Below are 62,962 nucleotides of genomic sequence, written 5' to 3'. Positions count from 1 at the left end.
ATCTAGCAGTGAGAGGGTTAATAAGTCACATCACTACACATACAGATCAGGCAGTGAGAGGGTTAATAAGTCACATCACTACACATACAGATCAGGCAGTGAGAGGGTTAATAAGTCACATCACTACACATACAGATCCAGCAGTAAGAGGGTTAATAAGTAACACAATAACACATACAAACCTGGCAGTGAGAGGGTTAATAAGTCACATCACTACACATACAGATCCAGCAGTGAGAGGGTTAATATTTCACATCATTACACATAGAGATCTGGCAGTGAGTGGGTTAATAAGTCACATCACTACACATAAAGACCCGACAGTGAGAGGGTTAATAAGTCACATCACTACACATAGAGATCAGGCAGTGAGAGGGTTAATAATTCACATCACTACACATACAGATCAGGCAGTGAGAGGGTTAATAAGTCAAATCACTAAACATACAGATCCAGCAGTGAGAGGGTTAATAAGTCACATCATTACACATACAGAAGAGTCAGTGAGAGGGTTAATAAGTCACATCACTACACATACAGATCTGGCAGTGAGAGGGTTAATAAGTCACATCACTACACATACAGATCAGGCAGTGAGAGGGTTAATAAGTCACATCACTACACATACAGATCCAGCAGTAAGAGGGTTAATAAGTAACACAATAACACATACAAACCTGGCAGTGAGAGGGTTAATAAGTCACATCACTACACATACAGATCCAGCAGTGAGAGGGTTAATATTTCACATCATTACACATAGAGATCTGGCAGTGAGTGGGTTAATAAGTCACATCACTACACATAAAGACCCGACAGTGAGAGGGTTAATAAGTCACATCACTACACATAGAGATCAGGCAGTGAGAGGGTTAATAATTCACATCACTACACATACAGATCAGGCAGTGAGAGGGTTAATAAGTCAAATCACTAAACATACAGATCCAGCAGTGAGAGGGTTAATAAGTCACATCATTACACATACAGAAGAGTCAGTGAGAGGGTTAATAAGTCACATCACTACACATACAGATCTGGCAGTGAGAGGGTTAATAAGTCACAGCACTACGCATACAGATCCAGCAGTGAGAGGGTTAATAAGTCACATCACTACACATACAGATCAGGCAGTGAGAGGGTTAATAAGTCACATCACTACACTTACAGATCAGGCAGTGAGAGGGTTATTAAATCACATCACTACACATACAGATCAGGCAGTGAGAGAGTTAATAAGTCACATCACTACACATACAGATCAGGCAGTGAGAGGGTTAATAAGTCACATCACTACGCATACAGATCAGGCAGTGAGAGGGTTAATAAGTTACATCACTACGCATACAGATCAGGCAGTAAGATGGTTAATAAGTCACATCACTACACATACAGATCCGGCAGTGAGAGTGTTAATAAGTCACATCACTACACATACAGATCAGTGAGTGGGTTAATAAGCCACATCACTACACATACAGATCAGGCAGTGAGAGGGTTAATAAGTCACATCACTACACATACAGATCAGTCAGTGAGAGGGTTAATAAGTCACATCACTACACATACAGATCCGGCAGTGAGAGTGTTAATAAGTCACATCACTACACATACAGATCAGTGAGTGGGTTAATAAGCCACATCACTACACATACAGATCAGGCAGTGAGAGGGTTAATAAGTCACATCACTACACATACAGATCAGTCAGTGAGAGGGTTAATAAGTCACATCACTACGCATACAGATCAGGCAGTGAGAGGGTTAATAAGTCACATCACTACACATACAGATCATTCAGTGAGAGGGTTAATAAGTCACATCACTACACATACAGATCAGGCAGTGAGAGGGTTACTAAGTCACATCACTACACATACAGATCAGGCAGTGAGTGGGTTACTAAGTCACATCACTACACATACAGATCAGGCAGTGAGTGGGTTAATAAGCCACATCACTACACATAGAGATCAGGCAGTGAGAGGGTTACTAAGTCACATCACTACACATAAAGATCAGGCAGTGAGTGGGTTAATAAGCCACATCACTACACATACAGATCAGGCAGTGAGAGGGTTACACATACAGATCAGGCAGTGAGAGGGTTACTAAGTCACATCACTACACATACAGATCAGGCAGTGAGAGGGTTACTAAGTCACATCACTACACATACAGATCAGGCAGTGAGTGGGTTAATAAGCCACATCACTACACATACAGATCAGGCAGTGAGAGGGTTAATAAGCCACATCACTAAACATACAGATCAGGCAGTGAGTGGGTTAATAAGCCACATCACTACACATACAGATCAGTCAGTGAGTGGGTTAATAAGTCACATTACTAAACATAAAGATCTGGCAGTGAGAGGGTTAATAAGTCACATCACTACATATACAGATCAGTCAGTGAGTGGGTTAATAAGCCACATCACTACATATACAGATCGGGCAGTGAGAGGGTTAATAAGTCACATCACTACACATACAGATCTGGCAGTGAGAGGGTTAATAAATCACATCACTACACATACAGATCAGGCAGTGAGAGGGTTAATAAGTCACATCACTACACATACAGATCAGTCAGTGAGTGGGTTAATAAGCCACATCACTACACATACAGATCTGGCAGTGAGAGGGTTAATAAATCAAATCACTACACATACAGATCTGGCAGTTAGAGGGTTAATAAGTCACATCACTACACATACAGATCTGGGAGTGAGAGGGTTAATAAGTCACATCACTACACATACAGATCAGTCAGTGAGTGGGTTGGGTTAATAAATCACATCACTACACATACAGATCTGGCAGTGAGAGGGTTAATAAGTCACATCACTACACATACAGATCTGGCAGTGAGAGGGTTAAGAAGTCACATCACTACACATACAGATCTGGCAGTGAGAGGGTTAATAAGTCACATCACTACACATACAGATCAGGCAGTGAGAGGGTTAATAAGTCGCATCACTACACATACAGATCAGGCAGTGAGAGGGTTAATAAGTCACATCACTACACATACAGATCTGGCAGTGAGAGGGTTAATAAGTCACATCACTACACATACAGATCAGGCAGTGAGAGGGTTAATAAGTCACATCACTACACATACAGATCAGGCAGTGAGAGGGTTAATAAGTCACATCACTACACATACAGATCAGGCAGTGAGAGGGTTAATAAGTCACATCACTACACATACAGATCAGTCAGTGAGAGGGTTAATAAGTCACATCACTACACATACAGATCAGGCAGTGAGAGGGTTAATAAGTCACATCACTACACATACAGATCAGGCAGTGAGAGGGTTAATAAGTCACATCACTACACATACAGATCAGGCAGTGAGAGGGTTAATAAGTCACATCACTACACATACAGATCAGGCAGTGAGAGGGTTAATAAGTCACATCACTACACATACAGATCAGTCAGTGAGAGGGTTAATAAGTCACATCACTACACATACAGATCATGCAGTGAGAGGGTTAATAAGTCACATCACTACACATACAGATCATGCAGTGAGAGGGTTAATAAGTCACATCACTACACATACAGATCATGCAGTGAGAGGGTTAATAAGTCACATCACTACACATACAGATCAGGCAGTGAGAGGGTTAATAAGTCACATCACTACACATACAGATCAGGCAGTGAGAGGGTTAATAAGTCACATCACTACACATACAGATCAGGCAGTGAGAGGGTTACTAAGTCACATCACTACACATACAGATCAGGCAGTGAGTGGGTTAATAAGCCACATCACTACACATACAGATCAGGCAGTGAGAGGGTTAATAAGTCACATCACTACACATACAGATCTGGCAGTGAGAGGGTTAATAAGTCACATCACTACACATACAGATCAGTCAGTGAGAGGGTTAATAAGTCACATCACTACACATACAGATCAGTCAGTGAGAGGGTTAATAATTACATCACTACACATACAGATCCTGCAGTGAGAGGGTTAATAAGTCACATCACTACACATACAGATCCTGCAGTGAGAGGGTTAATAAGTCACATCACTACACATACAGATCAGGCAGTGAGAGGGTTAATAAGTCACATCACTACACATACAGATCAGGCAGTGAGAGGGTTAATAAGTCACATCACTACACATACAGATCAGGCAGTGAGTGGGTTAATAAGCCACATCACTACACATACAGATCAGTCAGTGAGAGGGTTAATAAGCCACATCACTACACATACAGATCAGGCAGTGAGTGGGTTACTAAGTCACATCACTACACATACAGATCAGTCAGTGAGAGGGTTAATAAGTCACATCACTACACATACAGATCAGTCAGTGAGAGGGTTAATAAGCCACATCACTACACATACAGATCAGGCAGTGAGAGGGTTAATAAATCACATCACTACACATACAGATCAGGCAGTGAGTGGGTTAATAAGCCACATCACTACACATACAGATCAGTCAGTGAGAGGGTTAATAAGCCACATCACTACACATACAGATCAGGCAGTGAGAGGGTTAATAAATCACATCACTACACATACAGATCAGGCAGTGAGTGGGTTAATAAGCCACATCACTACACATACAGATCAGTCAGTGAGAGGGTTAATAAGTCACATCACTACATATACAGATCAGTCAGTGAGTGGGTTAATAAGCCACATCACTACACATACAGATCAGGCAGTGAGTGGGTTAATAAGCCACATCACTACACATACAGATCAGTCAGTGAGAGGGTTAATAAGCCACATCACTACACATACAGATCAGGCAGTGAGTGGGTTACTAAGTCACATCACTACACATACAGATCAGGCAGTGAGTGGGTTAATAAGTCACATCACTACACATACAGATCAGGCAGTGAGTGGGTTACTAAGTCACATCACTACACATACAGATCAGGCAGTGAGTGGGTTACTAAGTCACATCACTACACATACAGATCAGTCAGTGAGAGGGTTACTAAGTCACATCACTACACATACAGATCAGTCAGTGAGAGGGTTAATAAGCCACATCACTACACATACAGATCAGGCAGTGAGTGGGTTAATAAGCCACATCACTACACATACAGATCTGGCAGTGAGTGGGTTAATAAGTCACATCACTACACATACAGATCAGGCAGTGAGTGGGTTAATAAGCCACATCACTACACATACAGATCAGTCAGTGAGAGGGTTAATAAGCCACATCACTACACATACAGATCAGGCAGTGAGAGGGTTAATAAATCACATCACTACACATACAGATCAGGCAGTGAGTGGGTTAATAAGCCACATCACTACACATACAGATCAGGCAGTGAGAGGGTTAATAAATCACATCACTACACATACAGATCAGGCAGTGAGTGGGTTAATAAGTCACATCACTACACATACAGATCAGGCAGTGAGTGGGTTAATAAGCCACATCACTACACATACAGATCTGGCAGTGAGAGGGTTAATAAGTCACATCACTACACATACAGATCAGGCAGTGAGTGGGTTAATAAGCCACATCACTACACATACAGATCAGGCAGTGAGAGGGTTAATAAATCACATCACTACACATACAGATCAGGCAGTGAGAGGGTTAATAAATCACATCACTACACATACAGATCAGGCAGTGAGAGGGTTAATAAGCCACATCACTACACATACAGATCAGTCAGTGAGAGGGTTAATAAGCCACATCACTACACATACAGATCAGGCAGTGAGAGGGTTAATAAATCACATCACTACACATACAGATCAGGCAGTGAGTGGGTTAATAAGCCACATCACTACACATACAGATCTGGCAGTGAGAGGGTTAATAGGGCTTATTCTATAGACTATATATAGAGTGTCCCCTCCCCTCCCCCATCTCTGGGAGAACAAGAGCAGACACAAGGGGCCGTGTACAAATAAACAAGTCCCTTAGCTCCCGCAGGCTCTCATTACCTGCTCGCTAACAGGCTTGGTACTGACCTGCTGGGGCTTTAACCAATCCACTGACAGAGGTCCCGGTGCACACACTACCCCCCAGTGCCCATCTGGCCCCCCTATGTAGCACCTGGTTTGGAGCTTTGCAGATGGTCCCTGGCCGAGGTCACACGCCCCGCACTCTGCTCTGCTGCACTTTAGGGAGATGTTTTTCAGGAGTTTCTGCTGTGCCCAGCGCCGGGTTCTGTGCTGGAAGTCCCTCAGTATTAGCAGGGTAAGTAGTGTCTGGCAGCACAGGGGTTAATAGGGACTGCCCCCGTATTAGCAGGGTAAGTAGTGTCTGGCAGCACAGGGGTTAATAGGGACTGCCCCCGTATTAGCAGGGTAAGTAGTGTCTGGCAGCACAGGGGTTAATAGGATCTGCCATGTATTAGCAGGGTAAGTAGTGTCTGGCAGCACAGGGGTTAATAGGGACTGCCCCCGTATTAGCAGGGTAAGTAGTGTCTGGCAGCACAGGGGTTAATAGGGACTGCCCCCGTATTTGCAGGGTAAGTAGTGTCTGGCAGCACAGGGGTTAATAGGATCTGCCATGTATTAGCAGGGTAAGTAGTGTCTGGCAGCACAGGGGTTAATAGGGGCTGCCCCCGTATTAGCAGGGTAAGTAGTGTCTGGCAGCACAGGGGTTAATAGGGACTGTCCCCGTATTAGCAGGGTAAGTACTGTCTGGCAGCACAGAGGTTAATAGGACTGCCCCCGTATTAGCAGGGTAAGTAGTGTCTGGCAGCACAGGGGTTAATAGGATCTGCCATGTATTAGCAGGGTAAGTAGTGTCTGGCAGCACAGGGGTTAATAGGGACTGCCCCCGTATTTGCAGGGTAAGTAGTGTCTGGCAGCACAGGGGTTAATAGGATCTGCCATGTATTAGCAGGGTAAGTAGTGTCTGGCAGCACAGGGGTTAATAGGATCTGCCATGTATTAGCAGGGTAAGTAGTGTCTGGCAGCACAGGGGTTAATAGGGACTGCCCCCGTATTTGCAGGGTAAGTAGTGTCTGGCAGCACAGGGGTTAATAGGGACTGCCCCCGTATTTGCAGGGTAAGTAGTGTCTGGCAGCACAGGGGTTAATAGGGGCTGCCCCCGTATTAGCAGGGTAAGTACTGTCTGGCAGCACAGAGGTTAATAGGTGCAGCAGGATCGAACCCTCAGCAATTAACACCAACTGTAACAAAATAGAAGCAGCCCTTTACTTAATAATGGAATGTATACAGCGCTCTTTGGAACCAAAGGGGTTAAATTATGGCTTTGTACTGTCAGTGCTATCAGTGATCTGTTGTTGTCCCACTCTCATTTGTTGTTTGCCAGAGTAGTTCAGTTTTCCTTACATAAGCCCTTGTGTAACTGGGCACTAGGCTGGCACCTCCTTATGTAACTGAGCACTAGGCTGGCACCTACTTATGTAACTGAGCACTAGGCTGGCACCTCCGTGTGTAACTGGGCACTAGGCTGGCACCTCCTTGTGTAACTGGGCACTAGGCTGGCACCTCCTTATGTAACTGAGCACTAGGCTGGCGCCTCCTTGTGTAACTGGGCACTAGGCTGGCACCTCCTTATGTAACTGGGCACTAGGCTGGCGCCTCCTTGTGTAACTGGGCATTAGGCTGGCACCTCCTTATGTAACTGAGCACTAGGCTGGCGCCTCCTTGTGTAACTGGGCACTAGGCTGGCACCTCCTTATGTAACTGAGCACTAGGCTGGCACCTCCTTGTGTAACTGGGCACTAGGCTGGCACCTCCTTGTGTAACTGGGCACTAGGCTGGCACCTCCTTATGTAACTGGGCACTAGGCTGGTGCTTTATCATCGGCTGACACAGACTTTCATTACATAAAACAGATAAACGGCAGCACTTAGTGGGTTGTGTTATAACTCACTGTATCTGTGTAGCCCTGACCCCTAATCCTGTGCTCAGTGCCATTATCTAACTCCTCCCGCCCCCCTGGCACAGTAAGAACATAACTGGAACTTTGTACTGAGAAGCAAGATGTGTGTGTTACATGTGTAGCTGATCCTGAAGGGAAGAAAAGGTAATATACAGTTTGGGGCGACTACCTTATCCTGCAGGGGTGCAACCTTTCTGGGCACTGGTCATTTAGGGTGGGTGCCCTCAGGCTGTTGCATTGTTACATAACTGCTTTGTTTAGAAGTTCCTATCACTTGCTGCACCTGCCAAGAACACTCATCCTGCAGTTTGTTTATTACTAGAAAGTATTCCTGAAGCGCCAGCCGTATCTACTGCTGCCATAAAGCTTTCCGGCCGCTGCTGCCAGTCTGTACACACACTGTTACCTTTGCTTTAGGCTGTTTGTGTGCAGGTCTGAAGGGGACCTGTGTGACCATTGTCTGCGTATTAAATAGACACATTTCCCAGGGTTAGTTCATTGTAGAAGGAAATTACACACAGGAGGGCAGGACACATGGAGCAAGGGAGATTACTGTCAATTTCTTATATATTTATTAATATTCTATTTTTATTTCCACTCTGATTAATTTCACCAACATTCCATGCTGACCTGACTGGCCCTGTCTGTTCCTTCTACGCTGCTAGTGGCATGCATCGCATTTACCTAATATTCTGTACATTGTGTCTGTCCCTTCTCAGCTGCTGTTGGCATGCATCACATTTACCTAATATTCTGTACATTGTGTCTGTCCCTTCTCAGCTGCTAGTGGCATGCATCACATTTACCTAATATTCTGTACATTGTGTCTGTCCCTTCTCAGCTGCTGGTGGCATGCATCACATTTATCTAATATTCTGTACATTGTGTCTGTCCCTTCTCAGCTGCTGGTGGCATGCATCACATTTACCTAATATTCTGTACATTGTCTCTGTCCCTTCTCAGCTGCTAGTGGCATGCATCACATTTACCTAATATTCTGTACATTGTGTCTGTCCCTTCTCAGCTGCTGGTGGCATGCATCGCATTTACCTAATATTCTGTACATTGTCTCTGTCCCTTCTCAGCTGCTGGTGGCATGCATCGCATTTACCTAATATTCTGTACATTGTCTCTGTCCCTTCTCAGCTGCTGGTGGCATGCATCGCATTTACCTAATATTCTGTACATTGTCTCTGTCCCTTCTCAGCTGCTGGTGGCATGCATCACATTTACCTAATATTCTGTACATTGTCTCCGTCCCTTCTCAGCTGCTGGTGGCATGCATCGCATTTACCTAATATTCTGTACATTGTCTCTGTCCCTTCTCAGCTGCTGGTGGCATGCATCGCATTTACCTAATATTCTGTACATTGTCTCTGTCCCTTCTCAGCTGCTGGTGGCATGCATCGCATTTACCTAATATTCTGTACATTGTCTCTGTCCCTTCTCAGCTGCTGGTGGCATGCATCACATTTACCTAATATTCTGTACATTGTCTCCGTCCCTTCTCAGCTGCTGGTGGCATGCATCACATTTACCTAATATTCTGTACATTGTCTCTGTCCCTTCTCAGCTGCTGGTGGCATGCATCACATGTACTTAATATTGTGTCTGTCCCTTTTCAGCTGCTAATGGCATGCATCACATTTACCTAATATTCTGTACATTGTCTCTGTCCCTTCTCAGCTGCTGGTGGCATGCATCACATTTACCTAATATTCTGTACATTGTCTCTGTCCCTTCTCAGCTGCTGGTGGCATGCATCACATTTACCTAATATTCTGTACATTGTCTCTGTCCCTTCTCAGCTGCTGGTGGCATGCATCACATTTACCTAATATTCTGTACATTGTCTCTGTCCCTTCTCAGCTGCTGGTGGCATGCATCACATTTACCTAATATTCTGTACATTGTGTCTGTCCCTTCTCAGATGCTGGTGGCATGCATCACATTTACCTAATATTGTGGCTGTCCCTTCTCAGCTGCTGGTGGCATGCATCACATTTACCTAATATTGTGGCTGTCCCTTCTCAGCTGCTGGTGGCATGCATCACATTTACCTAATATTGTGGCTGTCCCTTCTCAGCTGCTAGTGGCATGCATCACATTTCCTAATATTGTGGCTGTCCCTTCTCAGCTGCTACTGGCATGCATCACATTTACCTAATATTCTGTACATTGTCTCTGTCCCTTCTCAGCTGCTGGTGGCATGCATCACATTTACCTAATATTCTGTACATTGTCTCTGTCCCTTCTCAGCTGCTGGTGGCATGCATCACATTTACCTAATATTCTGTACATTGTCTCTGTCCCTTCTCAGCTGCTGGTGGCATGCATCACATTTACCTAATATTCTGTACATTGTCTCTGTCCCTTCTCAGCTGCTGGTGGCATGCATCACATTTACCTAATATTCTGTACATTGTGTCTGTCCCTTCTCAGCTGCTGGTGGCATGCATCACATTTACCTAATATTCTGTACATTGTGTCTGTCCCTTCTCAGCTGCTGGTGGCATGCATCACATTTACCTAATATTGTGGCTGTCCCTTCTCAGCTGCTGGTGGCATGCATCACATTTACCTAATATTGTGGCTGTCCCTTCTCAGCTGCTGGTGGCATGCATCACATTTACCTAATATTGTGGCTGTCCCTTCTCAGCTGCTGGTGGCATGCATCACATTTACCTAATATTGTGGCTGTCCCTTCTCAGCTGCTAGTGGCATGCATCACATTTCCTAATATTGTGGCTGTCCCTTCTCAGCTGCTAGTGGCATGCATCACATTTACCTAATATTGTGGAACCGCTGTACTGCAAAAAATGGCCCGTGTACACGGGCTTTAGGACTAGTGTAAATATATATATATATATATACACTCAATATTTAACGGTGGCGAGTGAAAGTTACTGAGTGAATGTATACAAATATTATCAAAAGGGATATATTTTATTTATGAAAGGGCAAGGATATGTTATTCCTGTAAGGCAAGGGTGCCCACACTTTTTTATGTTGGGATCTACTTTGAAAATGACCAGCTCAATGAGATCTACCCACTAAAAATGCGCCGGCTCCTAAGCTTACATTCCTGCTTTTTCAAATGAAGATACCAAGAGAATGAAGAAATATTGATAATAGGAGTAAATTAGAAAGTTGTTTAAAATTGCTGCTCTATATCTGAATCATGAAAAAAAATAAAAAGCGTGTTTCACCCTTGAAGGTTGCTGGATTTAGCAACACATGGATGTGCAAAAGCATAAGATACAGATTAATCCTGACTACAAAAGTAGCACTGACTTTAATTCGGGTTAACAGGAGCAACCCCTTGTGCCACGTTACAAAACACTGCATTCAAATTACTGCCACTGACCCCTTTTACTTTATGCCGCGGGATTGGCCTGATATGACCCAGTGAGGCTTATACAAATAAGTTTCAATAGCGCGCCATGCAGACCATTTCTTACCGGGTCAACACGTTCATTTGCCAGATGTCAATCAGACTTGTTCCTTTAGCACAGCAGCCTCTGCCTTTACTTTTCCTATCTATTGACGCTTACCCTCCTAACTATACTATACCGCCATATCCATTAGGGGAGTACTCACTAAACTATGCTTTTGATAGGCCAATTGTGCTGTCGTTCAAAAACCATCTACATTAATTGGTTGATATCGATGTCCCTCAAGATCCAATCCTGTAGCACTTTTCAGACCATCAGACTGTTTAATGACCCCGCCACTTCACACACTGCGGTAGATAAAGCAGTATCCCTAGCAACCATACTCTACTCGCGCCCCAGTGTTGAGATTGCATAACTTGACCACATCATTTTGATCACATCGGCCGCAATCTACCAGCAGCGCCTTCAGACTCTACTGGTAGATCCTGATCTACCTATTGGGCACCCCTGCTCTAGGGCTATAGGGACCCCATTAGTGCTTAAAGTGAATGTAAATTTTGATGCTAAAGTGCCCGGTTTTTAAAACTTCGATTAAAAACAGGGGCACTTTAATTCATCAAAATTTTCATTTTACTCCTGCTGTGAAAAAAAACTTACCTTTTAATCTTCACAGCAGCTCCAGCTTCCTCCTCCCGTTTCAAAGCCTCTTCCTGGGTCTAAAATGAGGCATCGGCTTCCTCCAATCACAGCAGTGAATCAGACACTGAATCCCCCGGGGGGGAAGCTGTGATTGGAGGATGACCTATCAATCATTTCTGACATCAGAAATGGCTTGTGAGACCGGAGCAAGCTGGAGCTGCTGTGAAGATTAAAAGGTAAGTTTTTTTTCTCACAACAGGAGTGAAATGTAAATTTTGATGAATTAAAGTGCCCCTGTTTTTAATCAAAGTTTTAAAAACCGGGCACTTTAGCATCAAAATTTACATTCCCTTTAAGCTGTGACTTCTGAGAGGATAAACAGGGGCACAGAGAGATTGGAGAAGAAAAGTGAAAAATATAGTGTTAAAGGCATAGTAAAGTCCAAATTAAACTTTCATCATTCAGATAGGGCATGTCATTTTAAACAACTTTCTAATTTACTTGTATCAAATTTGCTTTGTTCTCTTGGTATTCTTAGTAAAAAGCTAACCTAGGTAGGCTCATATGCTAATATCTATGACCTTAAAGGCCGCCTCTTATCTGAATGCATTTGACAGTTTTTCACAGCTAGAGGACGTTAGCTCACATGTTTCATATAGATATTGTGCTCATGCACGTGGAGTAATTTAAGATTCAGCACTAATTGCCTGAAATGCAAGTCTGTCAAAAGCACTGAAATAAGGGGGCAGTCAGCAGAAGCTTAGATACAAGGTAATTACAGAGGTAAAAAGTATATTAATATAACAGTGCTGGTTATGCAAAACTATAGTATTGTTGGCGTTTACTATCCCTTTAAGAAAGAGTGGAGAAAAAAAAGAGTGAAGAGAGAGAGAAAAGTGTAAAGAGACGATACGGCCTGAGAGAGAAGGGAGTGGATAAAAAGAGGGATGGAAGAGAGGAGGAAATGGAGAAAGATAGATGCTCTGACCTCACATTAATGTCCGCACTCTCCGCTTCCTTTTTCTGTCCAGCTGTTGTCTCCCCCAGAACCCTAGTGGGTGTGGCTAACTGCTATGCACTTATTTTTGTTCATTTATTACTGTATTTAGCATTGTATAATTTATAGTTAAATCAAAAAACAATATTATTCTCTTGGGTATCCTTTATTGAAGGAACAGCAATGCACTACTAGGTGCTAACTGAAAGCCAATGATGAGGCATATTTATGCAGCCACCTATCAGCAGCTCCTTAGTCTACCTAGGTATCCATATCAACAAAGGATATAAAAAGAACAAAACAAATTAGATAATAGATAAAATCACAAGATCTATCTGAATCATAAAAGAAAAAAAATAAGTTTTATGCCCCTTTTTAATAATGTTTTTTATTTATTAAATAAAAGATATTACAAGTTTCATGTTGAGGTGTTCTCTTCAGCACAAGGGTGAATATAAAAGCATATATGTGCAGCCACCAATCAGCAGCTAACTTCCATTGCTGCTCCCAAACCTACCTAGGTATTCTTTTCAACAAAGGATACAAATAGAACAAAACAAATTAGATAGAAGCAAATTTTTAAAGTTGATTAAAATCACAAGCTCTATCTGAATCATGCATGAAAAATGCCCATGTGAATTTGTTTTTATTAATAATTGGTGTAATCTTTCATCTGAGTGTGTCTGATATCACACGGTACGTTTAATAAGCTTTATGTGTTTCTGTATATGATGATGTCAGCAGTTGTCTGATATCACCCTGTACGTTTAATAAGCTTTATGTGTTTCTGTATATGATGATGTCAGCAGTTGTCTGATATCACCCTGTACGTTTAATAAGCTTTACGTGTTTCTGTATATGATGATGTCAGCAGTTGTCTGATATCGCGCTGTACGTTTAATAAGCTTTATGTGTTTCTGTATATGATGATGTCAGCAGCTGTCTGATATCACCCTGTACGTTTAATAAGCTTTACGTGTTTCTGTATATGATGATGTCAGCAGTTGTCTGATATCACCCTGTACGTTTAATAAGCTTTACGTGTTTCTGTATATGATGATGTCAGCAGTTGTCTGATATCACGCTGTACGTTTAATAAGCTTTACGTGTTTCTGTATATGATGATGTCAGCAGTTGTCTGATATCACGCTGTACGTTTAATAAGCTTTACGTGTTTCTGTATATGATGATGTCAGCAGTTGTCTGATATCACGCTGTACGTTTAATAAGCTTTATGTGTTTCTGTATATGATGATGTCAGCAGTTGTCTGATATCACCCTGTACGTTTAATAAGCTTTATGTGTTTCTGTATATGATGATGTCAGCAGTTGTCTGATATCACCCTGTACGTTTAATAAGCTTTACGTGTTTCTGTATATGATGATGTCAGCAGTTGTCTGATATCGCGCTGTACGTTTAATAAGCTTTACGTGTTTCTGTATATGATGATGTCAGCAGTTGTCTGATATCGCCCTGTACGTTTAATAAGCTTTACGTGTTTCTGTATATGATGATGTCAGCAGTTGTCTGATATCGCCCTGTACGTTTAATAAGCTTTACGTGTTTCTGTATATGATGATGTCAGCAGTTGTCTGATATCGCCCTGTACGTTTAATAAGCTTTACGTGTTTCTGTATATGATGATGTCAGCAGTTGTCTGATATCGCGCTGTACGTTTAATAAGCTTTATGTGTTTCTGTATATGATGATGTCAGCAGTTGTCTGATATCACCCTGTACGTTTATTAAAGCTTTATGTGTTTCTGTATATGATGATGTCAGCAGTTGTCTGATATCACCCTGTACGTTTATTAAAGCTTTATGTGTTTCTGTATATGATGATGTCAGCAGTTGTCTGATATCGCGCTGTACGTTTAATAAGCTTTATGTGTTTCTGTATATGATGATGTCAGCAGTTGTCTGATATCACCCTGTACGTTTATTAAAGCTTTATGTGTTTCTGTATATGATGATGTCAGCAGTTGTCTGATATCGCGCTGTATGTTTAATAAGCTTTATGTGTTTCTGTATATGATGATGTCAGCCTGTACGTTTAATAAGCTTTATGTGTTTCTGTATATGATGATGTCAGCAGTTGTCTGATATCACCCTGTACGTTTAATAAGCTTTACGTGTTTCTGTATATGATGATGTCAGCAGTTGTCTGATATCATGCTGTACGTTTAATAAGCTTTACGTGTTTCTGTATATGATGATGTCAGCAGTTGTCTGATATCATCCTGTACGTTTAATAAGCTTTATGTGTTTCTGTATATGATGATGTCAGCAGTTGTCTGATATCATCCTGTACGTTTAATAAGCTTTATGTGTTTCTGTATATGATGATGTCAGCAGTTGTCTGATATCACACGGTACGTTTAATAAGCTTTATGTGTTTCTGTATATGATGATGTCAGCAGTTGTCTGATATCACCCTGTACGTTTAATAAGCTTTATGTGTTTCTGTATATGATGATGTCAGCAGTTGTCTGATATCACCCTGTACGTTTAATAAGCTTTATGTGTTTCTGTATATGATGATGTCAGCAGTTGTCTGATATCATGCTGTATGTTTAATAAGCTTTATGTGTTTCTGTATATGATGATGTCAGCAGTTGTCTGATATCATCCTGTACGTTTAATAAGCTTTATGTGTTTCTGTATATGATGATGTCAGCAGTTGTCTGATATCACGCTGTACGTTTAATAAGCTTTATGTGTTTCTGTATATGATGATGTCAGCAGTTGTCTGATATCACCCTGTACGTTTAATAAGCTTTATGTGTTTCTGTATATGATGATGTCAGCAGTTGTCTGATATCACCCTGTACGTTTAATAAGCTTTACGTGTTTCTGTATATGATGATGTCAGCAGTTGTCTGATATCACGCTGTACGTTTAATAAGCTTTATGTGTTTCTGTATATGATGATGTCAGCAGTTGTCTGATATCACCCTGTACGTTTAATAAGCTTTATGTGTTTCTGTATATGATGATGTCAGCAGTTGTCTGATATCACCCTGTACGTTTAATAAGCTTTACGTGTTTCTGTATATGATGATGTCAGCAGTTGTCTGATATCACCCTGTACGTTTAATAAGCTTTATGTGTTTCTGTATATGATGATGTCAGCAGTTGTCTGATATCACCCTGTACGTTTAATAAGCTTTACGTGTTTCTGTATATGATGATGTCAGCAGTTGTCTGATATCGCGCTGTACGTTTAATAAGCTTTACGTGTTTCTGTATATGATGATGTCAGCAGTTGTCTGATATCGCCCTGTACGTTTAATAAGCTTTACGTGTTTCTGTATATGATGATGTCAGCAGTTGTCTGATATCGCCCTGTACGTTTAATAAGCTTTACGTGTTTCTGTATATGATGATGTCAGCAGTTGTCTGATATCGCGCTGTTCGTTTAATAAGCTTTATGTGTTTCTGTATATGATGATGTCAGCCTGTACGTTTAATAAGCTTTACGTGTTTCTGTATATGATGATGTCAGCAGTTGTCTGATATCGCCCTGTACGTTTAATAAGCTTTACGTGTTTCTGTATATGATGATGTCAGCAGTTGTCTGATATCGCCCTGTACGTTTAATAAGCTTTACGTGTTTCTGTATATGATGATGTCAGCAGTTGTCTGATATCGCGCTGTTCGTTTAATAAGCTTTATGTGTTTCTGTATATGATGATGTCAGCAGTTGTCTGTGAGGATTTATTATATAATTAATATGAACCCAGTTGTATCTACTCCACTCAGTCTCACACCAAACCTAGGTACCTTGATAAACTAGGAACCTTATTATGCTCATTGACTGAGGGTGACCTGTTTAGGTCAAAAGTAAATAACAACTATCTTTAGTTGCTGGAGATATGCACAACAATATGAATGTGCTAATACTCTCCTAAGTAATATAATAGCATTTGCTAAACAATAGATAATCTCTTTGGATATAGAATAAATTATAACTTTATGTAATTGAAGCTCTGTTAGTATCTCTTTAAATAGATTGTAGCTTATCACTCAGGTACGATGCTTTAATGCTCAGGTTAGTAAAGTTCATATGCAACCTTATTTATGAATGCAGCAGAATTGTTATGGCAGTGTATTGAATGCAGAAATAACCAGGATATATGCAGAAGATGTTAAACATGCACACTTTCCATTAGTAACGTATATGTATAAGCTTGATTTGTTAGTATATACAGTCTTAGGAACATATGAAATTAGCGTAACTTCAGCAATAACTTTATGTTTAGTACGATACCCAACACTTCATGACCAGCGTGTACTTGTGAAGACTTTGCTTGCTAGCAATTCAGTTGTCCTGAGAAGCAGTGTAGAATCCGGCAACAGAGAGGAGCTGCGACACTGACTCCCGGAGTGCTGATGACGTCAGACGCCGAACTACTGCAGACACGCTGTATGTCAGTTAGCGTTTCAGAATAAAGTATGCTGTCCTGTGATTGAAGAGAACTTTGCAGATATAAAGTTAGAAAACAACTTGACGAAAATGGAGAGAGCTTCTTGAAAGTTGTGATCACTCCTCATGTGAATCAAATTACCAAGAATCGATGAATTAGAGAGGAGGGCTTATAAAGGCATAACGGTCATGTGATATTATGTTTAAAGGGACAGTGAAACGTGAAAAACATGAAGTATAGAGATTGAAAATTACTGTGATATGACAGGACACCCCCCTTAACGATCTGCTCCGCAGATCAGGGTTTGGGACGGTCTGGATGTCTGCGATGAAACAGAGATACCAATCTAGGGGCTGATAAGTTAGTGGATGGTTCCCAAGAATCCTCTTCTGATGAATAATTTTTCCACCGAACTAAATACTGTAGAGAATTCTTATAGAATCTAGAATCCAAAATGGAATCAACTTCATATGATACTTCATCCTCAATGAGTGTCGGAACTTGAGTTGTCAAGACTTGATCTCTGACTGGAACATAAGGTTTCAAAAGGGATACATGAAATGTTGGATGTATCTTAAAAGAACTTGGTAGTTGTAAAGTGACAGCATTAGCATTAACAATCCTAATAATTTTGTAAGGACCAATAAACAGAGAACCAAGCTTTTTACTGGGAATGTGAAGCTTCAAGTGTTTAGAAGACAACCAAACTAGATCTCCCACCTTATACTGAGGAGGTTTCGTTCTCCTTAAGTCATAATAACGTTTTTGCCTTTCTTGAGATTGTAGTAAAATCTGTTTTAGTTGAATGAATCCTTCAGCAATTGTATTCACAGTGTCATTTACCAAGGGACAAGAACTTTCTGATCTTTGAAGAAGATGATAAGAGGGATGAAACCCATAGTTAATGAAAAATGGAGTTGTATTGGTAGATGAATTAATGGTGTTATTATATGAGAATTCAGCAGTAGGTAGAAGAGAAGACCAGTTGTCTTGCTGAAATGTACAGTAGCATCTTAGATATTGCTCTAAACTCTGATTAGTCCTTTCAGTCTGACCGTTTGTTTGAGGATGGTAGGCTGAACTCAAACGGCGATCAATATGCAAACTAGAACAGAGTTGTGTCCAAAATCGAGAGGTAAATTGTGTACCCCTGTCAGTCGTAATAGACTTAGGTAACCCATGCAATCTGACAATATGTTTGATGAACAAATCTGCTGTTTCTGAAGCTGTTGGCAAAGTGTGAATAGGTATAAAATGTGCCATTTTTGAAAAGAGATCCACAACAACCAGGATGACTGTGTTGTTGGAAGAGGGAGGTAGATCGACAATGAAGTCTAGGGCAATATCTTGCCAAGGTCTGTCAGCGATTGGAAGCGATAGAAGTAAACCATAAGGGTGAATTCTTTGAGATTTACATTTGGTACAAACAGCACACCCTTGTATGTACTGTTTTACAGACTGAATCATATGCGGCCACCAGAAATCCCTTTGTATTAAATGAAGAGTTTTCTTGAAACCAGGATGTCCTGAAAGTGGAATATCATGTGCCATAGCTAAAATGTCATTCCTAAGAGATTCTGGAACATACAGTGCATGACCATGGTAAAAAAATCCATCATTACCTTTATGAATCCTAGAATCATTAATCAATGGATCATTCTGTTGTTGTTCTTTGAGAATAGATGTTTTTCCCACTAAGAGGCCAATGAATTTTTCTGGTGGTATTATTGAGTTTAGTTCAGAACTCTCAGTTAATGGAGTTGAATATCTAGATAGAGCATCTGCCTTTGTATTTCTTACTCCTGGACGATAAGTGATTATAAAATCAAATCTAGTAAAAAATAAACTCCATCTGACTTGTCTGGAAGAAAGACTTTTGTTAGTTTTTAGATATTGTAGATTACGATGATCTGTAAATATGATGATTGGAAATCTTGCGCCTTCTAATAGATGTCTCCAAAATTCTAATGCAGCCTTGATGGCTAGAAGTTCTTTTTCCCCAATTGGGTAATTAATTTCGGCCGAATTCATAACCCGAGAATAATATGCAACAGGATGAAGCATGTTGGTAGAAGAATCTCTTTGAGACAGAATGGCTCCTATTGCAAATTCGGATGCATCTACTTCTAATGTATATTGTTTCGATGGATCTGGGAATTGTAGAATTGGAGCGGTAATGAAACTATGTTTGAGAGCGTTAAAAGAATCATCTGCCTGTTGGTTCCAGTGGTATTTGTTATTCTTTCGGGTGAGTAATGTGAGAGGTTTTGCGATAGTAGAGAAACCTTTAGTAAATTTTCTATAAAAATTTGAGAATCCTAGGAATCTCTGGAGCTCTTTCTTATTTTTTGGAATAGGCCAGTTAGTGATAGCTTGTACTTTGTTGTCCTCCATGGATATTCCTTTTGGTGAAATATGATACCCCAGGAAAGAAATAGTATCAGAATTGAATATACATTTTTCTGCCTTAACATATAAGTTGTTCTGTCTTAATCTTGAAAGAACTGTTCTGACATGTTGTATGTGATCCTCTTTGGAATTTGAATAAATGAGAATATCGTCCAAATAAATGACAATGTATGTGTCAAGTAAATCTTTGAAAACATCATTAATGAAAAACTGAAAAGTTGCAGGTGCATTGCACAAACCAAAAGGCATGACACAATACTCATAGAGACCATACCTAGTGCGAAAGGCAGTTAACCATTCATCACCTTTGCGAATTCTAATTAAATTATATGCACCTCTTAAATCCAGTTTGGTGAAAATGGTAGCACCCTGTAACCTCTCTATGAGTTCTGGAATAAGAGGTAAAGGATATCTATTTTTTATTGTACATTTGTTCAGTTGTCTATAGTCAATTATAGGCCTGAGACTGTCATCTTTATTCTTCACGAAAAAGATCCCGGCACCAGCTGAAGATGTAGAAGGCCGAATAAAACCTTTCTTTAGATTTTCTTCAAGATATCCTTTGAGATGAAGCAGTTCTGGTTCAGAGAGTGGATATATACGACCATAAGGGATTTTACTGTTTGGTTTTAAATCGATAGGACAGTCGTAGGGTCTGTGGGGAGGTAGAGATTGAGCCTCAACCTTATCAAAAACATCATAAAAATCTGAGTACTCTGTTGGTATATTTGTGATATCAACCTGTAATATAGTTTGTGATTGTGTACAGTGTTTTTTACAATATGGTGAGTCGAAGGAAATAGTACCACTATTCCATGAGATATTTGGTTGATGTTTCTTTAGCCATGAAAGTCCTAGAATTATGGGGTACAAAGGAGAATGAATAACCTCAAAGGTACACAATTCAGAGTGACCTGATGAAAATGTTAATGATAATGGATCAGTATGATGGGTAACAGGACCTGAATTGATAAAAGAACCATCAACAACTCGAATAGGTAATGCAATTAATTTTTTAATTATAGGAATCTTGTGATTTTCAACAAAGGATGAATGAATGAAATTATTAGTTGCTCCTGAATCGATTACCACCTGGGCTTTAAGTTGATGTTGATCCCACTGTAGACAAACAGAAAGAGTGAAGTGAGATGAGTTTTTTATAACAGTCTCATTTAAATGAGCTATCTCTTGCTTACCCTTTTTTGATTTTAACAGAATTGGACACTCCTTTACTCCGTGGTCCTTAGCAGCACAATATAAACAAAGATTAAGTTGTCTTCGTCTAGCCTTTTCTTCAGGTTTAAGAGGACCTTTGACAAAACCTATCTCCATAGGCTCATCTGTTGAACGGACAGTGGAAACTGAATGAGAGCTATAGGCTTTCTTGGTGGATAATTCTGATGACCCTCTTTCAATCTTCCTTTCCCTCAAACGACGATCAATAGATATAGACAAGGTCATAAAATTTTCTAAGTCCTTAGGAATAACCACACGTGCCAATTCATCTTTTAGAGCATCCGCTAATCCAATACGGAATTGATTTGTCAAAGCTGGGTTATTCCACTGTGTGTCAGGTGCCCATCTTTTGAAATCAGTTATATATTCTTCTACAGGGCGTCTACCTTGTCGCAGATGTCTGATAGAATTTTCTGCTGAAGCTTGTTTGTCGTGATCTTCATATAGTAAGGACATGGCATTAAAAAATGATTCTAATGAGTTTAAGATAGGATCTTCTTTCTCATAGTATGCATTAGCCCATGCCTTGGCTTCACCAGTGAGATAAGAAATTACCGTTAGAACTTTAACCCTTTCGGTAGGATAGGTTCTTGGTTTCAATGAAAATAATAAAGTACATGAATTTTTAAAGTCTCTAAATTGAGTTCTGTCTCCAGAAAATCTCTCAGGTGGACATATTTGTGGCTCAGGAGAAACAAGAGGTGACGGTAAAGTTTGAGCAGGTACATGATCCCTAATATATTTTCGTAATTCCTGATTTTCAACTTGGAGGTCCCTAAGACCCTGGATCATTATATCCATATTTTGAGAAAGGGTTCCAACACGGTTGGACAATTCAGTAACATCCATTATAGATACAAGTGGGTTAAGGGTGGCTTGGTAATATGTGAGGATTTATTATATAATTAATATGAACCCAGTTGTATCTACTCCACTCAGTCTCACACCAAACCTAGGTACCTTGATAAACTAGGAACCTTATTATGCTCATTGACTGAGGGTGACCTGTTTAGGTCAAAAGTAAATAACAACTATCTTTAGTTGCTGGAGATATGCACAACAATATGAATGTGCTAATACTCTCCTAAGTAATATAATAGCATTTGCTAAACAATAGATAATCTCTTTGGATATAGAATAAATTATAACTTTATGTAATTGAAGCTCTGTTAGTATCTCTTTAAATAGATTGTAGCTTATCACTCAGGTACGATGCTTTAATGCTCAGGTTAGTAAAGTTCATATGCAACCTTATTTATGAATGCAGCAGAATTGTTATGGCAGTGTATTGAATGCAGAAATAACCAGGATATATGCAGAAGATGTTAAACATGCACACTTTCCATTAGTAACGTATATGTATAAGCTTGATTTGTTAGTATATACAGTCTTAGGAACATATGAAATTAGCGTAACTTCAGCAATAACTTTATGTTTAGTACGATACCCAACACTTCATGACCAGCGTGTACATGTGAAGACTTTGCTTGCTAGCAATTCAGTTGTCCTGAGAAGCAGTGTAGAATCCGGCAACAGAGAGGAGCTGCGACACTGACTCCCGGAGTGCTGATGACGTCAGACGCCGAACTACTGCAGACACGCTGTATGTCAGTTAGCGTTTCAGAATAAAGTATGCTGTCCTGTGATTGAAGAGAACTTTGCAGATATAAAGTTAGAAAACAACTTGACGAAAATGGAGAGAGCTTCTTGAAAGTTGTGATCACTCCTCATGTGAATCAAATTACCAAGCATCGATGAATTAGAGAGGAGGGCTTATAAAGGCATAACGGTCATGTGATATTATGTTTAAAGGGACAGTGAAACGTGAAAAACATGAAGTATAGAGATTGAAAATTACTGTGATATGACATTGTCTGATATCACCCTGTACGTTTAATAAGCTTTATGTGTTTCTGTATATGATGATGTCAGCAGTTGTCTGATATCACCCTGTACGTTTAATAAGCTTTATGTGTTTCTGTATATGATGATGTCAGCAGTTGTCTGATATCATGCCTGTATGTTTAATAAGCTTTATGTGTTTCTGTATATGATGATGTCAGCAGTTGTCTGATATCATCCTGTACGTTTAATAAGCTTTATGTGTTTCTGTATATGATGATGTCAGCAGTTGTCTGATATCACGCTGTACGTTTAATAAGCTTTATGTGTTTCTGTATATGATGATGTCAGCAGTTGTCTGATATCACCCTGTACGTTTAATAAGCTTTATGTGTTTCTGTATATGATGATGTCAGCAGTTGTCTGATATCACCCTGTACGTTTAATAAGCTTTACGTGTTTCTGTATATGATGATGTCAGCAGTTGTCTGATATCACGCTGTACGTTTAATAAGCTTTATGTGTTTCTGTATATGATGATGTCAGCAGTTGTCTGATATCACCCTGTACGTTTAATAAGCTTTATGTGTTTCTGTATATGATGATGTCAGCAGTTGTCTGATATCACCCTGTACGTTTAATAAGCTTTACGTGTTTCTGTATATGATGATGTCAGCAGTTGTCTGATATCACCCTGTACGTTTAATAAGCTTTATGTGTTTCTGTATATGATGATGTCAGCAGTTGTCTGATATCACCCTGTACGTTTAATAAGCTTTACGTGTTTCTGTATATGATGATGTCAGCAGTTGTCTGATATCGCGCTGTACGTTTAATAAGCTTTACGTGTTTCTGTATATGATGATGTCAGCAGTTGTCTGATATCGCCCTGTACGTTTAATAAGCTTTACGTGTTTCTGTATATGATGATGTCAGCAGTTGTCTGATATCGCCCTGTACGTTTAATAAGCTTTACGTGTTTCTGTATATGATGATGTCAGCAGTTGTCTGATATCGCGCTGTTCGTTTAATAAGCTTTATGTGTTTCTGTATATGATGATGTCAGCCTGTACGTTTAATAAGCTTTACGTGTTTCTGTATATGATGATGTCAGCAGTTGTCTGATATCGCCCTGTACGTTTAATAAGCTTTACGTGTTTCTGTATATGATGATGTCAGCAGTTGTCTGATATCGCCCTGTACGTTTAATAAGCTTTACGTGTTTCTGTATATGATGATGTCAGCAGTTGTCTGATATCGCGCTGTTCGTTTAATAAGCTTTATGTGTTTCTGTATATGATGATGTCAGCAGTTGTCTGTGAGGATTTATTATATAATTAATATGAACCCAGTTGTATCTACTCCACTCAGTCTCACACCAAACCTAGGTACCTTGATAAACTAGGAACCTTATTATGCTCATTGACTGAGGGTGACCTGTTTAGGTCAAAAGTAAATAACAACTATCTTTAGTTGCTGGAGATATGCACAACAATATGAATGTGCTAATACTCTCCTAAGTAATATAATAGCATTTGCTAAACAATAGATAATCTCTTTGGATATAGAATAAATTATAACTTTATGTAATTGAAGCTCTGTTAGTATCTCTTTAAATAGATTGTAGCTTATCACTCAGGTACGATGCTTTAATGCTCAGGTTAGTAAAGTTCATATGCAACCTTATTTATGAATGCAGCAGAATTGTTATGGCAGTGTATTGAATGCAGAAATAACCAGGATATATGCAGAAGATGTTAAACATGCACACTTTCCATTAGTAACGTATATGTATAAGCTTGATTTGTTAGTATATACAGTCTTAGGAACATATGAAATTAGCGTAACTTCAGCAATAACTTTATGTTTAGTACGATACCCAACACTTCATGACCAGCGTGTACTTGTGAAGACTTTGCTTGCTAGCAATTCAGTTGTCCTGAGAAGCAGTGTAGAATCCGGCAACAGAGAGGAGCTGCGACACTGACTCCCGGAGTGCTGATGACGTCAGACGCCGAACTACTGCAGACACGCTGTATGTCAGTTAGCGTTTCAGAATAAAGTATGCTGTCCTGTGATTGAAGAGAACTTTGCAGATATAAAGTTAGAAAACAACTTGACGAAAATGGAGAGAGCTTCTTGAAAGTTGTGATCACTCCTCATGTGAATCAAATTACCAAGAATCGATGAATTAGAGAGGAGGGCTTATAAAGGCATAACGGTCATGTGATATTATGTTTAAAGGGACAGTGAAACGTGAAAAACATGAAGTATAGAGATTGAAAATTACTGTGATATGACAGGACACCCCCCTTAACGATCTGCTCCGCAGATCAGGGTTTGGGACGGTCTGGATGTCTGCGATGAAACAGAGATACCAATCTAGGGGCTGATAAGTTAGTGGATGGTTCCCAAGAATCCTCTTCTGATGAATAATTTTTCCACCGAACTAAATACTGTAGAGAATTCTTATAGAATCTAGAATCCAAAATGGAATCAACTTCATATGATACTTCATCCTCAATGAGTGTCGGAACTTGAGTTGTCAAGACTTGATCTCTGACTGGAACATAAGGTTTCAAAAGGGATACATGAAATGTTGGATGTATCTTAAAAGAACTTGGTAGTTGTAAAGTGACAGCATTAGCATTAACAATCCTAATAATTTTGTAAGGACCAATAAACAGAGAACCAAGCTTTTTACTGGGAATGTGAAGCTTCAAGTGTTTAGAAGACAACCAAACTAGATCTCCCACCTTATACTGAGGAGGTTTCGTTCTCCTTAAGTCATAATAACGTTTTTGCCTTTCTTGAGATTGTAGTAAAATCTGTTTTAGTTGAATGAATCCTTCAGCAATTGTATTCACAGTGTCATTTACCAAGGGACAAGAACTTTCTGATCTTTGAAGAAGATGATAAGAGGGATGAAACCCATAGTTAATGAAAAATGGAGTTGTATTGGTAGATGAATTAATGGTGTTATTATATGAGAATTCAGCAGTAGGTAGAAGAGAAGACCAGTTGTCTTGCTGAAATGTACAGTAGCATCTTAGATATTGCTCTAAACTCTGATTAGTCCTTTCAGTCTGACCGTTTGTTTGAGGATGGTAGGCTGAACTCAAACGGCGATCAATATGCAAACTAGAACAGAGTTGTGTCCAAAATCGAGAGGTAAATTGTGTACCCCTGTCAGTCGTAATAGACTTAGGTAACCCATGCAATCTGACAATATGTTTGATGAACAAATCTGCTGTTTCTGAAGCTGTTGGCAAAGTGTGAATAGGTATAAAATGTGCCATTTTTGAAAAGAGATCCACAACAACCAGGATGACTGTGTTGTTGGAAGAGGGAGGTAGATCGACAATGAAGTCTAGGGCAATATCTTGCCAAGGTCTGTCAGCGATTGGAAGCGATAGAAGTAAACCATAAGGGTGAATTCTTTGAGATTTACATTTGGTACAAACAGCACACCCTTGTATGTACTGTTTTACAGACTGAATCATATGCGGCCACCAGAAATCCCTTTGTATTAAATGAAGAGTTTTCTTGAAACCAGGATGTCCTGAAAGTGGAATATCATGTGCCATAGCTAAAATGTCATTCCTAAGAGATTCTGGAACATACAGTGCATGACCATGGTAAAAAAATCCATCATTACCTTTATGAATCCTAGAATCATTAATCAATGGATCATTCTGTTGTTGTTCTTTGAGAATAGATGTTTTTCCCACTAAGAGGCCAATGAATTTTTCTGGTGGTATTATTGAGTTTAGTTCAGAACTCTCAGTTAATGGAGTTGAATATCTAGATAGAGCATCTGCCTTTGTATTTCTTACTCCTGGACGATAAGTGATTATAAAATCAAATCTAGTAAAAAATAAACTCCATCTGACTTGTCTGGAAGAAAGACTTTTGTTAGTTTTTAGATATTGTAGATTACGATGATCTGTAAATATGATGATTGGAAATCTTGCGCCTTCTAATAGATGTCTCCAAAATTCTAATGCAGCCTTGATGGCTAGAAGTTCTTTTTCCCCAATTGGGTAATTAATTTCGGCCGAATTCATAACCCGAGAATAATATGCAACAGGATGAAGCATGTTGGTAGAAGAATCTCTTTGAGACAGAATGGCTCCTATTGCAAATTCGGATGCATCTACTTCTAATGTATATTGTTTCGATGGATCTGGGAATTGTAGAATTGGAGCGGTAATGAAACTATGTTTGAGAGCGTTAAAAGAATCATCTGCCTGTTGGTTCCAGTGGTATTTGTTATTCTTTCGGGTGAGTAATGTGAGAGGTTTTGCGATAGTAGAGAAACCTTTAGTAAATTTTCTATAAAAATTTGAGAATCCTAGGAATCTCTGGAGCTCTTTCTTATTTTTTGGAATAGGCCAGTTAGTGATAGCTTGTACTTTGTTGTCCTCCATGGATATTCCTTTTGGTGAAATATGATACCCCAGGAAAGAAATAGTATCAGAATTGAATATACATTTTTCTGCCTTAACATATAAGTTGTTCTGTCTTAATCTTGAAAGAACTGTTCTGACATGTTGTATGTGATCCTCTTTGGAATTTGAATAAATGAGAATATCGTCCAAATAAATGACAATGTATGTGTCAAGTAAATCTTTGAAAACATCATTAATGAAAAACTGAAAAGTTGCAGGTGCATTGCACAAACCAAAAGGCATGACACAATACTCATAGAGACCATACCTAGTGCGAAAGGCAGTTAACCATTCATCACCTTTGCGAATTCTAATTAAATTATATGCACCTCTTAAATCCAGTTTGGTGAAAATGGTAGCACCCTGTAACCTCTCTATGAGTTCTGGAATAAGAGGTAAAGGATATCTATTTTTTATTGTACATTTGTTCAGTTGTCTATAGTCAATTATAGGCCTGAGACTGTCATCTTTATTCTTCACGAAAAAGATCCCGGCACCAGCTGAAGATGTAGAAGGCCGAATAAAACCTTTCTTTAGATTTTCTTCAAGATATCCTTTGAGATGAAGCAGTTCTGGTTCAGAGAGTGGATATATACGACCATAAGGGATTTTACTGTTTGGTTTTAAATCGATAGGACAGTCGTAGGGTCTGTGGGGAGGTAGAGATTGAGCCTCAACCTTATCAAAAACATCATAAAAATCTGAGTACTCTGTTGGTATATTTGTGATATCAACCTGTAATATAGTTTGTGATTGTGTACAGTGTTTTTTACAATATGGTGAGTCGAAGGAAATAGTACCACTATTCCATGAGATATTTGGTTGATGTTTCTTTAGCCATGAAAGTCCTAGAATTATGGGGTACAAAGGAGAATGAATAACCTCAAAGGTACACAATTCAGAGTGACCTGATGAAAATGTTAATGATAATGGATCAGTATGATGGGTAACAGGACCTGAATTGATAAAAGAACCATCAACAACTCGAATAGGTAATGCAATTAATTTTTTAATTATAGGAATCTTGTGATTTTCAACAAAGGATGAATGAATGAAATTATTAGTTGCTCCTGAATCGATTACCACCTGGGCTTTAAGTTGATGTTGATCCCACTGTAGACAAACAGAAAGAGTGAAGTGAGATGAGTTTTTTATAACAGTCTCATTTAAATGAGCTATCTCTTGCTTACCCTTTTTTGATTTTAACAGAATTGGACACTCCTTTACTCCGTGGTCCTTAGCAGCACAATATAAACAAAGATTAAGTTGTCTTCGTCTAGCCTTTTCTTCAGGTTTAAGAGGACCTTTGACAAAACCTATCTCCATAGGCTCATCTGTTGAACGGACAGTGGAAACTGAATGAGAGCTATAGGCTTTCTTGGTGGATAATTCTGATGACCCTCTTTCAATCTTCCTTTCCCTCAAACGACGATCAATAGATATAGACAAGGTCATAAAATTTTCTAAGTCCTTAGGAATAACCACACGTGCCAATTCATCTTTTAGAGCATCCGCTAATCCAATACGGAATTGATTTGTCAAAGCTGGGTTATTCCACTGTGTGTCAGGTGCCCATCTTTTGAAATCAGTTATATATTCTTCTACAGGGCGTCTACCTTGTCGCAGATGTCTGATAGAATTTTCTGCTGAAGCTTGTTTGTCGTGATCTTCATATAGTAAGGACATGGCATTAAAAAATGATTCTAATGAGTTTAAGATAGGATCTTCTTTCTCATAGTATGCATTAGCCCATGCCTTGGCTTCACCAGTGAGATAAGAAATTACCGTTAGAACTTTAACCCTTTCGGTAGGATAGGTTCTTGGTTTCAATGAAAATAATAAAGTACATGAATTTTTAAAGTCTCTAAATTGAGTTCTGTCTCCAGAAAATCTCTCAGGTGGACATATTTGTGGCTCAGGAGAAACAAGAGGTGACGGTAAAGTTTGAGCAGGTACATGATCCCTAATATATTTTCGTAATTCCTGATTTTCAACTTGGAGGTCCCTAAGACCCTGGATCATTATATCCATATTTTGAGAAAGGGTTCCAACACGGTTGGACAATTCAGTAACATCCATTATAGATACAAGTGGGTTAAGGGTGGCTTGGTAATATGTGAGGATTTATTATATAATTAATATGAACCCAGTTGTATCTACTCCACTCAGTCTCACACCAAACCTAGGTACCTTGATAAACTAGGAACCTTATTCTGCTCATTGACTGAGGGTGACCTGTTTAGGTCAAAAGTAAATAACAACTATCTTTAGTTGCTGGAGATATGCACAACAATATGAATGTGCTAATACTCTCCTAAGTAATATAATAGCATTTGATAAACAATAGATAATATCTTTGGATATAGAATAAATTATAACTATATGTAAATGAAGCTCTGTTAGTATCTCTTTAAATAGATTGTAGCTTATCACTCAGGTACGATGCTTTAATGTTCAGGTTAGTAAAGTTCAGATGCAACCTTATTTATGAATGCAGCAGAATTGTTATGGCAGTGTATTGAATGCAGAAATAACCAGGATATATGCAGAAGATGTTAAACATGCACACTTTCCATTAGTAACGTATATGTATAAGCTTGATTTGTTAGTATATACAGTCTTAGGAACATATGAAATTAGCGTAACTTCAGCAATAACTTTATGTTTAGTACGATACCCAACACTTCATGACCAGCGTGTACATGTGAAGACTTTGCTTGCTAGCAATTCAGTTGTCCTGAGAAGCAGTGTAGAATCCGGCAACAGAGAGGAGCTGCGACACTGACTCCCGGAGTGCTGATGACGTCAGACGCCGAACTACTGCAGACACGCTGTATGTCAGTTAGCGTTTCAGAATAAAGTATGCTGTCCTGTGATTGAAGAGAACTTTGCAGATATAAAGTTAGAAAACAACTTGACGAAAATGGAGAGAGCTTCTTGAAAGTTGTGATCACTCCTCATGTGAATCAAATTACCAAGCATCGATGAATTAGAGAGGAGGGCTTATAAAGGCATAACGGTCATGTGATATTATGTTTAAAGGGACAGTGAAACGTGAAAAACATGAAGTATAGAGATTGAAAATTACTGTGATATGACATTGTCTGATATCGCCCTGTACGTTTAATAAGCTTTACGTGTTTCTGTATATGATGATGTCAGCAGTTGTCTGATATCGCGCTGTACGTTTAATAAGCTTTATGTGTTTCTGTATATGATGATGTCAGCAGTTGTCTGATATCACCCTGTACGTTTATTAAAGCTTTATGTGTTTCTGTATATGATGATGTCAGCAGTTGTCTGATATCACCCTGTACGTTTATTAAAGCTTTATGTGTTTCTGTATATGATGATGTCAGCAGTTGTCTGATATCACGCTGTACGTTTAATAAGCTTTATGTGTTTCTGTATATGATGATGTCAGCAGTTGTCTGATATCACACGGTACGTTTAATAAGCTTTATGTGTTTCTGTATATGATGATGTCAGCAGTTGTCTGATATCACCCTGTACGTTTTAATAAGCTTTATGCGTTTCTGTATATGATGATGTCAGCAGTTGTCTGATATCACCCTGTACGTTTAATAAGCTTTATGTGTTTCTGTATATGATGATGTCAGCAGTTGTCTGATATCACGCTGTACGTTTAATAAGCTTTATGTGTTTCTGTATATGATGATGTCAGCAGTTGTCTGATATCACCCTGTACGTTTAATAAGCTTTACGTGTTTCTGTATATGATGATGTCAGCAGTTGTCTGATATCACCCTGTACGTTTAATAAGCTTTATGTGTTTCTGTATATGATGATGTCAGCAGTTGTCTGATATCACACGGTACGTTTAATAAGCTTTATGTGTTTCTGTAGGTAATGCAATTAATTTTTTAATTATAGGAATCTTGTGATTTTCAACAAAGGATGAATGAATGAAATTATTAGTTGCTCCTGAATCGATTACCACCTGGGCTTTAAGTTGATGTTGATCCCACTGTAGACAAACAGAAAGAGTGAAGTGAGATGAGTTTTTTATAACAGTCTCATTTAAATGAGCTATCTCTTGCTTACCCTTTTTTGATTTTAACAGAATTGGACACTCCTTTACTCCGTGGTCCTTAGCAGCACAATATAAACAAAGATTAAGTTGTCTTCGTCTAGCCTTTTCTTCAGGTTTAAGAGGACCTTTGACAAAACCTATCTCCATAGGCTCATCTGTTGAACGGACAGTGGAAACTGAATGAGAGCTATAGGCTTTCTTGGTGGATAATTCTGATGACCCTCTTTCAATCTTCCTTTCCCTCAAACGACGATCAATAGATATAGACAAGGTCATAAAATTTTCTAAGTCCTTAGGAATAACCACACGTGCCAATTCATCTTTTAGAGCATCCGCTAATCCAATACGGAATTGATTTGTCAAAGCTGGGTTATTCCACTGTGTGTCAGGTGCCCATCTTTTGAAATCAGTTATATATTCTTCTACAGGGCGTCTACCTTGTCGCAGATGTCTGATAGAATTTTCTGCTGAAGCTTGTTTGTCGTGATCTTCATATAGTAAGGACATGGCATTAAAAAATGATTCTAATGAGTTTAAGATAGGATCTTCTTTCTCATAGTATGCATTAGCCCATGCCTTGGCTTCACCAGTGAGATAAGAAATTACCGTTAGAACTTTAACCCTTTCGGTAGGATAGGTTCTTGGTTTCAATGAAAATAATAAAGTACATGAATTTTTAAAGTCTCTAAATTGAGTTCTGTCTCCAGAAAATCTCTCAGGTGGACATATTTGTGGCTCAGGAGAAACAAGAGGTGACGGTAAAGTTTGAGCAGGTACATGATCCCTAATATATTTTCGTAATTCCTGATTTTCAACTTGGAGGTCCCTAAGACCCTGGATCATTATATCCATATTTTGAGAAAGGGTTCCAACACGGTTGGACAATTCAGTAACATCCATTATAGATACAAGTGGGTTAAGGGTGGCTTGGTAATATGTGAGGATTTATTATATAATTAATATGAACCCAGTTGTATCTACTCCACTCAGTCTCACACCAAACCTAGGTACCTTGATAAACTAGGAACCTTATTATGCTCATTGACTGAGGGTGACCTGTTTAGGTCAAAAGTAAATAACAACTATCTTTAGTTGCTGGAGATATGCACAACAATATGAATGTGCTAATACTCTCCTAAGTAATATAATAGCATTTGCTAAACAATAGATAATCTCTTTGGATATAGAATAAATTATAACTTTATGTAATTGAAGCTCTGTTAGTATCTCTTTAAATAGATTGTAGCTTATCACTCAGGTACGATGCTTTAATGCTCAGGTTAGTAAAGTTCATATGCAACCTTATTTATGAATGCAGCAGAATTGTTATGGCAGTGTATTGAATGCAGAAATAACCAGGATATATGCAGAAGATGTTAAACATGCACACTTTCCATTAGTAACGTATATGTATAAGCTTGATTTGTTAGTATATACAGTCTTAGGAACATATGAAATTAGCGTAACTTCAGCAATAACTTTATGTTTAGTACGATACCCAACACTTCATGACCAGCGTGTACATGTGAAGACTTTGCTTGCTAGCAATTCAGTTGTCCTGAGAAGCAGTGTAGAATCCGGCAACAGAGAGGAGCTGCGACACTGACTCCCGGAGTGCTGATGACGTCAGACGCCGAACTACTGCAGACACGCTGTATGTCAGTTAGCGTTTCAGAATAAAGTATGCTGTCCTGTGATTGAAGAGAACTTTGCAGATATAAAGTTAGAAAACAACTTGACGAAAATGGAGAGAGCTTCTTGAAAGTTGTGATCACTCCTCATGTGAATCAAATTACCAAGCATCGATGAATTAGAGAGGAGGGCTTATAAAGGCATAACGGTCATGTGATATTATGTTTAAAGGGACAGTGAAACGTGAAAAACATGAAGTATAGAGATTGAAAATTACTGTGATATGACATTGTCTGATATCGCCCTGTACGTTTAATAAGCTTTACGTGTTTCTGTATATGATGATGTCAGCAGTTGTCTGATATCGCCCTGTACGTTTAATAAGCTTTATGTGTTTCTGTATATGATGATGTCAGCAGTTGTCTGATATCACCCTGTACGTTTATTAAAGCTTTATGTGTTTCTGTATATGATGATGTCAGCAGTTGTCTGATATCACCCTGTACGTTTATTAAAGCTTTATGTGTTTCTGTATATGATGATGTCAGCAGTTGTCTGATATCACGCTGTACGTTTAATAAGCTTTATGTGTTTCTGTATATGATGATGTCAGCAGTTGTCTGATATCACACGGTACGTTTAATAAGCTTTATGTGTTTCTGTATATGATGATGTCAGCAGTTGTCTGATATCACCCTGTACGTTTTAATAAGCTTTATGCGTTTCTGTATATGATGATGTCAGCAGTTGTCTGATATCACCCTGTACGTTTAATAAGCTTTATGTGTTTCTGTATATGATGATGTCAGCAGTTGTCTGATATCACGCTGTACGTTTAATAAGCTTTATGTGTTTCTGTATATGATGATGTCAGCAGTTGTCTGATATCACCCTGTACGTTTAATAAGCTTTACGTGTTTCTGTATATGATGATGTCAGCAGTTGTCTGATATCACCCTGTACGTTTAATAAGCTTTATGTGTTTCTGTATATGATGATGTCAGCAGTTGTCTGATATCACCCTGTACGTTTAATAAGCTTTACGTGTTTCTGTATATGATGATGTCAGCAGTTGTCTGATATCATCCTGTACGTTTAATAAGCTTTATGTGTTTCTGTATATGATGATGTCAGCAGTTGTCTGATATCACCCGGTACGTTTAATAAGCTTTATGTGTTTCTGTATATGATGATGTCAGCAGTTGTCTGATATCACACGGTACGTTTAATAAGCTTTATGTGTTTCTGTATATGATGTCAGCAGTTGTCTGATATCACGCTGTACGTTTAATAAGCTTTACGTGTTTCTGTATATGATGATGTCAGCAGTTGTCTGATTTCATGCTGTACGTTTAATAAGCTTTATGTGTTTCTGTATATGATGTCAGCAGTTGTCTGATATCACCCTGAACTTTTAATAAGCTTTAAGTGTTTCTATATATGATGATGTCAGCAGTTGTCTGATATCACCCTGTACTTTTAATAAGCTTTATGTATTTCTGTATATGATGATGTCAACAGTTGTCTGATATCACCCTGTACGTTTAATAAGCTTTATGTGTTTCTGTATATGATGATGTCAGCAGTTGTCTGATATGACCCTGTACGTTTAATAAGCTTTACGTGTTTCTGTATATGATGATGTCAGCAGTTGTCTGATATCATCCTGTACGTTTAATAAGCGTTACGTGTTTCTGTATATGATGTCAGCAGTTGTCTGATATGACCCTGTACGTTTAATAAGCTTTATGTGTTTCTGTATATGATGATGTCAGCAGTTGTCTGATATCACCCGGTACGTTTAATAAGCTTTATGTGTTTCTGTATATGATGATGTCAGCAGTTGTCTGATATCACCCTGTACGTTTAATAAGCTTTATGTGTATCTGTATATGATGATGTCAGCAGTTGTCTGATATCACCCTGTACGTTTAATAAGCTTTATGTGTTTCTGTATATGATGATGTCAGCAGTTGTCTGATATCACGCTGTACGTTTTAATAAGCTTTACGTGTTTCTGTATATGATGATGTCAGCAGTTGTCTGATATCACACGGTACGTTTAATAAGCTTTACGTGTTTCTGTATATAATGATGTCAGCAGTTGTCTGATATCACACGGTACGTTTAATAAGCTTTACGTGTTTCTGTATATGATGATGTCGGCAGTTGTCTGATATGACCCTGTACGTTTAATAAGCATTATGTGTTTCTGTATATGATGTCAGCAGTTGTCTGATATCACACGGTACGTTTAATAAGCTTTATGTGTTTCTGTATATGATGATGTCAGCAGTTGTCTGATATCACTCTGTACGTTTAATAAGCTTTACGTGTTTCTGTATATGATGATGTCAGCAGTTGTCTGATATCACGCTGTACGTTTAATAAGCTTTACGTGTTTCTGTATATGATGATGTCAGCAGTTGTCTGATATCGCGCTGTACGTTTAATAAGCTTTACGTGTTTCTGTATATGATGATGTCAGCAGTTGTCTGATATCACGCTGTACGTTTAATAAGCTTTATGTGTTTCTGTATATGATGATGTCAGCAGTTGTCTGATATCACGCTGTACGTTTAATAAGCTTTATGTGTTTCTGTATATGATGATGTCAGCAGTTGTCTGATATCACGCTGTACGTTTAATAAGCTTTATGTGTTTCTGTATATGATGATGTCAGCAGTTGTCTGATATTACGCTGTACGTTTAATAAGCTTTACGTGTTTCTGTATATGATGATGTCAGCAGTTGTCTGATATCACCCGGTACGTTTAATAATCTTTATGTGTTTCTGTATATGATGATGTCAGCAGTTGTCTGATATCACACGGTACGTTTAATAAGCTTTATGTGTTTCTGTATATGATGATGTCAGCAGTTGTCTGATATCACGCTGTATATGATGATGTCAGCAGTTGTCTGATATCACCCTGTACGTTTAATAAGCTTTACGTGTTTCTGTATATGATGATGTCAGCAGTTGTCTGATATCGCCCTGTACGTTTAATAAGCTTTATGTGTTTCTGTATATGATGATGTCAGCAGTTGTCTGATATCACCCTGTACGTTTAATAAGCTTTATGTGTTTCTGTATATGATGATGTCAGCAGTTGTCTGATATCGCGCTGTACGTTTAGTAAGCTTTATATGTTTCTGTATATGATGATGTCAGCAGCTGTCTGATATCACCCTGTACGTTTAATAAGCTTTATGTGTTTCTTTATATGATGATGTCAGCAGTTGTCTGATATCACCCTGTACGTTTAATAAGCTTTATGTGTTTCTGTATATGATGATGTCAGCAGTTGTCTGATATCACCCTGTACGTTTAATAAGCTTTATGTGTTTCTGTATATGATGATGTCAGCAGTTGTCTGATATCACCCTGTACGTTTAATAAGCTTTATGTGTTTCTGTATATGATGATGTCAGCAGCTGTCTGATATCACCCTGTACGTTTAATAAGCTTTATATGTTTCTGTATATGATGATGTCAGCAGCTGTCTGATATCGCCCTGTACGTTTAATAAGCTTTATGTGTTTCTGTAAATGATGATGTCAGCAGTTGTCTGATATCACCCTGTACGTTTAATAAGCTTTATATGTTTCTGTATATGATGATGTCAGCAGCTGTCTGATATCACCCTGTACGTTTAATAAGCTTTATGTGTTTCTGTATATGATGATGTCGGCAGTTGTCTGATATCACCCTGTACGTTTAATAAGCTTTATGTGTTTCTGTATATGATGATGTCAGCAGTTGTCTGATATCACCCTGTACGTTTAATAAGCTTTATGTGTTTCTGTATATGATGATGTCAGCAGTTGTCTGATATCACCCTGTACGTTTAATAAGCTTTATGTGTTTCTGTATATGATGATGTCAGCAGCTGTCTGATATCACCCTGTACGTTTAATAAGCTTTATATGTTTCTGTATATGATGATGTCAGCAGCTGTCTGATATCACCCTGTACGTTTAATAAGCTTTATGTGTTTCTGTATATGATGATGTCAGCAGTTGTCTGATATCACCCTGTACGTTTAATAAGCTTTATGTGTTTCTGTATATGATGATGTCAGCAGTTGTCTGATATCACCCTGTACGTTTAATAAGCTTTACGTGTTTCTGTATATGATGATGTCAGCAGTTGTCTGATATCACCCTGTACGTTTAATAAGCTTTATGTGTTTCTGTATATGATGATGTCAGCAGTTTTCTGATAATGCCACTATTAATCTTTTCATTCCTACAGACCCGCTATATCCAGAAGTGCCAAACCAATGCTACCTCTTCCAGTCCTCCTGTGCCTAAAGTCTCCGAATCTGCTCCTCAGGTCCAGGCCTCAGGGAACCCGCTCCTCAAACCGAACATGAAGCAATACTCCGGCTCTGTATTCCTCTACACAAACCCATCCGTTCTAGAGAACGTTGGGACGTCTCGTCCCCTTTTGCTCTTCCTTCCCTGGTTGGGATCAAAACCCCATTCCTACAAGAAGTATATCCAGCTATATTTCAATCACGGCTTTGATGTGCTGGTGGCGGAAAGCTCCCTGCATCACTTTTTGTGGCCTCGCACGGGGCTGGAATATGCAGGTCAGTTGCTGGACCTCTTGATGAAAGAGAAAGAGCTCTCATCCCGCCCGCTCTGCGTACATGCGATTTCTATAGGGGCGTACATCTTTGCACAGATGTTGGTGAAGTCAGCCAGTGGTCAACAGGAACAGCGGGATACTCTGAAGAGGATCCACGGTCAAGTGTTCGATAGCCTTGTGATAGGAAGCATGGAGAAGATGGCCGTAGGTAAATCTTGTGGATTTTTCATTGGTCATTAAGGGCGATTGAGCACAGATCAGGTCACCCAAAGCTCCAGTGGCCCAAGGCCGGTTCTTGACATCTCTGTCTCAGTGGTGAAATATTCACGTTCATACAAATCTAACCACAACCATATTCTTCAATTAAAGGGACGTGATTAAGATAGAACATTCCAAAATACCTCTATTATCAAATGTTCCTAGTTTTTTGTTATCCTTTGTTGAAAAGCAGGAAGGTACTTCAGGAGTGTGCACGTGTCTGCAGCACTATATGGTGGCAGTTTTCCAAAATTTTATAAATTAGTAAGAGCACTAGATGGCAGCACTATTACCTGCCATGTAGTGCATTAGGCATGTGCACACTACCTATCTAGATATCTCTTTAACAAAGGATAACATGAGAAAGATGCAAATTTCATAATCGAAGTAAATTGGAAACTTTTGTTTATTATATTCTCTATCTGAATCATGAAAAAAACATTTTTTGGGGGTTTCATCTCCTTTTAAAGAGAGAGGATATGAAAAGTGATTTCATCAGTAGCAGCTGTAGGGCCAGAGGCAGAAGGGCCGATCTGTAATGCAATCCCCTGTAACAGAGGGCAGTTGTAGGGCCAGAGGCAGAAGGGCCGATCTGTAATGCAATCCCCTGTAACAGAGGGCAGCTGTAGGGCCAGAGGCAGAAGGGCCGATATGTAATGCTCTGTAACAGAGGGCAGTTGTAGGGCCAGAGGCAGAAGGGCCGATCTGTAATGCAATCCCCTGTAACAGAGGGCAGTTGTAGGGCCAGAGGCAGAAGGGCCGATCTGTAATGCAATCCCCTGTAACAGAGGGCAGCTGTAGGGCCAGAGGCAGAAGGGCCGATATGTAATGCTCTGTAACAGAGGGCAGTTGTAGGGCCAGAGGCAGAAGGGCCGATCTGTAATGCAATCCCCTGTAACAGAGGGCAGCTGTAGGGCCAGAGGCAGAAGGGCCGATATGTAATGCAATCCCCTGTAACAGAGGGCAGTTGTAGGGCCAGAGGCAGAAGGGCCGATCTGTAATCCCCTGTAACAGAGGGCAACTGTAGGGCCAGAGGCAGAAGGGCCGATCTGTAATGCAATCCCCTGTAACAGAGGGCAACTGTAGGGCCAGAGGCAGAAGGGCCAATCTGTAATGCAATCCCCTGTAACAGAGGGCAGTTGTAGGGCCAGAGGCAGAAGGGCCGATCTGTAATGCTCTGTAACAGAGGGCAGTTGTAGGGCCAGAGGCAGAAGGGCCGATCTGTAATGCTCTGTAACAGAGGGCAGTTGTAGGGCCAGAGGCAGAAGGGCCGATCTGTAATGCTCTGTAACAGAGGGCAGTTGTAGGGCCAGAGGCAGAAGGGCCGATCTGTAATGCAATCCCCTGTAACAGAAGGCAGTTGTAGGGCCAGAGGCAGAAGGGCCGATCTGTAATGCAATCCCCTGTAACAAAGGGCAGTTGTAGGGCCAGAGGCAGAAGGGCCGATCTGTAATGTAATCCCCTGTAACAGAGGGCAGTTGTAGGGCCAGAGGCAGAAGGGCCGATCTGTAATGCAATCCCCTGTAACAGAGGGCAGCTGTAGGGCCAGAGGCAGAAGGGCCGATCTGTAATGCAATCCCCTGTAACAGAGGGCAGTTGTAGGGCCAGAGGCAGAAGGGCCGATCTGTAATGCAATCCCCTGTAACAGAGGGCAGTTGTAGGGCCAGAGGCAGAAGGGCCGATCTGTAATGCAATCCCCTGTAACAGAGGGCAGTTGTAGGGCCAGAGGCAGAAGGGCCGATCTGTAATGCAATCCCCTATAACAGAGGGCAGCTGTAGGGCCAGAGGCAGAAGGGCCGATCTGTAATGCTCTGTAACAGAGGGCAGTTGTAGGGCCAGAGGCAGAAGGGCCGATCTGTAATGCAATCCCCTGTAACAGAGGGCAGTTGTAGGGCCAGAGGCAGAAGGGCCGATCTGTAATGCAATCCCCTGTAACAGAGGGCAGTTGTAGGGCCAGAGGCAGAAGGGCCGATCTGTAATGCAATCCCCTGTAACAGAGGGCAGTTGTAGTGCCAGAGGCAGAAGGGCCGATCTGTAATGTAATCCCCTGTAACAGAGGGCAGCTATAGGGCCAGAGGCAGAAGGGCCGATATGTAATGCAATCCCCTGTAACAGGAGGGCAGCTGTAGGGCCAGAGGCAGAAGGGCCGATCTGTAATGCTCTGTAACAGAGGGCAGTTGTAGGGCCAGAGGCAGAAGGGCCGATTTGTAATGCAATCCCCTGTAACAGAGGGCAGTTGTAGGGCCAGAGGCAGAAGGGCCGATCTGTAATGCAATCCCCTGTAACAGAGGGCAGTTGTAGGGTCAGAGGCAGAAGGGCCGATCTGTAGTGCAATCCCCTGTAACAGAGGGCAGCTGTAGGGCCAGAGGCAGAAGGGCCGTTCTGTAATCCCCTGTAACAGAGGGCACCTGTAGGGCCAGAGGCAGAAGGGCCGTTCTGTAATCCCCTGTAACAGAGGGCAGTTGTAGGGCCAGAGGCAGAAGGGCCGATCTGTAATGCAATCCCCTGTAACAGAGGGCAGTTGTAGGGCCAGAGGCAGAAGGGCCGATCTGTAATCCCCTGTAACAGAGGGCAGTTGTAGGGCCAGAGGCAGAAGGGCCGATCTGTAATGCAATCCCCTGTAACAGAGGGCAGTTGTAGTGCCAGAGGCAGAAGGGCCGATCTGTAATGCAATCCCCTGTAACAGAGGGCAGCTATAGGGCCAGAGGCAGAAGGGCCGATATGTAATGCAATCCCCTGTAACAGAGGGCAGCTGTAGGGCCAGAGGCAGAAGGGCCGATCTGTAATGCTCTGTAACAGAGGGCAGTTGTAGGGCCAGAGGCAGAAGGGCCGATATGTAATGCAATCCCCTGTAACAGAGGGCAGCTGTAGGGCCAGAGGCAGAAGGGCCGATATGTAATGCAATCCCCTGTAACAGAGGGCAACTGTAGGGCCAGAGGCAGAAGGGCCGATCTGTAATGCAATCCCCTGTAACAGAGGGCAGTTGTAGGGCCAGAGGCAGAAGGGCCGATCTGTAATGCTCTGTAACAGAGGGCAGTTGTAGGGCCAGAGGCAGAAGGGCCGATCTGTAATGCTCTGTAACAGAGGGCAGTTGTAGGGCCAGAGGCAGAAGGGCCGATCTGTAATGCTCTGTAACAGAGGGCAGTTGTAGGGCCAGAGGCAGAAGGGCCGATCTGTAATGCAATCCCCTGTAACAGAAGGCAGTTGTAGGGCCAGAGGCAGAAGGGCCGATCTGTAATGCAATCCCCTGTAACAAAGGGCAGTTGTAGGGCCAGAGGCAGAAGGGCCGATCTGTAATGTAATCCCCTGTAACAGAGGGCAGTTGTAGGGCCAGAGGCAGAAGGGTTGATATGTAATGCAATCCCCTGTTACAGAGGGCAGTTGTAGGGCCAGAGGCAGAAGGGCCGATCTGTAATGCTCTGTAACAGAGGGCAGTTGTAAAGCCAGAGGCAGAAGGGCCGATCTGTAATGCAATCCCCTGTAACAGAGGGCAGCTGTAGGGCCAGAGGCAGAAGGGCCGATCTGTAATGCAATCCCCTGTAACAGAGGGCAGTTGTAAAGCCAGAGGCAGAAGGGCCGATCTGTAATGCAATCCCCTGTAACAGAGGGCAGTTGTAGGGCCAGAGGCAGAAGGGCCGATCTGTAATGCAATCCCCTGTAACAGAGGGCAGTTGTAGGGCCAGAGGCAGAAGGGCCGATCTGTAATGCAATCCCCTGTAACAGAGGGCAGTTGTAGGGCCAGAGGCAGAAGGGCCGATCTGTAATGCAATCCCCTGTAACAGAGGGCAGTTGTAGGGCCAGAGGCAGAAGGGCCGATCTGTAATGCAATCCCCTATAACAGAGGGCAGCTGTAGGGCCAGAGGCAGAAGGGCCGATCTGTAATGCTCTGTAACAGAGGGCAGTTGTAGGGCCAGAGGCAGAAGGGCCGATCTGTAATGCAATCCCCTGTAACAGAGGGCAGTTGTAGGGCCAAAGGCAGAAGGGCCGATCTGTAATGCAATCCCCTGTAACAGAGGGCAGTTGTAGGGCCAGAGGCAGAAGGGCCGATCTGTAATGCAATCCCCTGTAACAGAGGGCAGTTGTAGTGCCAGAGGCAGAAGGGCCGATCTGTAATGTAATCCCCTGTAACAGAGGGCAGCTATAGGGCCAGAGGCAGAAGGGCCGATATGTAATGCAATCCCCTGTAACAGAGGGCAGCTGTAGGGCCAGAGGCAGAAGGGCCGATCTGTAATGCAATCCCCTGTAACAGAGGGCAGTTGTAGGGCCAGAGGCAGAAGGGCCGATATGTAATGCAATCCCCTGTAACAGAGGGCAGTTGTAGGGCCAGAGGCAGAAGGGCCGATCTGTAATGCAATCCCCTGTAACAGAGGGCAGTTGTAGGGTCAGAGGCAGAAGGGCCGATCTGTAGTGCAATCCCCTGTAACAGAGGGCAGCTGTAGGGCCAGAGGCAGAAGGGCCGATCTGTAATCCCCTGTAACAGAGGGCAGTTGTAGGGCCAGAGGCAGAAGGGCCGATCTGTAATGCAATCCCCTGTAACAGAGGGCAATTGTAGGGCCAGAGGCAGAAGGGCCGATCTGTAATCCCCTGTAACAGAGGGCAGTTGTAGGGCCAGAGGCAGAAGGGCCGATCTGTAATGCAATCCCCTGTAACAGAGGGCAGTTGTAGTGCCAGAGGCAGAAGGGCCGATCTGTAATGTAATCCCCTGTAACAGAGGGCAGCTATAGGGCCAGAGGCAGAAGGGCCGATATGTAATGCAATCCCCTGTAACAGAGGGCAGCTGTAGGGCCAGAGGCAGAAGGGCCGATCTGTAATGCTCTGTAACAGAGGGCAGTTGTAGGGCCAGAGGCAGAAGGGCCGATATGTAATGCGATCCCCTGTAACAGAGGGCAGTTGTAGGGCCAGAGGCAGAAGGGCCGATCTGTAATGCAATCCCCTGTAACAGAGGGCAGTTGTAGGGTCAGAGGCAGAAGGGCCGATCTGTAGTGCAATCCCCTGTAACAGAGGGCAGCTGTAGGGCCAGAGGCAGAAGGGCCGATATGTAATGCAATCCCCTGTAACAGAGGGCAGCTGTAGGGCCAGAGGCAGAAGGGCCGATCTGTAATGCTCTGTAACAGAGGGCAGTTGTAGGGCCAGAGGCAGAAGGGCCGATATGTAATGCGATCCCCTGTAACAGAGGGCAGTTGTAGGGCCAGAGGCAGAAGGGCCGATCTGTAATGCAATCCCCTGTAACAGAGGGCAGTTGTAGGGTCAGAGGCAGAAGGGCCGATCTGTAGTGCAATCCCCTGTAACAGAGGGCAGCTGTAGGGCCAGAGGCAGAAGGGCCGATCTGTAATCCCCTGTAACAGAGGGCAGTTGTAGGGCCAGAGGCAGAAGGGCCGATCTGTAATGCAATCCCCTGTAACAGAGGGCAGTTGTAGGGCCAGAGGCAGAAGGGCCGATCTGTAATCCCCTGTAACAGAGGGCAGTTGTAGGGCCAGAGGCAGAAGGGCCGATCTGTAATGCAATCCCCTGTAACAGAGGGCAGCTGTAGGGCCAGAGGCAGAAGGGCCGATCTGTAGTGCAATCCCCTGTAACAGAGGGCAGCTGTAGGGCCAGAGGCAGAAGGGCCGATCTGTAATCCCCTGTAACAGAGGGCAGTTATAGGGCCAGAGGCAGAAGGGCCGATCTGTAGTGCAATCCCCTATAACAGAGGGCAGTTGTAGGGCCAGAGGCAGAAGGGCCGATATGTAATGCAATCCCCTGTAACAGAGGGCAGCTGTAGGGCCAGAGGCAGAAGGGCCGATCTGTAATGCCCTGTAACAGAGGGCAGTTGTAGGGCCAGAGGCAGAAGGGCCGATCTGTAATCCCCTGTAACAGAGGGCACCTGTAGGGCCAGAGGCAGAAGGGCCGATCTGTAATCCCCTGTAACAGAGGGCACCTGTAGGGCCAGAGGCAGAAGGGCCGATCTGTAATCCCCTGTAACAGAGGGCAGTTGTAGGGCCAGCGGCAGAAGGGCCGATCTGTAATGCAATCCCCTGTAACAGAGGGCAGTTGTAGGGCCAGAGGCAGAAGGGCCGATCTGTAATGCAATCCCCTGTAACAGAGGGCAGTTGTAGGGCCAGAGGCAGAAGGGCAGATATGTAATGCAATCCCCTGTAACAGAGGGCAGTTGTAGGGCCAGAGGCAGAAGGGCCGATCTGTAATGCTCTGTAACAGAGGGCAGTTGTAGGGCCAGAGGCAGAAGGGCCGATCTGTAATGCAATCCCCTGTAACAGAGGGCAGTTGTAGGGCCAGAGGCAGAAGGGCCGATCTGTAATCCCCTGTAACAGAGGGCAGTTGTAGGGCCAGAGGCAGAAGGGCCGATATGTAATGCGATCCCCTGTAACAGAGGACAGTTGTAGGGCCAGAGGCAGAAGGGCCGATATGTAATGCAATCCCCTGTAACAGAGGGCAGTTGTAGGGCCAGAGGCAGAAGGGCCGATCTGTAATCCCCTGTAACAGAGGGCAGTTGTAGGGCCAGAGGCAGAAGGGCCGATCTGTAATGCAATCCCCTGTAACAGAGGGCAGTTGTAGGGCCAGAGGCAGAAGGGCCGATCTGTAATGCAATCCCCTGTAACAGAGGGCAGTTGTAGGGTCAGAGGCAGAAGGGCCGATCTGTAATCCCCTGTAACAGAGGGCAGTTGTAGGGCCAGAGGCAGAAGGGCCGATATGTAATGCGATCCCCTGTAACAGAGGGCAGTTGTAGGGCCAGAGGCAGAAGGGCCGATATGTAATGCAATCCCCTGTAACAGAGGGCAGTTGTAGGGCCAGAGGCAGAAGGGCCGATCTGTAATGCAATCCCCTGTAACAGAGGGCAGTTGTAGGGTCAGAGGCAGAAGGGCCGATCTGTAATCCCCTGTAACAGAGGGCAGTTGTAGGGCCAGAGGCAGAAGGGCCGATCTGTAATGCAATCCCCTGTAACAGAGGGCAGTTGTAGGGCCAGAGGCAGAAGGGCCGATCTGTAATGCTCTGTAACAGAGGGCAGTTGTAGGGCCAGAGGCAGAAGGGCCGATCTGTAATGCTCTGTAACAGAGGGCAGTTGTAGGGCCAGAGGCAGAAGGGCCGATCTGTAATGCAATCCCCTGTAACAGAGGGCAGTTGTAGGGCCAGAGGCAGAAGGGCCGATCTGTAATCCCCTGTAACAGAGGGCAGTTGAAGGGCCGATATGTAATGCGATCCCCTGTAACAGAGGGCAGTTGTAGGGCCAGAGGCAGAAGGGCCGATATGTAATGCAATCCCCTGTAACAGAGGGCAGTTGTAGGGCCAGAGGCAGAAGGGCCGATCTGTAATCCCCTGTAACAGAGGGCAGTTGTAGGGCCAGAGGCAGAAGGGCCGATCTGTAATGCAATCCCCTGTAACAGAGGGCAGTTGTAGGGCCAGAGGCAGAAGGGCCGATCTGTAATGCAATCCCCTGTAACAGAGGGCAGTTGTAGGGTCAGAGGCAGAAGGGCCGATCTGTAATCCCCTGTAACAGAGGGCAGTTGTAGGGCCAGAGGCAGAAGGGCCGATCTGTAATGCAATCCCCTGTAACAGAGGGCAGTTGTAGGGCCAGAGGCAGAAGGGCCGATCTGTAATGCTCTGTAACAGAGGGCAGTTGTAGGGCCAGAGGCAGAAGGGCCGATCTGTAATGCTCTGTAACAGAGGGCAGTTGTAGGGCCAGAGGCAGAAGGGCCGATCTGTAATGCAATCCCCTGTAACAGAAGGCAGTTGTAGGGCCAGAGGCAGAAGGGCCGATCTGTAATGCAATCCCCTGTAACAAAGGGCAGTTGTAGGGCCAGAGGCAGAAGGGCCAATCTGTAATGCAATCCCCTGTTACAGAGGGCAGTTGTAGGGCCAGAGGCAGAAGGGCCGATCTGTAATGCAATCCCCTGTAACAGAGGGCAGTTGTAGGGCCAGAGGCAGAAGGGCCGATCTGTAATGCTCTGTAACAGAGGGCAGTTGTAGGGCCAGAGGCAGAAGGGCCGATCTGTAATGCTCTGTAACAGAGGGCAGTTGTAATGCCAGAGGCAGAAGGGCCGATCTGTAATGCAATCCCCTGTAACAGAGGGCAGTTGTAGGGCCAGAGGCAGAAGGGCCGATCTGTAATGCAATCCCCTGTAACAGAGGGCAGTTGTAGGGCCAGAGGCAGAAGGGCCGATCTGTAATGCAATCCCCTGTAACAGAGGGCAGCTGTAGGGCCAGAGGCAGAAGGGCCGATCTGTAATCCCCTGTAACAGAGGGCAACTGTAGGGCCAGAGGCAGAAGGGCCGATCTGTAATGCAATCCCCTGTAACAGAGGGCAGTTGTAGGGCCAGAGGCAGAAGGGCCGATCTGTAATGCAATCCCCTGTAACAGAGGGCAGTTGTAGGGTCAGAGGCAGAAGGGCCGATCTGTAATCCCCTGTAACAGAGGGCAGCTGTAGGGCCAGAGGCAGAAGGGCCGATCTGTAATGCTCTGTAACAGAGGGCAGTTGTAGGGCCAGAGGCAGAAGGGCCGATATGTAATGCAATCCCCTGTAACAGAGGGCAGTTGTAGGGCCAGAGGCAGAAGGGCCGATCTGTAATGCAATCCCCTGTAACAGAGGGCAGTTGTAGGGTCAGAGGCAGAAGGGCCGATATGTAATGCAATCCCCTGTAACAGAGGGCAGTTGTAGGGCCAGAGGCAGAAGGGCCGATATGTAATGCTCTGTAACAGAGGGCAGTTGTAGGGTCAGAGGCAGAAGGGCCGATCTGTAATGCTCTGTAACAGAGGGCAGTTGTAGGGCCAGAGGCAGAAGGGCCGATATGTAATGCAATCCCCTGTAACAGAGGGCAGCTGTAGGGCCAGAGGCAGAAGGGCCGATCTGTAATGCTCTGTAACAGAGGGCAGTTGTAGGGCCAGAGGCAGAAGGGCCGATATGTAATGCAATCCCCTGTAACAGAGGGCAGTTGTAGGGCCAGAGGCAGAAGGGCCGATCTGTAATGCAATCCCCTGTAACAGAGGGCAGTTGTAGGGTCAGAGGCAGAAGGGCCGATATGTAATGCAATCCCCTGTAACAGAGGGCAGTTGTAGGGTCAGAGGCAGAAGGGCCGATCTGTAATGCTCTGTAACAGAGGGCAGTTGTAGGGCCAGAGGCAGAAGGGCCGATCTGTAATGCAATCCCCTGTAACAGAGGGCAGTTGTAGGGCCAGAGGCAGAAGGGCCGATCTGTAATGCAATCCCCTGTAACAGAGGGCAGTTGTAGGGCCAGAGGCAGAAGGGCCGATCTGTAATGCTCTGTAACAGAGGGCAGTTGTAGGGCCAGAGGCAGAAGGGCCGATCTGTAATGCAATCCCCTGTAACAGAGGGCAGTTGTAGGGCCAGAGGCAGATGGGCCGATCTGTAATGCTCTGTAACAGAGGGCAGTTGTAGGGCCAGAGGCAGAAGGGCCGATCTGTAATGCTCTGTAACAGAGGGCAGTTGTAGGGCCAGAGGCAGAAGGGCTGATCTGTAATGCAATCCCCTGTAACAGAGGGCAGTTGTAGGGCCAGAGGCAGAAGGGCAGATATGTAATGCAATCCCCTGTAACAAAGGGCAGCTGTAGGGCCAGAGGCAGAAGGGCCGATCTGTAATGCAATTCCCTGTAACAGAGGGCAGTTGTAGGGCCAGAGGCAGAAGGGCCGATATGTAATGCAATCCCCTGTAACAGAGGGCAGTTGTAGGGCCAGAGGCAGAAGGGCCGATCTGTAATGCTCTGTAACAGAGGGCAGTTGTAGGGCCAGAGGCAGAAGGGCCGATATGTAATGCAATCCCCTGTAACAGAGGGCAGTTGTAGGGCCAGAGGCAGAAGGGCCGATCTGTAATGCTCTGTAACAGAGGGCAGTTGTAGGGCCAGAGGCAGAAGGGCCGATCTGTAATGCTCTGTAACAGAGGGCAGTTGTAGGGCCAGAGGCAGAAGGGCCGATCTGTAATGCTCTGTAACAGAGGGCAGTTGTAGGGCCAGAGGCAGAAGGGCCGATCTGTAATGCTCTGTAACAGAGGGCAGTTGTAGGGCCAGAGGCAGAAGGGCCGATCTGTAATGCAATCCCCTGTAACAGAAGGCAGTTGTAGGGCCAGAGGCAGAAGGGCCGATCTGTAATGCAATCCCCTGTAACAAAGGGCAGTTGTAGGGCCAGAGGCAGAAGGGCCGATCTGTAATGCAATCCCCTGTTACAGAGGGCAGTTGTAGGGCCAGAGGCAGAAGGGCCGATCTGTAATGCAATCCCCTGTAACAGAGGGCAGTTGTAGGGCCAGAGGCAGAAGGGCCGATCTGTAATGCTCTGTAACAGAGGGCAGTTGTAGGGCCAGAGGCAGAAGGGCCGATCTGTAATGCTCTGTAACAGAGGGCAGTTGTAGGGCCAGAGGCAGAAGGGCCGATCTGTAATGCTCTGTAACAGAGGGCAGTTGTAAAGCCAGAGGCAGAAGGGCCGATCTGTAATGCAATCCCCTGTAACAGAGGGCAGCTGTAGGGCCAGAGGCAGAAGGGCCGATCTGTAATGCTCTGTAACAGAGGGCAGTTGTAAAGCCAGAGGCAGAAGGGCCGATCTGTAATGCAATCCCCTGTAACAGAGGGCAGTTGTAGGGCCAGAGGCAGAAGGGCCGATCTGTAATGCAATCCCCTGTAACAGAGGGCAGTTGTAGGGCCAGAGGCAGAAGGGCCGATCTGTAATGCAATCCCCTGTAACAGAGGGCAGTTGTAGTGCCAGAGGCAGAAGGGCCGATCTGTAATGTAATCCCCTGTAACAGAGGGCAGCTATAGGGCCAGAGGCAGAAGGGCCGATATGTAATGCTCTGTAACAGAGGGCAGTTGTAAAGCCAGAGGCAGAAGGGCCGATCTGTAATGCAATCCCCTGTAACAGAGGGCAGTTGTAGGGCCAGAGGCAGAAGGGCCGATCTGTAATGCAATCCCCTGTAACAGAGGGCAGTTGTAGGGTCAGAGGCAGAAGGGCCGATCTGTAATCCCCTGTAACAGAGGGCAGCTGTAGGGCCAGAGGCAGAAGGGCCGATCTGTAATGCTCTGTAACAGAGGGCAGTTGTAGGGCCAGAGGCAGAAGGGCCGATATGTAATGCAATCCCCTGTAACAGAGGGCAGTTGTAGGGCCAGAGGCAGAAGGGCCGATCTGTAATGCAATCCCCTGTAACAGAGGGCAGTTGTAGGGTCAGAGGCAGAAGGGCCGATATGTAATGCAATCCCCTGTAACAGAGGGCAGTTGTAGGGCCAGAGGCAGAAGGGCCGATATGTAATGCTCTGTAACAGAGGGCAGTTGTAGGGTCAGAGGCAGAAGGGCCGATCTGTAATGCTCTGTAACAGAGGGCAGTTGTAGGGCCAGAGGCAGAAGGGCCGATATGTAATGCAATCCCCTGTAACAGAGGGCAGCTGTAGGGCCAGAGGCAGAAGGGCCGATCTGTAATGCTCTGTAACAGAGGGCAGTTGTAGGGCCAGAGGCAGAAGGGCCGATATGTAATGCAATCCCCTGTAACAGAGGGCAGTTGTAGGGCCAGAGGCAGAAGGGCCGATCTGTAATGCAATCCCCTGTAACAGAGGGCAGTTGTAGGGTCAGAGGCAGAAGGGCCGATATGTAATGCAATCCCCTGTAACAGAGGGCAGTTGTAGGGTCAGAGGCAGAAGGGCCGATCTGTAATGCTCTGTAACAGAGGGCAGTTGTAGGGCCAGAGGCAGAAGGGCCGATCTGTAATGCAATCCCCTGTAACAGAGGGCAGTTGTAGGGCCAGAGGCAGAAGGGCCGATCTGTAATGCAATCCCCTGTAACAGAGGGCAGTTGTAGGGCCAGAGGCAGAAGGGCCGATCTGTAATGCTCTGTAACAGAGGGCAGTTGTAGGGCCAGAGGCAGAAGGGCCGATCTGTAATGCAATCCCCTGTAACAGAGGGCAGTTGTAGGGCCAGAGGCAGATGGGCCGATCTGTAATGCTCTGTAACAGAGGGCAGTTGTAGGGCCAGAGGCAGAAGGGCCGATCTGTAATGCTCTGTAACAGAGGGCAGTTGTAGGGCCAGAGGCAGAAGGGCTGATCTGTAATGCAATCCCCTGTAACAGAGGGCAGTTGTAGGGCCAGAGGCAGAAGGGCCGATCTGTAATGCAATCCCCTGTAACAGAGGGCAGTTGTAGGGCCAGAGGCAGAAGGGCAGATATGTAATGCAATCCCCTGTAACAAAGGGCAGCTGTAGGGCCAGAGGCAGAAGGGCCGATCTGTAATGCAATTCCCTGTAACAGAGGGCAGTTGTAGGGCCAGAGGCAGAAGGGCCGATATGTAATGCAATCCCCTGTAACAGAGGGCAGTTGTAGGGCCAGAGGCAGAAGGGCCGATCTGTAATGCTCTGTAACAGAGGGCAGTTGTAGGGCCAGAGGCAGAAGGGCCGATATGTAATGCAATCCCCTGTAACAGAGGGCAGTTGTAGGGCCAGAGGCAGAAGGGCCGATCTGTAATGCTCTGTAACAGAGGGCAGTTGTAGGTCCAGAGGCAGAAGGGCCGATCTGTAATGCTCTGTAACAGAGGGCAGTTGTAGGGCCAGAGGCAGAAGGGCCGATCTGTAATGCTCTGTAACAGAGGGCAGTTGTAGGGCCAGAGGCAGAAGGGCCGATCTGTAATGCAATCCCCTGTAACAGAGGGCAGTTGTAGGGCCAGAGGCAGAAGGGCCGATCTGTAATGCAATCCCCTGTAACAGAGGGCAGTTGTAGGGCCAGAGGCAGAAGGGCCGATCTGTAATGCAATCCCCTGTAACAGAGGGCAGTTGTAGGGCCAGAGGCAGAAGGGCAGATATGTAATGCAATCCCCTGTAACAAAGGGCAGCTGTAGGGCCAGTGGCAGAAGGGCCGATCTGTAATGCAATTCCCTGTAACAGAGGGCAGCTGTAGGGCCAGAGGCAGAAGGGCCGATCTGTAATGCAATCCCCTGTAACAGAGGGCAGTTGTAGGGCCAGAGGCAGAAGGGCCGATCTGTAATGCTCTGTAACAGAGGGCAGTTGTAGGGCCAGAGGCAGAAGGGCCGATATGTAATGCAATCCCCTGTAACAGAGGGCAGTTGTAGGGCCAGAGGCAGAAGGGCCGATCTGTAATGCTCTGTAACAGAGGGCAGTTGTAGGGCCAGAGGCAGAAGGGCCGATCTGTAATGCTCTGTAACAGAGGGCAGTTGTAGGGCCAGAGGCAGAAGGGCCGATCTGTAATGCTCTGTAACAGAGGGCAGTTGTAGGGCCAGAGGCAGAAGGGCCGATCTGTAATGCAATCCCCTGTAACAGAGGGCAGTTGTAGGGCCAGAGGCAGAAGGGCCGATCTGTAATGCAATCCCCTGTAACAGAGGGCAGTTGTAGGGCCAGAGGCAGAAGGGCCGATCTGTAATGCAATCCCCTGTAACAGAGGGCAGTTGTAGGGCCAGAGGCAGAAGGGCCGATCTGTAATGCAATCCCCTGTAACAGAGGGCAGTTGTAGGGCCAGAGGCAGAAGGGCCGATCTGTAATGCTCTGTAACAGAGGGCAGTTGTAGGGCCAGAGGCAGAAGGGCCAATCTGTAATGCAATCCCCTGTAACAGAGGGCAGTTGTAGGGCCAGAGGCAGAAGGGCCGATCTGTAATGCAATCCCCTGTAACAGAGGGCAATTGTAGGGCCAGAGGCAGAAGGGCCGATCTGTAATGCTCTGTAACAGAGGGCAGTTGTAGGGCCAGAGGCAGAAGGGCCGATATGAAATGCAATCCCCTGTAACAGAGGGCAGTTGTAGGGTCAGAGGCAGAAGGGCCGATCTGTAATGCTCTGTAACAGAGGGCAGTTGTAGGGCCAGAGGCAGAAGGGCCGATCTGTAATGCTCTGTAACAGAGGGCAGTTGTAGGGCCAGATATTTACCCCACAGAGGGCAGTTGTAAAGCCACATATTTACCCCACAGAGGGCAGTTGTAAAGCCACATATTTACCCCACAGAGGGCAGTTGTAACGCCACATATTTACCCCACAGAGGGCAGTTGTAAAGCCACATATTTACCCCACAGAGGGCAGTTGTAAAGCCACATATTTACCCCACAGAGGGCAGATCTGTGGGATTATGTACAAAATCAGTCTAAAGGATACTGGTTCAGCGCACTATTGACCCTCTCGTTTTCCATATAAATCTAGTAGTATATTAAAACCTAAAACGTTATTTCTTTATTATAAATAAAAACCCTCTGGTGCTCAGACTTCTAGTACAAATCTTGTATATTGGTGTTTATCTTGGATCTGATGTGATTGGTGTATATTTGCTTTGTGATTATGTACAGTGGTTTATAGCTGGCAGTAGGTTAGGTTAATAAAGTCTAATCCTGATATTGTCAGCTTAGTGATGAATGAATACGCATTATTTATTGTGATCATATGATTTCATCATCTCCAGTTGAGTGAACCTTTTTTATATTGATATAAATACACTACAGCTATTATTTTTATTTAATCTGATCTTATTCCTATTGTGTTTCTGAGCAATAATACTTTGTTATGGTTGACTTATTATTATTATTATTATTATTATTGTGCTATAATATATCGGCCTCTTAAAGCCTTCATACATGAGAGATACAGTCTTTGTCACCGTTGGTATCAGTTAGAGTGGCTCGGTGCTACAGAGTGATTTTAGGTAAATTGCGTGATTTTCCTATTGTTGTTTTTATATTTAGGCAGGGAAGTAATGAATTAAACTCCCCTTATCCTCAGTAATTCGCTGTCTGTGCATTTACTATTCTTCTGCGGTGTGAAGTAGATCTTAGATTGTGAATAAATTAAATTGGCCGTTATTCTAAGCATCTGCTATGGTTTATAACCTTCTTAAAGGGACAGGAAACCCCCCAAATTTTCTTTCATGATTTGAATAGAACATTTAGTTTTAAACATCTTTCCAATTTACTTCCATTATCAATTTGCTTTGTTCTCTTGTTATCCTTTGCTGAAGAACAGCATTGCACTACTGACAGCTAGCTGAAAACATCTAGTCAGCCAATCACAAAAGACAAATGTGTGCAGGCACCAATCAGCAGCAGCTCCCACTAGTGTAGGATATGTGCGTATTCTTTTTTTTAACAAGGGATACCGAGAGAACAAAGCACATTTGAAAAAAGAAGTGAATTTAAAAGTGTCTTAAAATGACCGGCTCTATTGGAATCATGCGAGTTTAATGCTGACTTTCCTATCCCTTTTTAAGTTGTTCAGACATCTGAAATACTGTGTTTGGTAGCGGTTATTAGTCTTTGGAACCATTGATAGCAGTTTAAATTAACTCAGTGTTGCAGAAAGTAGCATAGATAGTTAACAATTGAGTGGATTATAATTCGTTATATTGCTGCCTAAATACAAAAGAATATGTATAATAGTAACAGGCTAGTAATGCAACATTATTAATCTAAGCAATTTCAGGATTAGACTTTATTAACCTAATCTACTGCCAGCTATAAACCACTGTACATAATCATAACTTCAATCACAAAACAAATATACTGTACATGGCTTTGGAATCGCATCAGATCCAACAGGCACAGAAAAATCGGTATATTTACCGTAATCCCATGTACACCGGGGGAAGTATAAAGGTACCCAAAGCATTCTTCCCACCATGAAGAAGTGACTACTCAAAACTTGCAACTTATTGCATAAAAATATAACAATTGTATTGATACAAAAACAGGGAGAGCTATAAAAAGCTAGATCCACTAAGGATAAATATGACCATATGCTTTATGCAGGTTCTGGATGTGAAGGAGACCCCTACATTACATTATAAAGCTCAAAAAAAGCCCCCAGACCTTCTGCCTGATTTATCTCCATACCGGCGAGTTTATTTAACATCCGGTGTACAGAGAGAAGATCATTTACAAGTTAACAGCCAGTAGACGATCTCTCACGTGGTACAGAGTCTGATTGGCTGTACCGCACAGCTTTAGAGATCCTACAGCGAGTTCCTTTAAGGGTCATAGAAGAGGCAGAATGTCCCTTAGGCTGATTTTGCAGAAGTTATGTTTCTGACATGAAGGTCAATAAAGGTTTCTCTACAATAGTGTGTTAAAGCAAAAAAAAGCTTCACATAAACGTTTTGCAGCTTTTCACAGGCGTTTAAATAAATATATAGACACCAAAGTTACAGGCTGGTTATATGAATATTAAAGTCCTACAGAACGTTGCTGCTTTACATAAATTTGCTTCAGTAATTGTGTATATTTTTTTTCTCTTTTGCATTTTTGAGTATTTTCTTGGTGAACTAATACTATAGAGATAAAATAAAAATCCACTTTTTTGCTGCATATTTTCTTTTTTAACATTACAGTAAAATGTAATTCCTTAAAATGAATCATGAAAGAAAAAACTTGTGTTCAGTATCCATTTAATAAAAATAAGGCTGCTGTGAGGAGACAAAAAAAATACTTATTCTTAAAGGACCTTTAAATAAAGTAGAATTGCAGTAAAATTGCAGAATAAAAAGACAATGCATTAGCACTTACTCTGAATTTTAAATGTGCATTTTTTTTCCATAACAAATTTCAAAATTTCCTTTAATTTACCAACCCCCATACCATGTGACAGCCATCATCCAATCACAGACTCCTATACATGTACATTGTGAACTCTTGCACATGCTCAGTAGTAGCCACTTCTCAGTGTGCGTATAAAAAGACTGTGCATAATAGAATTAGAAAGTTTCCTAAAAACTGATGCTCTATTTGAATCATGAAAGTTTAATTTTGACTGTGTCCCTTTTGTTCCTGCAGGCGTAGCCACCATGATCAGCTACCCTGTCTTCAAGCCTCTGGTTGTCCGAGGATCTCTGCTCTACTTCTCCCTTCTAAAAGCCCAAACATCTGATTACTACGAACAGGGTATTCAGACGTTTTCAGAGAGCCCCATCCCGTGCCCAGCTCTCTTTTTTTACTGTATGAATGATCCAATGAGTGACCATGTTGCTGTGGAACATCTTCTTTTAGACTGGAAGAGCCGTGGGATCAAAGCTCAGGGAAAAAAGTGGAAGAGCTCTATACATGCAGGGCATCTCCGGAAGCACACAAAGGAGTATACGGAGACCCTGGACAGCTTCCTTCAGGAGTTGCAGGTCAGCTCCCCAAAATCTAAGCTATGAATTAGTGAAGATCTCTAGGCACTCTGGAACTTTGTACAAGAAAGTGTTGAAACTCGTGCACAATTTGGTAGTTTTTTATTTATCCACAAGGGTCCAACGTTATTCCTCGAACTTCCAGCAAGAGCGTTTTTTTTTCTGTTAAATTATATTTCTTATACACTCGATCTAAATATTAACCACTTATTAATACGTTATTTACATGGGACACTGAATTGATATGTTGTGGTGAAACCCATCAATGGATACACTTTTTGCATATTTTAAAGTTACTTGTTTGCTGCTAAAAGTAAAGACCATGCTTGGGACCTTTTTTGTGTTCCTTTAAACAGAGGCTGTAACTCCAATTTATACAGAAAAAACCAATGACACTACTTGTATGTTAACAATAAACCTTAATTATAACCCATTAAGTAAAGATATATATATATATATATATATATATATATATATATATATATATATATATATATACACATACATACATACATACATACATACATACATACATACATACACACACACACACACACACACACACTCACTAATGTAGGGTATGGGTGCTAGTGTATTCGCACAATTGATACTATTAGAAAAAGGGAACTTGCTCTTAATAAGAATACACTGGTTAGCACTCAAGATGTATAACTTTCAAATGGAACAGCAGATAGTAATGAACTTGTGGAGCTGAAAATAAAACTGAACTTTTAATAAGTATATTGGTAAGATTAGGAAATAAATTAAAAACACTCTTAAGTAACCTTCAGTAGTCAAAAGCATTATATAGGGTAAAGCAAATTGTGTCAAGATATATACGTTGGAAATACGTAAGATTCCTTGTTGGTGTAACTTTAATCAAGGGTCTGTGTGTTATGCAGGCCTCATTTCACTATATTCAATGGTGATTTTATACAGTCAGTTTGTTAGGTTGGTGGTTTTATACAGTCAGAGTTTGTTAGGTTGCTTGTATATATACTGTATACACACACACACACATAGATATATATATATATATATATATATATATATATATATATATCTGTATATTTCTGTGTAGCAGTACTTTATTCTTAGTGTTGTTAATAAGTAGCCTTTTAACATACAACAGGAGCAACAAGGGTATATATTGATTAGCACAATCTTATAGTCTGGCTGTATTATGCGCTATTATTAATTTTATCAGTAAGTCAGTAGCTTCTTTAACATTCTAACAGCCACTGAGTGTTCTATAGTTTTTGCACAGTATTGCAATCTGGTTATTTTGTATACAATAGGGTTGTGTAAAGATACAATTCCATAAGCATTTTTAGACCATTTGTCTTATAATAAATATCTCTACATCCCACCCTTCTTTAAAGGGACATAATACTCATATGCTAAATCACTTGAAACTGATGCAGTATAACTGTAAAAAGCTGACAGGAAAATATCACCTGAGCATCTCTATGTAAAAAAGGAAGATATTTTACCTCACAATTTCCTCAGCTCAGCAGAGTAAGTTCTGTGTAAAAAGTTATACTCAGCTGCTCCCAGCTGCAGGTAAAAAAATAAATAAAAAAAAATGAAGAAATGAACAGCAGCCAATCAGCAGTACTGAGGTCATGAACTCTTACTGTGATCTCATGAGATTTGACTTAACTCTCATGAGATTTTATAGTAAGCTTCCTTTACCTGATTGGTGAAATAATATTTCACGAGGCTCATCCTTTCAGCTGTCCCAGGACAGACACACTAAAATGCTGCTTAGAAATCCTTTACAATGGGATGTGGCTACTGAGGAACTTTTGAGGTAAAATATCTTTCTTTTTTACATAGAGATGTTCAGGTGATATTTTCTAGTCAGCTTTTTACAGCTATGCTGCATCACTTTCAAGTGTTTAAACATTTGGGTATTATGGCCCTTTAATTGGAATTCAGTACACAGATTGTTCAGAGAAATGGGGCCACTTATTGGTAACCTCAGAGAAAGTAACCGGGGATTTGTAGCTTTATTAGTCTCTTATAACATGAGGTTTTACTCGGCTCGTAACAAATTTTATTATAAAAGTTTGCATTTGGTATGTTCACTATAGCAATAGTGTGATAATAATTAATCCAACCCACATTGGTGTATTAGCTGCTTATAGTGATCCTTATATTTATCTACAAATCCTCCTGTGGCTCAATGCGGTTCTTAATAATAATCGCTACTTATCATATTGGCTTGCTATTAATTGAAAGCTCCGACTTATATTCGACTCAAAAGCCACCTACATTTACCATGTAATAATAAAGTTACTGCTAATCCAACTTATATCATTTCTATAAAGTTGACACTAATTGTTATAACAATAGAGTATCGGCATTGACTACAGTAAGAGAAGGATAGCTTAAGGCTGACTAAAAACACAGGAGCTCCTAAGACTCCTCGCCAAGACCCTGACCTTCCTGACATGTTTCACCGTAAACCGGCTTTATCAAAGGAATGATTGCGCCGCCGATTCGTCGGCTTTTTATAGCGTGTCCAGACACGCCCACAAGTCTGATGTCATCATCATCTTGGAATTCATTATTGGATAGCGTGTACATTACACGCCTACAGCACTGATGTCATTTTGCTCAAGGATAGTCATTGGATATCGGTACTGACACCTCTTGGTTTGTCAACAAAGAGTTACGTGTAAATTACACTTCTATTGAGCTGATTGATTCCTGATATACCTATACTTTCATTCGCTAAGTAGCAAAATATCAATAATTATATCAGGTAGAGTATGGATAACAATTTATATTAAAGTGACTATACTTATTCTAACCTACTGACTTAAGTTGTAGCTCTATAGTTCCTAACTTCTACGTATAGGGTATCATGGTCTAATGAATGCTGGTACAACTGGAGATTGTTGTAAGATAAATAAGTAAATAGACATATTTTTCTTATCGCTACTTTTGTCTATTATATTTGCCATCATAGGGTTATATACACATAGTGATTAGATGCCTGTTATATTTGTCTGTTTGTTATAGTTATGTAGATCAGTTTTGTCCTTAAGGTGTTGGGTAAATACTAACTAATGACAAAGTTAAAGACTGTATTCTATACCCATAGTAGACTTCCAGTGTATATTGAGGCATCGAAATTCAAGTACCATTATGTTTGGTGTAATCTTTAGACAATATATCTAAATAATATTAGTTTCCACTTATGTGAAATATTCTCACGTGAAAGTGACGGTGATTGAGTGACTGACCAATGGATTCCCTGCAGTTTCCTGAGATATATTTAATTGCGTGTTTATATGTGATTCTCCAGTGACAGTTGTGTCTTCTAAAATGGTGCACAAGGTCTAATCTCATTATTTTTTAAAGTGATTATTGAAATTACCTATGTAGTGTGGATATAAATATCTATAATATGACATTTAATATATGACATTTAATATTTCTACTACACTATACAGCAGTAGCAAATTCAAACCACACTATTGGTGACAAAAGGATGGGGGGGCAAGGGGAAAAAATACATTAGAATATATTAGAATAAAAGATTGAATCTTCATTAGACTATGACAGTCTTTAGTAAGACGTAAAGATTCAAATATGTTGATTACCGTTGTTTTTCTAGTATGGCACTTTTTACATTCTCTATCTGTTTTGAGATTGTGATATATCATTTATTTAGTAGTGTTAGGATTGATAGTCATAGTGGTGTCTTAATGTACCATTTCTTACTATCCTTAGAGAAAGGGAGAGAAGTTGTTCTGTTCGTTGAGGCCAGATGGTTGAACTGTGTTTAATAGACAAATCCATCTGCTTTCAGCTTGTAATAGTCATTTTTCTATGTCACCACCTCCTGATTTTCCCATCTGAATTTTTTGAATACCATAGCATTTTAGTTCTAAATGTTTAGAGCTGTGTTTATTAAGGAAATGATGGGCTGACGAAGTTAGTTGTTTTCCTGCAATGAGATCTTTTGGGGCATTTTTAATCTTTCTTAAGTGTTCTTGTAGTCAAGTTTGGATTTTTCTGGTCGTTATGCCAACGTATGTTTTTGCACATTTGCAGGTTAACGCATACACGACCCCCTCTGTGTGACAATTAATGTATTCATTAATTTTATGAATTTGATTGAAGCGATCACATATATCCTGTTTTTTTAACATAAAGCTACAGGTGCTGCAAGTACCACATTTGTGTGATCCTTTAGCGCTCCAATTGTTTTTTGACCTTCAAAATGACATGGACTCAATAAGTCTTTAAGATTTCGTGTTCTTCTATACCCCGTTTGCACTTTCTCACCTAAGATATGTGATCGGATTGGATCTGATTTCAGAATGTGCCAGTTGTTTTGAAGTATCTTAAGTATTTGTGTGCTTTTAGGATTATAGGTTGAAATAAATATTATTTCGTCCTGTTCAGGTTTGATTTTTTTCTGCAACAGTTCACTCCTCATCGTAGCTCTGGCCCGGTGTTCGGCCTTTTTTGTAGATCTTTTACTGTAGCCTCTTAATATCAGTCTTTCCGATTTAGTTCTTTTGCTCTTATTTTATAATCCGAATCTAATGAGCAGTTTCTTCTCATACTGAGAAATTCTCCTGTTGGGAGTGCCTTTATGGTATTTGATGCATGTGCACTTGAGCTATGTAAAAGGTTATTTGTTGCAGTTTTTTGCGATATACATCCATTGATAGTATACCTGATGGCGTTGTTTTTTTATTTGAAGGTCTAAAAAGATGCATTAGAGTTCGCTTCATATGTTAGTTTAATGTTCAATTTATTTGAATTCAGAATCTGTAAGAATACATCTAATTCAGGTTTTGGGCCTTCCCATAGGAAGAACACATCGTCGATGTAGCGAATCCACAGGGGAACCTTATCCAGAAATTTTGTATTATTGTCTGAGAACACTATTAGGTGCTCCCACCATCCCAGAAACAAGTTGGCATAGGTGGGTGCACATGCTGTGCCTATTGCCATACCTCTTTTTTTGTAGGTAGAATCCATTGTTAAATGTGAATAAGTTATGATTCAGCACAAAGTGAAGTAGCTGTATTATAAAGTCATCATGAATAGGGACTTCTTCAGAGCCCATTTGAAGGAACCATTTGACGGCTTCAATGCCAAGACTATGATCTATACAAGTGTACAGAGATTCTACGTCCGCCGTTACCAGCCAAGTTTCAGAGGATAGATGTATATTTTCCAGTTTTAATAATGCATCTGTTGTATTTTGAACATACAAAGAAATTTGAGACAGATAGCCCCTTAGTCTGAAATCCACATATTTACTCGCCTTTTCTGTGAGGCTATTGATACCAGAAACAATTGGACGTCCTGGAGGATGTCTTTTATTCTTATGGATTTTTGGTAATAGATAAAAGGTAGCTGTTGTAGGATTAGTTACTTTCAGAAATTGGAATTCTTTGGTTGTTATAATATTGTCATATCTGGCTTTGTCTATCATAGTTATATATTGGGTTAAAAACTCTTTCGATGGATTATATCCCAATTTTTGATAGCAGTTGATGTCATTCAGTTGTTTATGTGTTTCTTTCCGTTACATACTCACTGGCCATATGACAATATTACCGCCTTTATCTGCGTTCCTTATTATAACATCCTTCCAGGATTTCATGTCAAGTGCTTTTTGTTCTTGTTTGTTCAAATTCTGTTGTATATTGTAATTTGGTAATTGTAGTATTTGTTCACATTCGTTAAAGACCTGTAGTTGTGGGTTTTATTAGGAGTTTCTTCAACTTGTTTATTATTTTGTTCATAATTGAATTCCAATTAAAGAAGGGTGGGATGTAGAGATATTTATTATAAGACAAATGGTCTAAAAATGCTTATGGAATTGTATCTTTACACAACCCTATTGTATACAAAATAACCAGATTGCAATACTGTGCAAAAACTATTGAACACTCAGTGGATGTTAGAATGTTAAAGAAGCTACTGACTTACTGATAAAATTAATAATAGAGCATAATACAGCCAGACTATAAGATTGTGCTAATATATAGCCTTGTTGCTCCTGTTGTATGTTAAAAGGCTACTTATTAACAACACTAAGAATAAAGTACTGCTACACAGAAATATACGGATATATATATATATATATATATATATATATATATATATATATATATATATATATATGTGTGTGTATACAGTATATATACAAGCAACCTAACAAACTCCGACAGTGAAATGAGGCCTTAACACACAGACCCTTGATTAAAGTTACACCAACAAGGAATCTTACGTATTTCCAACGTATATATCTTGACACAATTTGCTTTACCATATATAATGCTTTTGACTACTGAAGGTTACTTAAGAGTGTTTTTGATGTATTTTTCTATGCGTACCAATATACTTATTAAAAGTTCAGTTTTATTTTTAGCTTCACAAGTTCATTACTATCTGCTGTTCCATTTGAAAGTTATACATCTTGAATGCTAAGCAGTGTATTCTTATTAAGAGCAAGTTCCCTTTTGCTTTGTCTAATAGTATCAGAGGCTATAACTCCACTATTGTTATATAGGAGAAAGCTCTTTGTGACGCTAAGCCGTGGTTGTGCTCGTGTGTACGGCAACTGAGGCTTTCTGCAAATGTGCTGTAGCATTTTATGTATCCTGTAGGCAGTGGTGGGTCTAGGGGGTGATCTGCACCTCCATTATTTCCTGTAGGAGCCGCAAAACCAGCTGCCCCAAATTTGCAAGCTAGTGCCTTTATTTTATATCTATGCAGGTCAAGTAGAGGGGGACATGGGGGACATATTTAGCTTTCATCATCTGGAAATCCTCAGGAACATGTTCTTATTGACTATACCTAAATGTATCTAATTCTGTGCTGTGCTGCAGACTCTTAAGTGATGCCCTACAATTAAAGGTATATTAAACAGTGTGATATTTGTAATATAAAATGTTTTACTATATGTACTTTGCAATATACCTTTATTTATTTTATACTCTTACTGTAATTTATGGTTTTCTAAATTCCACCGAGTCTCTATAAAGTAATGGGCGTAGCCATGTTTGAACTTCACTTTCCCCTTATCTATCTTTCCTGCTAGTGACAATAAGTGACAGATAAAAACAGGCAGTAACAGGGTCTGTCCTAACAAGGCTGTGTGCAACATAGGATTATCTAAAATGTTTCCAGAGTCTTGTTTGCACAAATAAAGATAAATGGGAAACTAGTTCAAATATGGCGGCGTCCATTACTTTATAGAAACTACACCTTTACACTTATATTTTCAATTTATCAAAGTGCAGCAGTGGATCATGTCTGCTACACATCGATAAATGCCGACAGCATACGTTGTTGGCATTTATCATTGCACAAGCATTTCTAGTGAACTGCTTGTGCAATGCCGCCCACGACAGAATCATGGCCAATGCCGCTAGCAGGGGGTATCAATCAACCCGATCGGAAATTGGTGCCAGTGTCTCCATTCCTGGTTATCTACTGCCATCTATTGGACTTAATAAGTAACTGCAGCTACACATTTTATGCATGTACTAGCCCTGTAATTTATATTTACCATGTAGCTAAATGCTTTAATATCACTAAATTATACCTTTATTTAAAAACACTTATTACACTTATTTACATAGACGGACAGATGTTGGCTATGTAATATGAAAGCATATAAAGCTAGTCCCACATTTCAATTATCTATGTGAACACTGTTAAATCATTATCTTTGTTAAGGCCTTTAGGTCTAAGTGTTTCTAGCCTATGGGGCTGATTTATTAAAGTGCGGACAGACATGATACGATGTAGCGTATCATGTCTGCCGCACATCGATAAATGCCGACAACATACACTGTCAGCATTTATCCTTGCACAAGCATTTCTTGTGAACTGCTTGTGCAAGGCTGCCCCCTGCAGATTTGTGGCCAGGGGGTGTCAATCAGCCCGATCGTATAGGATCCGGCGTATTGATGTCCGCAGCCTCAGAGCAGGCAGACAAGTTATGGAGCAGAGGCCTATACAGGGAGTGCAGAATAATTAGGCAAATGAGTATTTTGACCACATCATCCTCTTTATGCATG

General features: G+C 41.8%; 1 protein-coding gene across 2 annotated transcripts; it reads left to right on the top strand.

The window, feature by feature from the left end:
- The first annotated feature begins 5,944 nt into the window (after positions 1-5,944).
- LOC128662546 (uncharacterized) lies at positions 5,945-55,249 on the top strand. 2 transcript variants are annotated; one of them, XM_053716330.1, is made up of 3 exons: positions 5,945-6,234; positions 37,237-37,783; positions 54,559-55,249. In XM_053716330.1, the coding sequence occupies exons 1-3, from the start codon at positions 6,166-6,168 to the stop codon at positions 54,921-54,923; spliced, it is 981 nt and encodes a 326-aa protein (XP_053572305.1). In that variant the 5' UTR covers positions 5,945-6,165; the 3' UTR covers positions 54,924-55,249. The 2 variants fall into 2 exon arrangements, with proteins under 2 accessions (XP_053572305.1, XP_053572306.1); XM_053716331.1 differs by lacking the exon at positions 5,945-6,234 and adding an exon at positions 7,973-8,040.
- The last annotated feature ends 7,713 nt before the right edge of the window (positions 55,250-62,962 follow it).

The sequence above is a fragment of the Bombina bombina genome, chromosome 6 (assembly GCF_027579735.1).
Source record: "Bombina bombina isolate aBomBom1 chromosome 6, aBomBom1.pri, whole genome shotgun sequence".
NCBI classification, from domain to species: Eukaryota; Metazoa; Chordata; class Amphibia; order Anura; family Bombinatoridae; genus Bombina; species Bombina bombina.
Note: the sequence above shows the minus strand (reverse complement) of the source record. Positions and strands in the feature narration are given on the sequence as shown.

Excerpts from the sequence above, each read along its gene's own strand:
- LOC128662546 (XM_053716330.1), top strand. The coding sequence starts at position 6,166 with ATGTTTTTCAGGAGTTTCTGCTGTGCCCAGCGCCGGGTTCTGTGCTGG. Across the intron at positions 6,235-37,236 it reads AGTCCCTCAGTATTAGCAGG|ACCCGCTATATCCAGAAGTG; the intron begins GTAAGTAGTGTC and ends TCATTCCTACAG. Across the intron at positions 37,784-54,558 it reads CATGGAGAAGATGGCCGTAG|GCGTAGCCACCATGATCAGC; the intron begins GTAAATCTTGTG and ends TTGTTCCTGCAG.